The sequence below is a fragment of the Podarcis bocagei genome (genome assembly GCF_964188305.1).
Source record: "Podarcis bocagei genome assembly, chromosome: W".
NCBI classification, from domain to species: domain Eukaryota; kingdom Metazoa; phylum Chordata; class Lepidosauria; order Squamata; family Lacertidae; genus Podarcis; species Podarcis bocagei.
The window spans coordinates 80,847,723-80,919,811 of record NC_138131.1 but is presented as its reverse complement, the minus strand read 5'-3'; the positions used below and the strand labels follow the sequence as shown (position 1 = coordinate 80,919,811).

Here is a 72,089-nt window from a genome sequence, read left to right as displayed (position 1 = left end):
ATCAGACTTGCCAGATCACCTTCAAAAAATAGAATCACATGCCCCTAAACTTAATCAGAAACCAGTTCCTCTCTTATTATACGCAGACGATGCAGTCCTACTATCATTAACGAGCTTGGGTCTGAAACGTCTTATATCTTCTCTGACCCTTTACTGCGAATGTAATAAACTCTCTATAAATTACGAGAAGACAAAAATTTTGGTCTTCTCAAATGGTTGGAAACTAGAGAAATGGAAAATAAGAGGGCAAGAAATCCAACAAGTAAAAATCTATAGGTATCTGGGAATCTTATTCCAGAGCAATCTAGGGTGGGCAAGTCATCGCACAAATGCCATAAAACAGGCAAAGTGCACCTCATCAGCAGTTGCCCGTTTTTATTATCAGAAAGGTAATCAATTTATTCCTGCGGCCAATCAGATTTTCCAAACAAAAGTGCAAGCCCAGATATTCTATGGAATCCCGCTATGGATTCAAGCATATAACAGTGATTTAAATAAGATTCACTCCAGCTTTCTGAGACGTATTCTTGGACTCCCAGCTGCGATCAAATATGAAACAATGTGTGCAGAAATAGGCATACACACAATGGAATACTGGGCCTGGTCCACCTCAATAAAGTACTGGTTACGCTGCCATTTTCGCTGCTCTCCATCAAGCCTGCTCGCTGATCTGCTCAAAGACTCCTATAAATCAAGATGGTATCAGTACCTCGAAAAAAAGATTGAATCTTTAGGCATCGAGCTGGAGCCCCTGTATAATTCTAATGAGCAATACATTTTCCATAATATCCTAGCTAGACTAAAGGATGTGGAGAGACAAAATATTATGGCAGCTGTAAACAAAACTTGCTCCCCCATATTCTATGATTTAAATATCTTAGATAGCAGAGTCAATTACGTCACTAAATTAATAATCCCAGCCCAACGTAGGGCTTTTATGCTGGCCCGGTTGAACGTCTTTCCCTCAGCATTTGTCTGGGGAAGATATCAAAACATCCCTAGAAACAAGAGATTCTGCAGATGCTCTATGAATGTCCCGGACACTGTAGAGCATATTCTCTTTCATTGCCCATTGTACAGTACGCTCCGTCAACGCGTGCTGTCCCCTCTTTTGGGTGGTCTGGAACCCCAGCAAGGTGAATGTGTGGGATTCTGCCTATCCGACGTTGACCAAAGGGTAACGGCGGGGGTAGCCGAGTTTTTGGCTGCAGTCCTCCAAGGAGCAGGTTAACAAGGAAAACCACTGATTTTATATGTATATATATATATATATATGATTGTAACCAACTGCTGCCTTTTTATATATATTTCAAGGCTTTTACATGTTATTTTCTTTCTTACGGTTTTTATTTGCATAATGCCTAATAAAGGTTTGATTTCAACATTTTGACTATTATAATCCTCCCCTCTTTGTCTTCATATATCAATTCCGGTTCATATTTGCTTTTAACATACATTACAACCCCCCTCTTTTTTCTTACATCAGATGCGATGAATTCTTCCCCTAACTTTGGTTTTACCAATAGTCTTTTATGCTTAGTATTGATGTGGGTTTCTTGTAAGCAAGCAAGGTCCCACTTCTGCCTCTCTAAGATACGTTCTATTTTCTGCCTCTTCCTCCTATTATTTAGACCATTCACGTTCCATGATAACAATTTAAATTTCATTATTTATTAGTTAAAAAATTCTAAAGTTAATGGAAAGAGTTTACGTTATCTGCAGTGGTAAAGGAGAGGGGTTTTGTAATAGTTATTGGTCTGATTGCCAATATCAAACCACTGGCGTAGTTCTTTATCCTTCCACCCTTTGCTGAGCTTTTTCTTCTTCTTCCGCCTCATCCGATAGCTCTCCCTTTCTTCCTTCCTCATTTCTTACTTCACTTTTCCCACCTCCTAATTCTCCTCGATACTTCCTCCAAAACATATCTGCTTCCTCAAATGTCTCAAATCGTCTTCTTTTTCCTTTGAAGTTGAAGGAAATCCCCACTGGGTATTCCCATCTGAAAGATATTGCTTTGGCCTTTAATGCTTTTGTTAGAAATTGGAATTGCTGTCTCTTTTTTATCAGCCTAGGTGGGACTTCTCGTAAAATTATTATTTCCTTTCCATCTATGGTTAATTTGTTCTTACTCTTTAGTTGGAGGATCTTATCTCTCATCCAATTCGATGTGAATACAATGATGCAGTCTGCCGGCCATTTGTTCATTTTTGTTTTTCTTGAGTTCACTCTGAAGATTTTCTCTGTCTGTTCTATTATGTCTTTTTCCTGTAAATGTAGCCACTTTGCTAAAGTTTCAATCATCTTCTTCCAAATATCCTCCTTCTCCTCTTCTGGAACATTTCTGAATCTCAAAGTCTTCTCTTTAATCTGCATCTGTATCATTGCTAGCGCGTCCCTTCCTTTCTTCAATAGAAAATTCTATTGTCTCCTTTAATGTAAACACCTCTGTAGACAAAATACTATTTCAGTTTTGCAGCTTTCCCAGAAGATAACAAGTCCTGTACGAATCCAAGAGTATTTTTCCACTTACGACCGTTTTTGTAATGTCCCGAAACCCCTCTAGGGGAATTGTAATAACTTTGTATCCTCTAATCCAAAAGTCAAATTGTTGTTCCTTATTTTCCGACAGTTTATATCCATATTGTATCAAATTGTAACAAAATTAACCAGCAAAGTCCTCCTAACAAAGTCCTCTTTATATTCTCCAACTTTGACAGCTACTTTGACAGCTGTCAAAGTCTCCGTCTCTCTTCGCCAGGCTCTGCGAATCGCCCCGGTTCCCAGGGGGGGTTACATTTTCCTTCTCACCCTCCACTCTTCTCCTCCAGCACAGTTCTTGTAATTTCCCATCGTGGAATTAATGATTTTTGTCAAGAGTATGCTTCTCTTTCGACCTTGGTTACCCAGTCCTTGTTTTAGAATGTTTACAGTAGGGGGGGGACTGACTTCCTTTTTAGATCACCCCCGCTCGTGCCGAATCCGAAAAAAAATTCTTTTTTTCTCCTTTTGAACCCGGTTTCCCAATTACTCACGGGTTGTTGTTAATAGTCCGAATTTCCAATGGAAGAAGTCAGCGCTCTCCGTCGAATGGCATGCGGCTTCGCTCGGCAGGGAAAGCAGAGGACTCAAAGCACCACGCCGCTCCCCGGCACCCGATCCGAAGCCTTTAAAAAGGCTCCTTCACGAGTCGGGAGGGCGCTAACGGTGCCAGCCGAGTCACCCATGTCCACGGGCTCCGTGCCCGTGGTTTTTAAGGGTCCCCGCGTCGCCGGCGCGGTAGGACCCAGCCCCTGCCGAGCAGACCCCCTCCGGAGCTCGGAGGGAGTCCGCCATGCGGCGATGGCGACAACCCGGAAGTCTATAGGTGTCATCATTTTTAACGCTCCAAAGGATGACGGTTTGACATTTCTGACACAGGTCACCTATGTTTTGGCTACCCCCTTGTCTCTCACACCTCTCCCCTCTGCATTGACCCTTTTCGCAGATGGAACAAGAAGTAGAGGGGGTAGTGACATGGGAGGAGGGAGGACAATGGAAATGTTTATTTACCCCCCCCCACAGTCTTCTGCTCAGCAAGCTGAGCTAGCGGCTGTGATTCTTGCATTTCAATCCTTTCCTACTCAACCTTTCAATCTTATTGTGGATACTCAGTATGTATATCACCTTTTTGCTATTTTACCAATATCTTATATAACTCCTTCCTTGGATTCTGACTTGTTTTCCTTGTTTCTTGCCCTGCAGGCCTTACTTCAGCACAGAGAGTTCCCTTATTATGTTGCACATCTTCGCTCCCACACATCGCACCCATGGTATTTAGCAGAGGGCAATGCAAGAGCAGATGCGGCTTTGGGGGACATTTCTGCCTTTTCTCTCTTTTCTGATCCTATACTATGTCATAACACCTTTCACCTTCCTGCGAAAGCATTGGCAAAACAGTTTTCTATTCCCTTGGCCCAAGCAAGGGATATAGTTTCCCAATGTGCTTCTTGTTCTAAATCTCAGCTGGCCATTCATAGAATCATAGAATCATAGAGTTGGAAGAGACCACAAAGGCCATCGAGTCCAACCCCCTGCCAAGCAGGAAACACCATCAGAGCACTCCTGACATATGGTTGTCAAGCCTCTGCTTAAAGACCTCCAAAGAAGGAGACTCCACCACACTCCTTGGCAGCAAATTCCACTGTTGAACAGCTCTTACTGTCATTCCTTTTGATGCTGTCTGGGGGCTGCAGCAGGTTGCTCCGCCACTCACTGTGGGTGAGGACCAGGTCCAAGATAGATGATTCCCTTGTTGCTTCTTCCAACTTCTGGGAAATGAAATTGTCAGCTAGATAATGGAGGAATACAGTGGTGCCTCGCAAGACGAAAATAATCCGTTCTGCGAGTCTCTTCGTCTAGCGGTTTTTTCGTCTTGCGAAGCAACCCTATTAGCGGCTTAGCGGATTAGCGCTATTAGCGGTTTAGCGGCTATTAAAGGCTTAGCGGCTTAGCGGCTAAAAGGCTATTAGCGGCTTAGCGGCTTAGAAAAAGGGGGGGGAGTGAAAAAAATTGCAAGACTCGCAAGACGTTTTCGTCTTGCGAAGCAAGCCCATAGGGAAATTCGTCTTGCGAAGCGCATTGAAAAACGGAAAACCCTTTCGTCTAGCGGGTTTTTCGTCTTGCGAGGCATTCGTCTTGCGGGGCACCACTGTATGTTGGACCTTACATGAAACCCATCTGCAATCCATTTTCCCCAAGCTCACAAACTTCAAATGCAGAAAACAACACCTTAAACTTTTTCAGACCTGGAACCCATGCTTATTTCTTTATAAGAATATTTTTAAACTACCAACTCATTTTTAGAAATTGATGTGGTATAGCTTCCATTCAAACATGAATTTGTGGACTCTCCTCTTAGCTGGTCCCAGGACAGTTGTTGTGAGCCACCTTCTGTCAGCTGTGGCCGCAGACCCACCCACTGAAGATCCAAGCTTTGGCCCAAGTCTTCTGGAAAGCCATTTCCGAGCTAGAGAGGAGAGGGGGTTGCGGGCTAACCCCTCCCACACACTCCACTCGCGGGGGCTGGCCTTCTGCCCCCACGAGAGCAGGGGAATCCCCGGGCGTGCCGGCAACCCTGCCCGCCAATCGGCGGGGCTGGGGGGGGCATGGCCTAGCCCATTTAAGGCCAGGCACGTCCGGGGACCGCCCTCTTTTGCCCCATTCAGCTGAAGGTATTGGCGGCGAGCTTTGCTCAAGTGGCGGTTAGGCATTGGCAGGGGTTATTGTTAGGCAAATGAATGGGGGGGGAAGGGAGCGCCATCACCTTCCCCCAATGAAAATGGGTAGTCCGGTAGAGGACTCCGGGGGGCATTGCCTTGTCCGAAACCTAGGGAGGTAAGGGCCTCCGGCACGGCCCCGAGCAGTGACACCCGTGGGATCCTAGTTGGCGTACTCCAACAGGACCCCCCCATGGCTTGTGGTTAACCCTTCCCAGTCTCCATGCCGGGTAGTCGATAGGAGCCAATGCCTAAGGCCAATACCTTCCAATTCTGTAATCAATACAGTTGTGGCCTTTTTATGCCCATTAACCTTAAATAATGTGTCACGTGTCTTTATTTCAATTGGGGGAGGGGACTTGCCACGCAAAGCCATTTCCGAGCTAGAGAGGAGAGGGGGTTGCGGGGTAACCCCTCCCACACACTCCACTCACGGGGGCTGGCCTTCTGCCCCCGCGAGAGCAGGGGAATCCCCGGGCGTGCCGGCAACCCTGCCCGCCAATCGGCGGGGCCGGGGGGGCGTGGCCTAGCCCATTTAAGGCCAGGCACGTCCGGGGACCGCCCTCTTTTGCCCTGTTCAGAATCATAGAGTTGGAAGAGACCACAAGGGCCATCCAGTCCAACCCCCTGCCAAGCAGGAAACACCATCAGAGCACTCCTGACATATGGTTGTCAAGCCTCTGCTTAAAGACTGCTTGGTTGGATTCTATGATTCTATGATTCTATGATTCTAGTTCCAGGAATGAAACTGCTTGGAAGCAAATGGGTCTTCAAAGTGAAGACTGATCAAAATGGCAAGATAGTCAGACACAAAGCCAGATTGGTAGCCAGAGGTTTTGCACAGGTACCAGGTGAAGACTATCACCAGACCTACTCACCCACAGTGAGATATGAGAGCATTAGGCTTATGCTCAAGCTAGCTGCAGAGGAGAATCTACACGTTAGTCACCACGATGTGAATACAGCATTTTTGTACGGATCTCTAGGTGAATCACTTTATATGCTTCCACCTGATGGTGTACAGGTAAAACAGGGATTTGTTTGTGCTCTAAAGAAGTCCCTTTATGGTCTCAAACAAAGTGCACGGTGTTGGCACACAAAACTCACTGAGACATTGTTTTCTCTAGGTTTTCAGCAAGGGAAAGCTGATCCATGTGTATTTGTCAAAGAGGAGGGGCAAAAGAAGCTGTATTGTTTGTTTTATGTTGATGATATTTTATTCTTTTGGAAAGATGTCACAATGTACAATAACGCCCTAGCTCAACTGAAAGAGCACTTTGACATGAAAGATCTTGGTGAGGTAAACAACTACCTATCTCTGGAAATAGAGAGAGATCAAAGTGGTAACATTCTAGTACACCAGTCACGAAAAATTGCTGATGTGTTAAGCAAACTAAACCTGATGGATGCTAACCCTGTAGACACACCGATGACAACAGGTTATCAGGTAGAAGACACTGAAGAAGCATTTTCTGACACTACACTGTACAGAAGTGTGCTAGGCAAGCTAAACTTCATTGCCAGATGTTAGCTGACATTGCTGTTAGCTGTAATTTGCTAAACAGACAAGTTAACAATCCCACCGTTAAGGATTGGAAAGCTCTGAAATGCATAGCACGCTATTTGAAAGGCACTATGCATTACAGACTGAGATTTAACAATCAGAAGTCTGGTGGTCTTGAGATTTTTGCAGATGCAAGTTTGGGAAGTGACACAACAGACAGGAAAAGTACGTCTGGAGTTTGCTACATGTACAATCAGGGTCTATTTGATTGGTCATGCAAGAAGCAAACAACAATTAGCTTAAGTACTTGTGAAGCTGAACTGAATGCACTGTCTTATTCACTTAAGGATTGTGAATGGTTGTTACAATTGTGCAAAGACATGAGAATTCCTGTCAAATGTCCAATCCAGGTTTACCAGGACAGCAAAGCATGTTTGGCTTTGCTGAATTCGGAAGGTTGTAAGCAAAGCACGAAGCACTTGCAATTGAAGTTGCAACATGCTAGGGAACATATTCAGAAGGGACTCGTAACGGTGTCCTATATGCCAGGTAATGAAATTCCTGCTGATGTATTGTCCAAGATTGTATCAAGGGATCAACACTGTACCTATGTACAGAAGTTGGGTTTGTACTGATATTGTACGAACACGCTGCCCAGTGATGTTCACAGAAAGGGGGAGGATGTTGGTTTCTGCTTTCTTCACTGTGCAGCGAAGTGCTAGTCACGGGACAATGTTTTGCATTCCACGGTCAGAGTACTGTTGGGTTTCCCACGGGAATGGGAGACTGGATGTGATGTACACTGGTTTCCTGTTTTTCACTGTTTCTCTCGGTGTTCTTTGTTCCGAGGAAAAGGATGATTGCATGTTTGTAATCTCTCAACATTGAAATGAAAATAAAGCAAAGTTAAGCATGTGGCACGTACTGCTCATCATTCCGCTGTGTACAGGACTCTGCAATTACAACACCGGAGTCCTCTACCGGACTACCCATTTTCATTGGGGGAAGGTGATGGCGCTCCCTTCCCCCCCCATTCATTTGCCTAACAATAACCCCTGCCAATGCCTAACCGCCAAAACCGAGAAGTTGTGACGTTTGCTATGAGGTAGGCGAAAAAACCAAAAGGCTGGAAGTGCACCAAGTTGCAAAAATTCCTACCAGGCCCCTTGCGGCGACCAACCGAAGTCCATAGCAAGGTCAAACCTACCTAAACCTAAAGGGTGGGTGGGGTGGGAAAACCGGTCAGCTGAACGGGGCAAAAGAGGGCGGTCCCCGGACGTGCCTGGCCTTAAATGGGCTAGGCCACGCCCCCCGGCCCCGCCGATTGGCGGGCAGGGTTGCCGGCACGCCCGGGGATTCCCCTGCTCTCGCGGGGGCAGAAGGCCAGCCCCCGCGAGTGGAGTGTGTGGGAGGGGTTAGCCCGCAACCCCCTCTCCTCTCTAGCTCGGAAATGGCTTTGCGTGGCAAGTCCCCTCCCCCAATTGAAATAAAGACACGTGACACATTATTTAAGGTTAATGGGCATAAAAAGGCCACAACTGTATTGATTACAGAATTGGAAGGTATTGGCCTTAGGCATTGGCTCCTATCGACTACCCGGCATGGAGACTGGGAAGGGTTAACCACAAGCCATGGGGGGGTCCTGTTGGAGTACGCCAACTAGGATCCCACGGGTGTCACTGCTCGGGGCCGTGCCGGAGGCCCTTACCTCCCTAGGTTTCGGACAAGGCAATGCCCCCCGGAGTCCTCTACCGGACTACCCATTTTCATTGGGGGAAGGTGATGGCGCTCCCTTCCCCCCCCATTCATTTGCCTAACAATAACCCCTGCCAATGCCTAACCGCCACTTGAGCAAAGCTCGCCGCCAATACCTTCAGCTGAATGGGGCAAAAGAGGGCGGTCCCCGGACGTGCCTGGCCTTAAATGGGCTAGGCCATGCCCCCCCCCAGCCCCGCCGATTGGCGGGCAGGGTTGCCGGCACGCCCGGGGATTCCCCTGCTCTCGTGGGGGCAGAAGGCCAGCCCACGCGAGTGGAGTGTGTGGGAGGGGTTAGCCCGCAACCCCCTCTCCTCTCTAGCTCGGAAATGGCTTTCCAGAAGACTTGGGCCAAAGCTTGGATCTTCAGTGGGTGGGTCTGCGGCCACAGCTGACAGAAGGTGGCTCACAACAACTGTCCTGGGACCAGCTAAGAGGAGAGTCCACAAATTCATGTTTGAATGGAAGCTATACCACATCAATTTCTAAAAATGAGTTGGTAGTTTAAAAATATTCTTATAAAGAAATAAGCATGGGTTCCAGGTCTGAAAAAGTTTAAGGTGTTGTTTTCTGCATTTGAAGTTTGTGAGCTTGGGGAAAATGGATTGCAGATGGGTTTCATGTAAGGTCCAACATACAGTGGTGCCCCGCAAGACGAATGCCTCGCAAGACGAAAAACCCGCTAGACGAAAGGGTTTTCCGTTTTTCAATGCGCTTCGCAAGACGAATTTCCCTATGGGCTTGCTTCGCAAGACGAAAACGTCTTGCGAGTCTTGCAATTTTTTTCACTCCCCCCCCTTTTTCTAAGCCGCTAAGCCGCTAATAGCCTTTTAGCCGCTAAGCCGCTAAGCCTTTAATAGCCGCTAAACCGCTAATAGCGCTAATCCGCTAAGCCGCTAATAGGGTTGCTTCGCAAGACGAAAAAACCGCTAGACGAAGAGACTCGCAGAACGGATTATTTTCGTCTTGCGAGGCACCACTGTATTCCTCCATTATCTAGCTGACAATTTCATTTCCCAGAAGTTGGAAGAAGCAACAAGGGAATCATCTATCTTGGACCTGGTCCTCACCCACAGTGAGTGGCGGAGCAACCTGCTGCAGCCCCCAGACAGCATCAAAAGGAATGACAGTAAGAGCTGTTCAACAGTGGAATTTGCTGCCAAGGAGTGTGGTGGAGTCTCCTTCTTTGGAGGTCTTTAAGCAGAGGCTTGACAACCATATGTCAGGAGTGCTCTGATGGTGTTTCCTGCTTGGCAGGGGGTTGGACTCGATGGCCTTTGTGGTCTCTTCCAACTCTATGATTCTATGATTCTATGAATGGCCAGCTGAGATTTAGAACAAGAAGCACATTGGGAAACTATATCCCTTGCTTGGGCCAAGGGAATAGAAAACTGTTTTGCCAATGCTTTCGCAGGAAGGTGAAAGGTGTTATGACATAGTATAGGATCAGAAAAGAGAGAAAAGGCAGAAATGTCCCCCAAAGCCGCATCTGCTCTTGCATTGCCCTCTGCTAAATACCATGGGTGCGATGTGTGGGAGCGAAGATGTGCAACATAATAAGGGAACTCTCTGTGCTGAAGTAAGGCCTGCAGGGCAAGAAACAAGGAAAACAAGTCAGAATCCAAGGAAGGAGTTATATAAGATATTGGTAAAATAGCAAAAAGGTGATATACATACTGAGTATCCACAATAAGATTGAAAGGTTGAGTAGGAAAGGATTGAAATGCAAGAATCACAGCCGCTAGCTCAGCTTGCTGAGCAGAAGACTGTGGGGGGGGGGTAAATAAACATTTCCATTGTCCTCCCTCCTCCCATGTCACTACCCCCTCTACTTCTTGTTCCATCTGCGAAAAGGGTCAATGCAGAGGGGAGAGGTGTGAGAGACAAGGGGGTAGCCAAAACATAGGTGACCTGTGTCAGAAATGTCAAACCGTCATCCTTTGGAGCGTTAAAAATGATGACACCTATAGACTTCCGGGTTGTCGCCATCGCCGCATGGCGGACTCCCTCCGAGCTCCGGAGGGGGTCTGCTCGGCAGGGGCTGGGTCCTACCGCGCCGGCGACGCGGGGACCCTTAAAAACCACGGGCACGGAGCCCGTGGACATGGGTGACTCGGCTGGCACCGTTAGCGCCCTCCCGACTCGTGAAGGAGCCTTTTTAAAGGCTTCGGATCGGGTGCCGGGGAGCGGCGTGGTGCTTTGAGTCCTCTGCTTTCCCTGCCGAGCGAAGCCGCATGCCATTCGACGGAGAGCGCTGACTTCTTCCATTGGAAATTCGGACTATTAACAACAACCCGTGAGTAATTGGGAAACCGGGTTCAAAAGGAGAAAAAAAGAATTTTTTTTCGGATTCGGCACGAGCGGGGGTGATCTAAAAAGGAAGTCAGGCCCCCCCCCTACTGTAAACATTCTAAAACAAGGACTGGGTAACCAAGGTCGAAAGAGAAGCATACTCTTGACAAAAATCATTAATTCCACGATGGGAAATTACAAGAACTGTGCTGGAGGAGAAGAGTGGAGGGTGAGAAGGAAAATGTAACCCCCCCTGGGAACCGGGGCGATTCGCAGAGCCTGGCGAAGAGAGACGGAGACTTTGACAGCTGTCAAAGTAGCTGTCAAAGTTGGAGAATATAAAGAGGACTTTGTTAGGAGGACTTTGCTGGTTAATTTTGTTACAATTTGATACAATATGGATATAAACTGTCGGAAAATAAGGAACAACAATTTGACTTTTGGATTAGAGGATACAAAGTTATTACAATTCCCCTAGAGGGGTTTCGGGACATTACAAAAACGGTCGTAAGTGGAAAAATACTCTTGGATTCGTACAGGACTTGTTATCTTCTGGGAAAGCTGCAAAACTGAAATAGTATTTTGTCTACAGAGGTGTTTACATTAAAGGAGACAATAGAATTTTCTATTGAAGAAAGGAAGGGACGCGCTAGCAATGATACAGATGCAGATTAAAGAGAAGACTTTGAGATTCAGAAATGTTCCAGAAGAGGAGAAGGAGGATATTTGGAAGAAGATGATTGAAACTTTAGCAAAGTGGCTACATTTACAGGAAAAAGACATAATAGAACAGACAGAGAAAATCTTCAGAGTGAACTCAAGAAAAGCAAAAATGAACAAATGGCCGGCAGACTGCATCATTGTATTCACATCGAATTGGATGAGAGATAAGATCCTCCAACTAAAGAGTAAGAACAAATTAACCATAGATGGAAAGGAAATAATAATTTTACGAGAAGTCCCACCTAGGCTGATAAAAAAGAGACAGCAATTCCAATTTCTAACAAAAGCATTAAAGGCCAAAGCAATATCTTTCAGATGGGAATACCCAGTGGGGATTTCCTTCAACTTCAAAGGAAAAAGAAGACGATTTGAGACATTTGAGGAAGCAGATATGTTTTGGAGGAAGTATCGAGGAGAATTAGGAGGTGGGAAAAGTGAAGTAAGAAATGAGGAAGGAAGAAAGGGAGAGCTATCGGATGAGGCGGAAGAAGAAGAAAAAGCTCAGCAAAGGGTGGAAGGATAAAGAACTACGCCAGTGGTTTGATATTGGCAATCAGACCAATAACTATTACAAAACCCCTCTCCTTTACCACTGCAGATAACGTAAACTCTTTCCATTAACTTTAGAATTTTTTAACTAATAAATAATGAAATTTAAATTGTTATCATGGAACGTGAATGGTCTAAATAATAGGAGGAAGAGGCAGAAAATAGAACGTATCTTAGAGAGGCAGAAGTGGGACCTTGCTTGCTTACAAGAAACCCACATCAATACTAAGCATAAAAGACTATTGGTAAAACCAAAGTTAAGGGAAGAATTCATCGCATCTGATGTAAGAAAAAAGAGGGGGGTTGTAATGTATGTTAAAAGCAAATATGAACCGGAATTGATATATGAAGACAAAGAGGGGAGGATTATAATAGTCAAAATATCAATAGAGGGGGAACCAATTGTAGTAGCGGGAGTCTATGGACCAAATAGAAGAAAATCAGAATTCTATGTTAAAGTAAGATCATTATTAATGGAATATATTGTAGATTTATTAGTGTGTGACCTGCTAATTGATTTACGGTCCAATTAGCTCTTTACAGCGGTCCGGCACGCTTCCCACTCAGCGGCGCAATCTGCTTCGTTCCGTCACGCCTAGCAGAGTAAAACACAGCGGCAAGCTGTCACGTAGCTTCCGACAAATACACAGAGCACCAGATTGTCCATTTACAGCTCTTTATTGCATCATTTCTCAGAAAACTCCAGGACTTCTCGCAGCCATGACAAACTGCGTCTTTCTCTCTCAAAGACCGAGAAGAACACACAGAAAACTCCTCCCAGCTTCCAAAGCTGACGTCAGAATATTGAGGCATCATGGGAACAACTTAACCTCTTAAGTTCCGACTCCCATATATATAGATATGAGAATTATTGTGTTAGGGGATTTAAATGGAGTAATGGAACCAGAATTGGATAGATCACAGAAGAAGAGGGGGGGGGGAATGAAGGGAAGCTGCCAAAAAGCTTTATGGAAATGGTAAAGATTTTTGATTTAGTGGATATATGGAGATATAAACATCCTGTTGAAAAGGAGTTCACATATTTCTCAGAACCAAAAAACTCGTATAGTCGAATCGACAGTATATGGATTACTAAGGATATGACAATTGAAGCAGAGAATGCCGAAATATTGCCAAAAACACTTACAGATCACAATCCAGTATCATTAACTCTTAAAGGAAAAGAGGAGAAAGGGGAAAAAATGTGGAGAATGAATGTTTTCTTATTAAAAAACGAAAAAGTAATACAAGGAGCCAGGAAGTTGATGAAGGAATATTTTGAAAACAATTGGAGGAAAGGGACAGATGTTAAAACAGTGTGGGATGCTGGGAAGGCGGTTGTTAGGGGATATTTCATACAACCAAACTCAATAGCATATAAGAATAAAGAAAAAAAGAAAAGGGGGCTTTTAGAAGAAATTAAAAGGAAGGAAAAATTGGCCTATGCAAGCAAAAATAAAGAGAGATTAAATCAAGAAATTAAATTACTGAGAGTAGAATATAATAAAATTATAGAACAGGAGGTAGAACAAGAAATCAAATTTTGGAAATATAAAAATTTTGAATGGGCAAATAAGCCAGGCAAGATCCTTGCCTGGCAGCTAAAGAAACAAAGAAATGAAAAATTAATAAATAAAATAAAAGTAGAAGAGAGGACAATAAGGGATATGACAGAAATTAAAAAAGAATTTGAAAAATATTACAAAAAATTATATCAAAAAGATGAAGTGCCAATAGAAGAAATAGAGGAATATATAAAGAAAAATAAATTAATAGAGATAGCAGAAGAAGACCATAAATTATTAAATGAACCAATATCAACCGTAGAAATTAAGGAATCAATTCAAAAATTAAAAATAGGGAAATCCCCAGGTCCAGATGGCATACCAGCAGAATATTACAAAGAAATGTTAAATGAATTAATTGACCCACTAAAAGAAGTAATAGAGGAAGCAGTAGAGAAGGGGAATATTCCAGACTCTTGGACTCAAGGGTATATAACGCTCCTGCCAAAACAAGGTACGGATTTGGAATCGGTCTCAAATTATAGACCCATTTCATTGTTAAATTCCGATTATAAAATTTACGCAGGATTATTGGCTAATAGGTTGAAAAAAATTATAGGAAAAATAGTACATAAAAATCAGGCTGGATTTGTGGAAGGTAGACAAATAAAGGATAATATCAGAAATATAATAGACATAATGGAATATCTACAAGTAAGAAGAGACAAACAAGCAGCCCTGATTTCAATCGATGCGGAGAAGGCTTTCGACAAAATCTCATGGGAATTTATGAAAAAACTATTAAAAGAATTGTGTCTAGGTGAAAAATTCCAAAAAGGTATAAATGCAATATATAACCAACAGAAAGCAAAAATTATTATTAATGGAGAGTTTGGAGAAGAAATCAACATCTTTAAAGGTACAAGACAAGGATGCCCCCTATCCCCAATGTTATTTATAATAGTATTAGAGGTTCTATTAAAGAAAATAAGGCAGGACAACCAAATAAGAGGAATAGCAGTTGGTGAAAAAAGATATAAGTTAAGAGCCTTTGCAGACGATGTTATGATCACAACAGAAAATCCCCTACAATGTACACCTAGAATATTGGAATGCATAAACGAATATGGCAGATTAGCAGGATTCAAATTAAACTATGGGAAAACCAAAATACTAGTGAAAAATATGGAAGAAAAGGATAAAGTGAAATTACAAGAAATTACAGGATTGGAAATTAAAAAGAAAATAAGGTATCTTGGAATAAATTTAACAACAAATACTATAGACTTAAGTAATGAGAACTATGGGAAAACATGGAATGAAATAAAAAATGACTTGCAAGTATGGGGAAAATTAAATCTTTCCTTACTAGGGAAAATGTCGGTAATAAAGATGAACATATTACCAAGGATGATGTTTTTATTTCAAAGTATCCCAATACTAGGAGGAGATAAATGTTTTAATAACTGGAAAAGAGATTTGGCTAAATTCATATGGTCAGGGAAAAAGCCAAGAATAAAACACAAAATAATGATAGATAAGAAGGAGAGAGGAGGATTTGGTCTCCCAGATATGGAGTTATATCACGATGCGGTGGGTCTGACCTGGCTAAAGGAATGGATCAAATTAGATGACTCGGATGTATTGGATTTAGAGGGAGTAGAGACGAGATTTGGATGGCATGCCTATTTAATAGATGAAAAAGTGAGAGTACATAAAGGCTTCCTAGGGCATATAATCAGAAAATCTATATATAAAATATGGGAGAAATATAAGAGACTCTTAGAACCGAAAACTCCCTGGTGGGCATCGCCAGCAGAAATTGTCGCAGTGAAAAAATTAAATATGAAAGAAAATTGGGCTACCTATAAAACTGTATTAAAGGAAGAAAACGGAGAATTGGAATTAAAGGACTACACAGAGATTAAAGCTCATATTAGTGATTGGTTCCAATATATTCAAATTAAGTATAGATTAGCAAAAGACAAAAAGTTAGGATTTGAAAAAGAAATATCAAAATTCGATAAATATTTAATACAAGAAAAATCAAAAAATATATCTAAATTGTATAATCTGATTTTAGAGTGGGAAACAAAGGATGAATTGGTTAAAGCATCAATGATTAAATGGGCGCAAGATATTGGGAAAAATATTATGTTTGAACAATGGGAAAAATTGTGGAAAGAAGATATGAAATTCACCATGTGTTATATACTGAAAGAAAATTACCTTAAAATGCAACATAGATGGTATTTAACACCTGAAAGAATAGCAAAAATGAATAAAAACTGTAGCGATATCTGCTGGCGATGTAACACGGGAAAAGGTACCATGATACATATATGGTGGAATTGTTTAAACATCAAACAATTTTGGGAAATAATATATAATGAAATGAAAAAAATGTTTAGATACTCATTTAGGAAAACGCCAGAAGGTTTTCTATTGGGAATTGTACCAGGAAGCCTAAGGGAAGAAGGTAAGACCTTATATTTATACGCAACAGTAGCAGCAAGGCTATTGATTGCGAAAAACTGGAAAAGTGGTATAATACCGACAAAAACAGAGTGGCTTGCCAAATTATTGGAGTATTACAATATATCCAAAACAATGGAAGAAATTGGAAGGATTTCAAAAGAAAAGATAGATAGGGACTGGAAGGTGTTTAAAAGATACTTGCAAAATCATATCGAAAAATCAGAACTCCTATTAGAATAAACAAGTTCCGTTTCAAATACTGATATATCAAATAAGATGGAAAACAATGTGTAATAGAAAAAGAAGTATGAAATTAGGGTAAAGGTGTGTGAAAGAAAGTAATAGAAGTGGAAAGAAATTGTAATTGAGTAGATTGGAAGTCAAACACAAAGGTGGGGTGAAGGGTTGGTGGATGGTGATGGGGAAAGGAACTATTTGTGGGATTGAGTGTAAGTATGTTTGAACATTTTTAAGGATTGTAAGAAATGTATGTTTGTATGCTTGTATATGTGTATTAATGATGAATTTAAATTAAAAAAAAAGGAAGGGACTGGACGTAAGTTTTTGTTCCTGAACAACAAACCTCTGTAGAGATACCAGATTTCCGAATTAGAACGTTTTCGCAGCTGAACAGGACAAGAAACCTGAGAAAGTGAGGAATAAAAAGAACAAAGGACTGATTACGACATGGAAAGAAAAAAGGGAGGAGCGGTAAAGACCAAGGAAATTAAAGGCCTTTTTTAGATTGGACGTTTGAAGTTAAACATTATTAAAATAAATAAATTAAAAGAAAACCGGCAAGGTGGAACTGGGGAGAAATCTGGCCATGGATTTCGAGACCTCCAGGCTGACAACATACAGACTGATGGACATAGGGAATCTAAACCGGGGAAGGGGGGGGGAGATTTGGAATCCAAAGGCTGTGCAACTATTTTTTGAATCTTTTTATATCTTTTATCTTTTATATCTTTATATAACTCTTGTATATCATTTCATTTTGATTGGACATGTTTTTTTTTAAAAAAAGGGAATTCGTGGAAGGAAACTGGGGTGGATCTGGGGGGAAAATCTTTTTTTTCTATTTTTGTAAATGATATGGGAGGGAGGTAAGATTGTGTAATTTAAATTGGATAGTGGGTTAAACAAATTAAGTTTTAAATGGGGAGTGAGAGATTGTAGAACTAAATTCATGAAAGGGGAATACAGCTGGGAGGGGGAAGGGGGAGTCCCAGAAAGTTGGTATTGAAAGTAAGGCTTTAAGTGTATTTTATCTTTGTATTTCTATATTTTTTGGAAACTTTAATAAATATGATTTTTTTTAAAAAAAAGTGATGACACCTATAAAATCAGCCAAGGCAATTTGCACGGCAGCATTTGTTATGAATAAATGCTGCTGTTCAGTCTGTGAGAAGGGCAGATATATTGATGCAACATCAGAACCGCTCAAAGCTATAGCACGTGAACGTCCTTTGATAACAATGTCTGATGTGGATTCAACAACGGAATAAATGTTTTTAGGTGGGGTGTGTGGTAAATGTAGCCATTCTATAATGCAGATTGTCTTCTTCTTTTCTGTCTGAGCATATAAATTCCTGTTGGCAACAATGGTGTAGCAAACACTGCCAGATGCAGCTTGTGTGCAGCACCTCTAGGTGGTGCATGCGGAAAGGTTTCAATGCTTCACCCACAAAATGTTGACAAAGTGTAGGGGAGTTCCGCATGCCTTGAGGCAGGACAACCCACTGATATCACTGGGTGGGCTGCGAATTGTTATATACTGGCAATGTAAAAGCAAACCGTTCCCTGTCTGCTGGAGCCAGTGGGATGAAGATGGTTCAATGTGGCCGAAAGTCAATTGTTCAGAAATAAGCTGTTCAGAAACAGCTGGTGCCGCTGCTGCTGATTTTTCTTTTGGTAGAGGCCACTGTTCTACCCCCACTGGGGTATCAGTGATCCTGGTTTGCCACACTGGAAACAAGTTGTATCGGTGGCTACAGGCTGGTTTTCATTTAGCGCTGCTGCCAGCAGATGAGCCTTGTGGGTGGCTGTACCAACAGACTGACAAATGCGAAGCATGGCTGCTGTGTCTGTGGCAGGATTGTGTATCGTCGGTTGTAACGCAACCTTACAATCCTCATTGGCATTTTCAAAGGCCAATTGTTTGATAATTATTTGTTTGGCTTCAGGATTTTCAATTTGACGACTCACTGCTGTAAGCAGCCTGTCCATAAAGGAAGAATATGATTCTCTTGCCTCTTGCCTGATTGAACTGTAGCATCCTGCTTGTGGTTAACGCTTAGCTGGAATGAAATATTCAACGCAGCAACAGAGAAAGTAAAATAATAATTTATTTGTCAGACAAATAAATGAGAGGCACAGTGGTATATGGTTACCAAGCTCTGGCCTGCCTCCTGCCATTATGGCCAGCACTTATATTCCCTTTATCCAGCCCCCCTTTGCTCCTCCTGTGGCTGCCTCTGTTCAATCAGCCTGGTTGAAATTTCTATTGGTTGTTTGCTATAACCAATCTTAAAAGATACACCCACATCCTCCTATCCTTATATGGAACACAAAGAGCTATATATTGTTACATCTATAAATGACAAATAAGTATTAATATATCTTACATGTGTCTCAACAAGGAATCTTAATTACCAGCTCACCTCTTGCCTTCCTTGCCCTATTGCCTTCTAAAACAAATGGTTAATCTTAAATTTTTATCTTAAACATATGTCAAGGATCTTGAGTTTCACATCAACATTGAAAGATCTCCTTCATTTGAAGGTTTCCAAACAAATGTCTGACAACTAATATATCAGGATAGCTCGGATGGCGTCTCATTTCTGGCAGGGGGCTGGGCTCAATGGCCCCTGTGGTCTATTCCAACTCTAGGACTCTATGATTCTATGAAATAAGAATCTAACATCTAAATTTGTTACTTTCTAAATCCTTTGCATAATTACATTTAAGCAAATATATTTAATACATTAGCATAGGTAACCTTTTAAAAGAATAAAGCTTCTCAAAGTAGAAAGGAAGGAACTCAGTAAAAAACAGTTTTTAAAGAAGCCTCTTTAGTTTACACCTCCCCCTTTCACCCTCCTTTCCAGCCTCAAAATAAAATAGGAAGAAGCTTCTTTTTCCCCAGCCAAGCCAGTTGCCTTTGTTTTCCATGTGCCCTTGGCCTTTTGTCCTGTGGCTCAAGTTTAAGGCACATGGTTTTATTTTACTGTTTACCTACCACTTTTACAACTTAGTTGTACTCTACAGCATGCAAGGTCAGTGACCTGCTTCTCAGCCTTTTTATGACCGCAATAAACCAATAAACCAAAGGGGCCCTCTTTAAGATGAGCACATCTGCCGATGCACTCACTGCCTGGCATGAGAGATACAGATATTTTAAAATATATTTTAAGCTCATTTTAAGAATACAGGTATCTGATCAAAATATAAGCCTTGATTAAAATGCAGACTATGAACAGATGCCTCATTCCCCCCTTTCAAGCTCAAGGACCTTGGTACCAAGTGTCCTTGATTGCTTGATCTGCATCATATTCCTGAGTTAAAGCTGTGTATAGGGCCATGATATGAGGTAGAGTTTCATTCGAAATCATCTTGCTAATTGTACTTCTAAAACATGAAATGATACATGGCATCATACATAAAACCATTACCACTACTGTCAAGAAAAACAAGCAAGACAATAATATCCCTTTGAGTTCTGTGACATTAGGTAACCATCCCATATCCCATCCTTCCCATGTTTGTACTGGGACATGTGCTATATTCTCCATCTTTGTGGCCAACACACGGATTGCCTCACCATTATCTGAAATGTTAAAACAACAGGCATTCCCTGTCAAGTTCAAGACTCCACATAGGCCTCCCTGCTTGGCAAGTACATAATCCATTCCCATTTTCAGCTGCAAAATGGTGGCTCTACTTTCATCCAGCTGTTATGCAATAAGTCTCAAACTCTGGGCCGTTACATTGGTTACAAGTTCCACTACTGCTTGTAATCGAATTATTCTGTTTAGATTATAAATAGGATCCCGTGCCCCTTGTATGAGCTCACCAGGATTCCAGGAGGCAGGATCATAATAGGCTATTATGCGCTCTGGCGGCCAATCATCAGTACCGCTCCAACTTTGGGTACTTCCTCCTGCTATATGAGAAATATCAGCGTTTCTTCGTGTTCGCTTAGCTGAACTAGTGGGCATAATCCACATTGGTGGTAATACCCATCCCAGGAAACAAGTCCCACTCCATTTGGAAGGGAGTTTCTTGTATGCCCATTCTCCACATATCCACCACAACCATCGGGTCTGAGGTTTTTGGTACGTGGAGTACAGAAGGCGAAATATCAAAAGAGGCAGAGAGTTCACAGTGCAGTATGTTAGATTGCCTTTTTCTGTCACAGTTATGTTCCATACCACTTTCCATGCATGAATAAAAGGAGGTGCACAGGGCAAGGTATTCCGAGTTCGATAGGTAGTACCGTGTGCCCAGGTATTCTTAATATTATCCCAAGTATAGTGGCAATGAGAAGAGCCTATCATGGTAGAATCAGCTGCATCTGATGATTTATGTACACAGAATTCCCCTTGTACAGGTATGACTCGTAATGGTTTAGTTGAGTTCCACCCGGGGAAATTCTGTATTTCTGTTTGGTGTGGCATTTCGCTTACCATACCAATGGCATCTAATGGTATCGGTAATAAGGGCATACCTCCCTCTGAATCATCTGGCCCAAGAGAGCAAACAAGGCAATTGGTCCTATTTGCAACATTGGCTACCATTTCAGCTAAACCTACCCACATATTGTGGTCATAGCGGAATCCATATTTAGCAAATTTGGTCAGATTCAAGGACCCTTCCCCTTCCCAAGGGATCAGGATTAATAATAAAATCATGTTGATGTCTAGCATATGCATTCCTTCCACAAAAGATTACCTTATTGTGATAGCAAATAAATATTAGTCCCAATATAATTCCCCCAGTGACAGAAATGGGGAGCCACCAAGACCAAAACATATATCCCAAGGATCCCCAATGTGTAATATCTCTGATAATTGTTCCACAAGGGGGCAGTCAATCAATTGTATAAGAGAATCTTCCCGCTCACAGTCTCTGGTTCAGACGCTCCTCAAGCTTCAGGCGTGCGCAGGTCAGCCAGCTTCCAGATTGTGGCTGCAGCAGGCCGGTCGTCTAATGTTGCCCGTGACCTAGCCCGTTCCCCGTAGGGCTAGATACAGGGGTTTTTGGAGAGAGTCAGTTTTAAAGGATTAGAGGGGTCACCTTTGCACGTCCAACTGCCTTCGGACTTCTTCAAACGGGAGTGATGAATCCAGGGGGTCACCTCAGCTACCTTCACCGCTGTTGGAGTAGAGAGCAAGACGGTGTAAGGTCCACGCCACTTAGGTGCAAGTGGATCACGTTTCCACTCTTTCACCCATATACTATGCCAGCCTGGAGCTGATGAATCGGCTTGGCAATGCTGCACGGCGTGCGCTCGAGGGCCCACCTGTTAAGATAAAAAAAACAAACAAACACGGGAGAGAGACAAAAACACGGGAGAGAGATTGCACTTGTCCCTGTGTCGCATGGTCTCCTATTTGTTTGAGGTCAGTTGGAATATCCTGAACAAAGGAGGGCGGCCTCCCATACAGGAGCTCAAAAGGTGACAACTTAAGTCTTTTTGTGGGTGTGCACCGAACACGAAACAGTGTTATGGGTAACACGTCTACCCTCCTGAGACTTTAGACATATTAGTGGGCTTCTGGCATGCCCTGCAGATACCTTGCACAAGCGTCTGGCGGTAGGTGGTAAGCCTGGCCAGGTGAATTGCATTATTTGGATCCCAATTAGGATCTTCCAAGGGAAAGTTGTCCTGGAGATGACGGTCAATATTATAAATATTTCCCACTCTGGCCTGCTCACGCAAATATATCTGTGCCTTTTCAATTATGTCTCTCCTTTCCTCAGTGGTGAAGAGAGTATTCAGGAGCTGGCGACAATCTGTCCAAGTAGGACTATGAGTATTTACTATTGAAGTCACCAAGTCCATCATAGCCTGAGATTTTTCTGCAAAAAATGGGGTGTTTTCCAATTCATCAGATCCGTAGTTGTGAATGGAATGTACTGGAGGATCGAAGTTCGAGGTGGCCGTGGTCCAGGTTGCCCATTAACCAGCACAGGCTCCTCAAGTGCATCAAATACTCTTCTGAGAGGGGCTACTACGTGATCTTTCTCTTCGCTTTGCTCTAGGGGCCTCAAATCATAGGGGATGATATCTGTCCCAAGGCGTTCTTTTAGCAGCCTTATACGCCTGGCTGTATTGCTTGCTGACCGATTAAGGTCTCCCTGTAGCTTCTGTAATAATTCTCTAGGACTTGGATGTACAGGGGTTTGGGGTGGGCAATTAGTTGTTCCACTAAAGGAGACTGTAGATGGAGTTCTACTGGGACTCACAGGTGGAATAACCACTTCTGCTTGGGCTTCATTATAGAACTCCAATGCCTCCTGAAGATATTTATCATAATCTATCAAGGAATCAAGTTCTGTGACTCCACCCCCATTATTCATTCCACTTTCTTGCCTTGGGGTTACAACTGGTGGAGGGTTTGAATTAGGCTCCCTTCGATGTGGAGCATAGGGTGGAGGTGGAAACACCTCTTCCTCTGGTCCCTCAAAAATGGGTTTGAGTTTATTTGGCAAGATTCCTTTCCTAGCTTTGGCTTTTACAGCCAATAATTTGCATAGTTGGACTTTGCATTCCCTTATCCATGGAGGATTTTTATTTAATGTGCTCAGCCAAGAATCTATATATGAAAATTGTTCTGGGCACCCTCCAGTTTCTTTGGCGATGTTAGACCAAAGTTTGCTTATTAAATTTATATCAAAGGTTCCTTGAGATGGCCATTCAGTATTTTGCTTCGGCCACTCTAATTCACATAACGTTCTCAGGCGCTCTGGCGTCATTTTGACTCCATACGCCCCTGAGAAGGCTTTCTTAAAATTATTTAACATACATTCAAGAGGTGTGTTTTCCCCTTTTGAACCCCCAACTCCCATTGTATGGCCCTGTGAAGTATCCACTCAGTCACTCACACACACACCTTACTGGGAAACGAAGTAGTACTCACTCCACACTTAGGTCAGCTACACATTGTACTTTCTCACACATGCAATGCGCTAGATACTTCAACCATACTCTACCTCCCAATCTTCCCTTTTCCCTACACCAGATCACCATCTGATGTACCCAGCCACCTAGCGTACTCAGTTCCCCTTTACTGAGACGCAGAAGTTTGATCAAGACTTCTCTTCCTCCCAATTAATTGGAGGGCCAAAACCCCTTAGTGCACTTACCCTTAGCTGGTTCCCTGTTTATTTCTCTGGTCCCCCCCCGGTCCGCCGCCGTCAGTGGGCAGGGTATCAGACAGACGAGACTGCTGCGTTCCCCTGGAAAAATTTTTTCCAGTGCGCGCTGGGTAGGCAATCAGTTGTCTTCTCTCTTGTACCCTGCTCAGTAAGGCGAAGGGGCTGCGTTCCAGCAGACCACTGATCCGAGTCGCAGGCACCATAAAATGTAGCATCCTGCTTGTGGTTAACGCTTAGCTGGAATGAAATATTCAACGCAGCAACAGAGAAAGTAAAATAATAATTTATTTGTCAGACAAATAAATGAGAGGCACAGTGGTATATGGTTACCAAGCTCTGGCCTGCCTCCTGCCATTATGGCCAGCACTTATATTCCCTTAATCCAGCCCCCCTTTGCTCCTCCTGTGGCTGCCTCTGTTCAATCAGCCTGGTTGAAATTTCTATTGGTTGTTTGCTATAACCAATCTTAAAAGATACACCCACATCCTCCTATCCTTATATGGAACACAAAGAGCTATATATTGTTACATCTATAAATGACAAATAAGTATTAATATATCTTACATGTGTCTCAACAAGGAATCTTAATTACCAGCTCACCTCTTGCCTTCCTTGCCCTATTGCCTTCTAAAACAAATGGTTAATCTTAAATTTTTATCTTAAACATATGTCAAGGATCTTGAGTTTCACATCAACATTGAAAGATCTCCTTCATTTGAAGGTTTCCAAACAAATGTCTGACAACTAATATATCAGGATAGCTCGGATGGCGTCTCATTTCTGGCAGGGGGCTGGGCTCAATGGCCCCTGTGGTCTATTCCAACTCTAGGACTCTATGATTCTATGAAATAAGAATCTAACATCTAAATTTGTTACTTTCTAAATCCTTTGCATAATTACATTTAAGCAAATATATTTAATACATTAGCATAGGTAACCTTTTAAAAGAATAAAGCTTCTCAAAGTAGAAAGGAAGGAACTCAGTAAAAAACAGTTTTTAAAGAAGCCTCTTTAGTTTACACCTCCCCCTTTCACCCTCCTTTCCAGCCTCAAAATAAAATAGGAAGAAGCTTCTTTTTCCCCAGCCAAGCCAGTTGCCTTTGTTTTCCATGTGCCCTTGGCCTTTTGTCCTGTGGCTCAAGTTTAAGGCACATGGTTTTATTTTACTGTTTACCTACCACTTTTACAACTTAGTTGTACTCTACAGCATGCAAGGTCAGTGACCTGCTTCTCAGCCTTTTTATGACCGCAATAAACCAATAAACCAAAGGGGCCCTCTTTAAGATGAGCACATCTGCCGATGCACTCACTGCCTGGCATGAGAGATACAGATATTTTAAAATATATTTTAAGCTCATTTTAAGAATACAGGTATCTGATCAAAATATAAGCCTTGATTAAAATGCAGACTATGAACAGATGCCTCAGAACCCCACCTTGATTGAATACTGGTGGGTTCTGGGATTTTTCTCATTGCTTGTTTAGCAGCAAGAGCAGTGTCCCTCAATAAGATTTGCAGCAGTGTGGCTTGCACTGAAGCTTGAGTGAAAGGACCACGCCCCATCATGGCATCTATGACGTCTGCAAGGGTAATATTTGGATTATTTCCCCTGATTTGTTGAAACAAAGCTGGAGCATAAGCACGGCAGGCAGTTTCCCATTCGTGGGCAAACAAAACACCTGCTGATTGGGGTAACACTGTACGTGCCAAAAGCTTGATGTCATCTGGAACCAAAAGCTGGGCTAATGTGGCTTCCAAAAGAGCCTGTGTAAATGGGGCTTGAAGTCCATTTGTCCTTACTGACAATTGCAGCTCTTTCAAGATTTTAAAGTCAAAAGGTTGGTGTGTCACTGAAAGTAGCTGGAGTGAGTGCCAAGCCAGGAATCATGCTTCTTTTCAAACCATGTTCTGAAGTTTGTTTCATGATCAGAACAATCCTCTCAAGTGATTGTTTTCACCCTGCTTTAAAAGCAACACTTCAAAGAACGGCTCAAAAAAATAAATACACAAAAAAAAACCTTAGCAAAACAGGATTCCCAATGAAATGGTCTGCCTCACAGCCAGAGGCTCTACTCCAAGGAAGCACTGAGGAGGAGTGTGACAGTTTGGAGCTTTGCTGTGTGTTCTCTGATCTGGTGACACATGCTGTCTGTTGAAGTTGAATGGGGAGGGGCCCTTAGATGTCTGAAAGAGTTCTGGGACTTGCTGGTTAATGGGATTTTCTGCCGTCCTCAGCGGATGCTCAGCCCTTCTGTCTATTCCAGCTGTAGTGTTTCAGAAAGTTGCTTTGAGCCAAACACACTCCCCTTTGAAAGTTTCAAGATCTCAAGTCTCAAATGTTTGGTAGCCAAGAGCATGGCTTAATTAGAATTGGAAACACTATTGAAAAGGTTTACTTTTCAAATACATTTAAGTAGGAATTACTCAGCCTTGGAGAAGCCCCTTCCTTGGGTCTCTGTCACTCACCTGTCAGTCACTCATCCATTCTGAATGGGTAGAAAGAAGCACAGAGCTATGACATACAGAGAGGCGTCAGGCAACCTCACTGGAGGAGGACTGGTGATTCTGGCCATGTATCTGAGTCAGTAATCACAACGCAGAGAATTGCCAGAGTTAGAATTAATCATCCTAGCAGAGACTGCTTAGAAGTATGGAATTCAACAACAATCAATCATGCAGAGATGCAACGGAGAACATTTTCTGAAATTAGAAAAAGCTGCCCAGTGCTGGGGAATGACCCCAGTCATGTCCAGTGTGGGAGAGACATGGCAGGATTAACCACCCTGTGCTCTTTCAGCAACTTTCTCTGTGGTCAAGAGCTGTAGGTGCTCATCAAATGGAAGCCCTACTTCCATCTACTGCTCTGAAGTAGGGTCATCTCTGCCTCCAGGTTTTCAACTTTTATGTACATCTTCTGAAAATGCACAAACCTTTTCTCTTGTATGAATGATGCCAGGTTTTAGCTCACTGGTTCCTTTATTTTATCCAGTTTTCTGTTTGGAATCTTAATGGCTCCCCCTTTGTATTTTTTTTAAAATAATTTTTATTAACTGGCTAATCACATCAAATTAAATCACATCATATAAATTCCAAATTACAAAGCCAAATTTTTAAATTTTGTTGGGGGAACCCATACTTCAAGATCCAAAGGGGGATTCAGATCATCTTCTTTACTGCGTTAATGTCCAAATCAGTCCCAATCAGTCCAAACAAAGTTCATAATTCTATCCAGTCTTATCTTGGTGTTTCCACATCATATCTTATTCATATAATTTCTCTTTTTCCTTTACGATCTCTTCTGTTGGTCTCCTTAAGCCGATAGCAAGTATAATAATCCTGTGTGGATTTCCCGTTCCTCCACTAAGTCCAGATGGTTTCCATATATCTCCTTAGTAGATAACCTCGTTCTTTCCATCGTAAATTTTGGCATTTGTCGCTCTTAAGTCCCACCGAGGAGTTGATCCACGATATGTAAACAACTCTATTTCTCTCTTTCTCCTCCCAGACCCAAGAGCTCCAACAATGCCTCCCAAAATGGCGACGGCATTTTTAACTGCGTCATTCCAGAACTCTTAGCTTTCCAGCTTCATCTTGAAACATTGCTTTGGATCGAAAGTTTATCTCCACACAGCCTTAAATCCACAGCTTAAGTCCTTAGTTTCTGACTCATTAGGGGAGGGGATTCTTGTTAAATCACATAAAAAAAGGAAGGCAGGTTTTCTCCCCCCTCCCCCATTTGTCATACCATATCTTGACGTATCTTCTCATATTTTATTCTTGTCTTGTTATCAGAGATCTCTTCTGTCAGCAGTCTTTACTCCCCTTTTTCCTTGAAGCATGTGCAATTAATCTTGTCCAAATTGTTTCTTTTAAAGATCATTTGCAACTAGCGGCGCGAATCAGGAACGGCGTCCAGGAGAGCCGGAAATCCCACAGGAGGGCTTTGTGCCTAGTGCCCCCACCCCCATAAATTCGGGGGTGGTATAGGGCACAGCAGGCAAGGGCCGTCCCCCGCACAATTCTGCACCTCCTCCCAATTGCTTAGCCCAGCCATACTGAATTCTGTCTGTTGATCACACTCAAACACAACAAGGGACTAGGGATGGAGGAGAAATGTGATTCAATTTGCATTTAAAGGCAAACCTACTTAATTTGCACTTCCCAAAACAAAATGAGTACTGAAGTGCAGCCATTGTTTGAAATCCACACTTGCTGAATTTTGCAAGGTTGTCCTCCAGTCAAGCCATGTGTCCAGAAATGCATGTATTAGGGAAATAACATACAGAAATGTATTACATTAATTTAAATTGTTTTACAAAAATACATTAGGCAAGTTATACATACAAACTATGTGCATGTTATGAGAAATTTGCACTAAAAATGCTGGTGATTTTTTCTTTTAATTGCAAACTGATGTGGGAATGTGGCAAAATATTTTTAAGGTGACATGGAAATGAGGAGAGCTAAACTTAAGACATGGGTATAGCCAAGGAGGGGCAGATCCAAAAATATTATTGAAAAGCATTGAAAGTACTCAATTATCTGAGGTTCTGCTCCCCCTCAGCAGAAGCCTGGCCCCCACAATGTCTTATTTATGGTGTATTTTTGCCTGTGACTTAAGAAACTGAAACTGAAAGATTCTACCGTCCTTACAAGGGAAGTAACCTAGGCACTATCTCTCATTCAGTTCTGTAGCTTGGGGGTTCCTTCTACTGGAACCTTCGCCAACCTGGGGCTGGAAGCTGCAGGAGGGGAGGAGAGGGCTCTTGAGCTGGGGTCCTGCTCATGGGTTTCCCTTTGGGGCATTCACTGTGGGAGCAGGATCCTGAATTAGATGGGTCATTGGCCTGACCCAGCAGGTTTTTCTTAGTTTCCTATGTTCACATGCTGGTTTAAGAATAATCAATGTAGGTGATGTATTTTGGAGAGGTTCTGGCCCTATCGGGTTCTTTATAAGGGTGCTTTGTATGCTGCCATTCTTTCTGAAGGCACCTTGGTATCTCTGGTCCCAGCCCATGCCCTCATGCCATAGACCTGGCTGTTCCTTTCTCTCCTTGCAGGCTGAAGAGAAGCAGAAGGCCTCAGCTGCATTTGCTCAGCTCCACACTGCCATGGAGATCCTGGGAATTGTGGTGGAGGAGCAGAAGGCCATCTGGCGAGTTTTGGCCGCCATCTGCCACCTGGGTGCTGCAGGGGCTTGCAAAGGTAAGACTAACGGCTGGCAAAGGTGGCATTTTGGGCTGGGTGGTTCTACAAGGAGACTGCTGTGCTGGATCCATCTGCTGCAGCCTGAGAAAGGAGATGATGGAGATGTCCCTGCTTTGCAGGCTGCATGGTGCAGCATTTCAGAAAATCAAGCCATCTGCTTGGGCTCATTTGTCTGAATTCCCTGCCCCCTTTTAGCCTATCCTTCTAGGAGCATTACAGAAAGTCAATGGATCTCAGTTCAGCCTCTCTGCTTGAGAGGCTGCTGTTTTCATATAATGCTGGTCTTGCACAAGGCCTGCTCTTGGAGATCCCTGGAGTGGGAGGAGAGCCAGAGAAAGTGCAAGACCCTCCAATATCAAGAATCACAAAACAGAGAAACCAGTAGGAGAACACTTCAATCTCCCAGGACATTCTATACAAGATCTCAAAGTAGCTGTTTTACTACAAAGGAATTTCAGAAATAGACTGGAAAGAGAAGCTGCTGAATTGCAACTCATTACCAAACTTAAAACAACGGAGACACCTGGTCTGAACAGAGACATTGGATTCTTATCTCATTATACATGACTAAGCCACTTCTCACCTTCTCACCCCTTGCCTTTTCCTGTAAGACCTACTACAGTCGTTAAGAGTCGTCAACAGGCTCATCAGGCTCATCTCAGCTATCTGCCAATCTCCGATTCCCACCACCCTTCTGAGTAATACCCCTCCCCACCTTCTCTATATATAGAAGGATCTGGCAACTTCTGTTTCAGTGTATCTGAAGAAGTGTGCATGCACACGAAAGCTTATACCAAGAACTAACTTAGTTGGTCTTTAAGGTGCTACAGGAAGGAATTTTTTTATTTTGACTATGGCAGACCAACACGGCTACCCATCTGTAACTCCCACAATGAGGTCACTGTTATTCTTCTGTCCCTTAATTTTGACCCAAATGCTCTCACTTTGGCATTGAGGTTCTAAATCTTGGATCTCTTCACAGGTATACACATCCCTGACATATAACGCCACTCCTCCTCCTTTCTTGTCTGGTCTGTTTCTCTGAAATAGATTGTATCCCCCCATTATTACATTCCAATCATGGGACTTATCCCACCAGGTTTCAGTGATGCCTATTATGTCATATTTAGTTTGTTGTACCAAGAGCTCAAGCTCATCTTGTTTATTTCCCATGCTTTGCACATTAGTGTACAGACATTGAAGTCCATTAATCATTTCCCCGTGTCTCTTATTTAAGGATTTTTTCCTCCCACCACTAGGTCTGTGTGCTGTTTGCTCCATTTGGTCTATGACATTTGGATGATCGTCTTCATCAATTGATGGACTCCTACCTTCAGGAGCACTGTCTCCCTCCCCCACATTAGTCAGTTTAAAGCCCTCCTGATGAGGTTTCTGAGATTCTTGGCAAAAACATTTCTCCCAACCGTTGTGAGGTGCAGCCCATCACTTGCCAGAAGTCCATCTTCAAGAAACTGCAGTCCGTGATCTAAGAATCCAAACCGTTCCTGTTTACACCATTTGCGAAGCCAGCTGTTCACTTCCACTATTTTTCCCTCTCTCCCTGGGCCACGTCGTTCAACTGGGAGGACAGATGAGATGACAATTTGTGCATTTAGTTGCTTCAATTTCCTGCCGAGGGCCTCGTAGTCTCTTTTGATCTTCTGGAGGCTATTGCTTGCAGTGTCATTGGTTCCCACATGAACCAAGAGGAAGGGGTATTTGTCAGTGGGTTTTATGATTCCTTGCAGTCGTTCAGTTACATCTTGGATCTTAGCCCCGGGGAGTCAGCACACTTCCCGAGACATCTTGTCAGGCCCACAGATCACTGCTTCTGTTCCCCTCAGTAGGGAATCCCCTATCACCACTACACGCCTCCTCTTAGGTTTGGTCGGGGTTCTTCCGTGAGCTGTCCATTCCAAGGTCGCCTGCACATTCCCTGAGGACTGACTTTGCTGCTCGTCTTCATATACCTGATCGACTGTAATGAGGGAGAGATCCTCAAATGGAGTCTGCTCTTCGTCTTCCATGCTAGGGGAGAGGACCTCAAAGCGATTGTGTATTTCTAAACAATCAGAGCGAACCCTGGGCCTCCTACTTCTTTGAGTCACGTTTCTCCATATATCTGGCTCCTGTGTTGGTGAACTAGCCTCCTTCTCAGGGGAGTCCCCTGTCTCCTCCTTGGTGGAGACGGTGTGCTCTGTTGCTTCCAAGAAGAGCTCCAGCTCTCTAATTCTTTGGAGCGTAGCTACACGTTCTTCCAGTTGCTGGACTTTGTCTTTTAAGAGGGCAATCAACATGCAATTGCTACAGGTAAAGCTGCCTGCAACCTTTGGCAAGATGGCAAACATTGCGCAGGAACCGCAGGCGACTGCAGCTGTTCCCTCCCACTCCATCTTGAGAATGTGTCATTGGGGGTGGCTACAGCGGTCCTCCATCATAAAAAGCGTGAAGACAGGACAAATAACTCCTCCCACAAAAAAACCCTAGGTCTCCCCCAACGAACGTTTGAGACTAGCTCCCCTAAATCTACACGATGGATCAAACTGCGCGCGCTGCTGCCCTGCAAGCTCTGATAAGCTCTTCCCACAGCTAATCACCTGCCTCAACAGAAACCCTGCCCCCTCTGACCTTTGCACAGGGAGAACAGCTAATCAGCCACAAAGAAACACACACACACAAGAAAACCTTTTTTGCTCCTTCTTCAACTGCTGCCCTGCTAGGTCTGATAAGCTCCTCCCACAGCTAATCCCCTGCCTCAACAGAAACCCTGCCCCCTCTGACCTTTGCAAAGGGAGAACAGCTAATCAGCCACAAAGAAACACACACACACACAAAAGAAAACCCTTTTTGCTCCTTCTTCAACTGCTGCCCTGCTCATTGATGTTTTGTAATGTGTTCCTAATGTTGTACACCACCCTGAAATCTTTTGCTAAAAGATTATAAAAAAATTGAATTATTAATATTAATAATAATATTTCACTCATGCACTTGCAAAGAGGTTGGATACAGTTGGCTGGAAGTGCTGTAAAAATGATACATGGAGCAAGAGCAGCTTAGTTCCCATCTGGTTTATAGAAGAATAGAATAGTGGGAAAACATTCCTGTTACAGGATAAATAATACATTGAAAAAAGGCAGTTTAGAGCCTGGTTCTTACGCATTCTTATTGTGAAGTGAGTGAGTTCAGTGAGTCTTCTTCCCAAGAAAGTGGTTTTTGGCTTGTGGTGCTCATCTAGATTAGGAGGAGAGAGCTAAGAACCAGCATTTCTCTTAGAGGAAATTCTGTGTATGTGTTGTGGGCAAGAGGCACCCTCAACCTTGAGACTGATGTGAAGTGCCATAATTTCACCACCAGCAGACAAGACAAATAACATATTTGCTGGCAGGAGACAAACTGTAGCAGAACAGAAATGGTGCTGCATGCAACAAATAAGAGGTTAGGATAGAAAACGATACCCAAGCAGCCCAGTCTCACTCTCCCTTTCATACATTGAATCACCTGGGTATGGAGGGGGAAGGGATGCACAGAGCTCATAAACATAATCAATGTAGCCTACATTTATCAATTGAGAGCATAATGAATGTGGTTTGATGATAGGCATGTTAGAAGGTACATTAGTCATCCCAAGCTGACAAAATCCAAAACTGCGATCTAAATTGGATTTATTTATTTACTTACTTACGCAAAGCAAGTAACATGTAAACAAGTTACATAGACTGCCCTATAAATTCACTCTTTGGAAGGCTCTTCAATATACACTGGTAAAACACAATATTAAAAACAGCTCTCTCATTTTGCATTTCATTCTCAGTGTAAATAGAATAGTAGCAAGGAAAATAAATATTTATGGAGCTTTGTAAAAAAAAAAGGTAATACTTATAAAATTATAAAACTATTTCTTATATGAGCAAAAAGAGCATCTTAGCCTTCTTCCCAATAATCTTCTGTAACAGAAAGCGAATTAAGTGGTGGGGTGAGAAACACTTCACTAGTAATGCACACTGGAAGGAGGAAGGATAGAGAAAGGATTTTGCCAAGAACCAAGGCAGACCCCCTGTCTCACCAAGGAGGGCTATCTAGTCCCCCTCCCCAATTACCTGACCCTGGCATAGCCCAAACGTGTTCAAAGTTCATCAGAATCTCTCCCTCTGAAACAAGCTATTTACACCTGCTTCCTGACACTGTGTCACAATGGAATTATTTGGAGGTGGGTCTACCCAAAGGGGCAAGTCACCTCTGTGGCCTGTGAGTCCACCCTCACTCTTTGAGTAAACAAACTGGAGGTGTGCCATGAGAATACTCAGAGTGACGAATCCCAAGACTGAACTGTGGGGCTCTGGGTTTGTCGGTGGTGACCAGCTCCGCATTGTAGTCAGGGGGTCCTGGTGTATAGTTCTTGCTGGAGGAAGCAAATCTTTGGGAGATGCTGTAGGATGGCTGGTGGCACAGGTAAACATCTGGTTCAGGTATGGTATTCATTGCCGGGCCAGGCCCTCTCACCAGGTCTTTAGCATAGCCCCACACAGAGGCACTGGATGCCATTGAGAGGCAGGGAGCTGCAGGTTTGACAGGCAGCTTTGGACCCAGTGTCTGTGGAAGGGTGTATTGGTTGGGTGCTGGGTTTGGGCTGCTCACCCAGTAGTGCGTTCGAAGGCCCATAGTGTACGCTGGTGCATTCGACTCTTCAAGTGGGTGTATCTTCTCCACGTAGTACTCATTTGGGGCAGGCGTACAAGATATAACTGCAAGCCAAGAGCAGATAGGAGGTGACACCCCCCACTTGGTGCTCCCCACTGTCGAGCATGTGGATAAACCTGTGGATACTGTTGGGAATCAAGCCTTTATCAGGAGAAACTGGCAACTCTCCAGGCACCTGGCTTGATCTCCTGATGACCTCCCTGTCTGCATTGCTAGGTCGCGATAGGCGATCCTTCTCAGCGTGAGAAGAACACACCCCTCTTTCCTGCCCCCCCCCCCGGCAGGGGAAAGAGATAGACAGAAACGTATTTACATGCCTTTATTTCTGTCTTTGCAGCGTTACAGAAAAACACGACTGCTCTCTTCAAACTCCAACAGCCGAGAGACAAACTCCACCTGTACTTCCTGTACAGCTCATATTACACTCTCAGCTAATTCCGGCGCCCTCTGCACTGTGAATTGACTGTCCCTCTGTTTCCCATGGAACAGTCCCAACATTCCCATTATGTTTTGCTTTCAAGCTACCAGCTCGCGGCCGCATTGCTTCTATATCGTAACATACTCCCCCATATGAATCAATGTGCGCTGCGAGCAAAGCGTGATCCAGAGAAGAAAACAAACAGTTGTTATACATATAACACTCCCCTGTTGTTTCAGTTCCACCCTTGGAACTACCCGCCACTGGTTTCCCCAGTGTACCTCTCTGGTAGTCTGACTTCCAAGGAATGAGTGCATCTGCATGACCTTGGCTAGGGAATGTAGTGTTACACTTAGCAACTCCCTGTTGTGTCTTTGTCTCTGACTTAGACACAGCTTCAACCTGTCTTGACTTGTCAACAATAGTAACACACGCAACAGCTAAGTTAGCAAACTCTTTTGAATACCTCTTGGGTGGTACACCCTTTGTAACTCTCTCAGACCTACGTATGAGGTGCTGATCCTCTTTGCTCACTGGTTCAGTCTCAGGACTCTTTGGAGAACCAGTTCCAATAGTAAACAGTGGTTCATCCTTCATTTGTGAAGGTCTAGCCATTGTGTGAGATTTCCTCTCAATGACTGTGTCAACTGAGCTCTTTGAGCTATCACTGTCACTCTGAGTACCACTGTAATCAGTAAAATCATCATCAACATCTGAATTGTCCTCAGTGGGAAATGTGTGAACAATTACTCTCTCCTGTTCAGGAGCACTCTCTAGAAATTTTTTGAGAATCACCTGACCAGATTCAGACAAAATTACTCTGTAGAGACCCTTTTCATAACCCACAAAAATGCCTCTAGCATTCTTTACTCCACCTGGAGCTTCTGTCTTCACATGAGACCCAAAAACCTTAAAATGGGCAACACAAGGTTTTCTACGGAACAGCTTCTCAAAAGGAGAACTTCCCAAATCTTTTGAAACCTTTCTCAATCAAGACTAACAATAACACAATATCGACTCCGCCCAATACTCATGTGGCAAATGTGAACTCAGCAATTGTGCCTTCATGCCATTTTACAATTCTTTGTTCACTTGCACACAGACACTTCTGTTCCATGCTTCTGCAGAAACAGCAGTCTTGTGTCTTGTGCCTTATCCCTTTCTTATCCAGGAAATCCTGAAAATCCTGTAAAAGAAAAACTGGCTTTTCATCTGTGAAAAGACAATCAATGTTAGCATTATGAACATTCTTAACCTTGTCACAAAATTCTTTAAACCTTTCTAAGGCTTCTTGTGGTTTCTGCAATATATATACCCACACATAATGAGAGAAATAATCCACACACACAAGATAATATCTTGCATTGCCTCTAGATGGTGCTAGAGGACCAATCACATCAGCATACACTCGCTGAAAAGCTTTGATTACTTGCGTCGTCTTCTGGACTTTTTTTTGGGGGGGGGAGTTATTTGTCCTGTCTTCAAGCTTTTTATGATGGAGGACCTCTGTAGCCACCCCCAACGACACGATCTCAAGATGGAAGGGGAGGGAACAGCTGCAGTCGCCTGCAATTCCTGCGCAATGTTTGCCATCTTGCCAAAGGTTGCAGGCAGCTTTACCTGCAGTAATTGCATGTTGATTGCCCTTTTAAAAGACAAAGTCCAGCAACTGGAGGAACATGTAGCTACGCTCCAAAGAATTAGAGAGCTGGAGCTCTTCTTGGAAGCAACAGAGCACACCGTCTCCACCAAGGAGGAGACAGGGGACTCCCCCTGAGAAGGAGGCTAGTTCACCAACACAGGAGCCAGATATATGGAGAAACGTGACTCAAAGAAGTAGGAGGCCCAGGGTTCACTCTGATTGTTTAGAAATACACAATCACTTTGAGGTCCTCTCCCCTAGCATGGAAGACGAAGAGCAGACTCCATTTGAGGATCTCTCCCTCATTACAGTCGATCAGGTATATGAAGACGAGGAGCAAAGTCAGTCCTCAGAGAATGTGCAGGATGTTAGGATATTTCCGTTCCACCTTAAAGGGAGCAGGCTTTGGGGAGTCACAGAGTCTGCGCATGTCCTGATCACAGGATGTTTTTGTTCAGATATTCCTTTCGTTTTTGTCAGATGGTCAGAGACGCTGACTGAGAATGGACGTGTTTTCTTTTGTTCTGTTCATGTTCTAAATAAAGTCTGTAAAAATGCTCTTCTGCTCTTCTGCGGTGCAAGCTTTTGACTGTGCTTTCTGCTGAAAGAGGGTGCACCAAGCCCTGGAATGTGGCTAGGAATTCCAAAGGCTTTGTGCCCCTAACTGTTGGATCCATTAGTGTCCATCATGAGCCCCCAAGCCGGAGTTCTGGACGTCCATCGGCCTCCCGTAGTCACGCAGATCCAACAGTTAGGGGCACAAAAGCCTTTGGAAATTCAGGCTGCATTCCTAGGCTGGTGCACCCTCTTTCAGCAGAAAGCACAGTCAAAAGCTTGCACCGCAGAAGAGCAGAAAAGCATAAAGTCTGTAAAAATGCTCTTCTGCTCTTCTGCGGTGCAAGCTTTTGACTGTGCTTTCTGCTGAAAGAGGGTGCACCAAGCCCTGGAATGTGGCTAGGAATTCCAAAGGCTTTGTGCCCCTAACTGTTGGATCTGCGTGACTACGGGAGGCCGATGGAATCTCCGAACTCCGGCTTGGGGGCCGTGATGGACGTTATCTCCCTGGCAGTTTCCCAACAACAAGGTTCCGGGCCCAGATTCATAGCACCTACAGGAGAGTAAAGCTGCAACAGACTGCGTTTGAGGTATGTTGGGGGAAAAGCGAAAGGAAAGGGACGCTTTTCTGTTTTACCTCGCAAGGAGCCTTTGATCTCCGGCAAGGCCTAATTGGCCTGCGAGCTGAGCCAAAAAGGCTTCGTGATTAATGGCTGCCAAGATAAGGAGTCTCTCGAGTTAAAATAGACTCACGGCTAATTGTAAAAGCTGGAATGGAGTTTTTCCACGCTTTTGAAGCTTCAGAGGCCACTCAGTGCCCAAAGGCAAATGCTGAATGCCCTAAGTTGGATGGGCAGAATTATGAAACCTGGGCAAAATGGTGTGAGAGTTTGCTGCGTCAGTTTGGGGTGTGGCATGTCGTTTCTGAGCCCCCTCCGGTTCCTCTGACAGAGAGATGGAAATCGCATGATTCGAAAGCGATAGACGTAATAGTCCTATCCGTATCTCTTGAGGAAATTAAGACGCTGGCTGGCAACACCACTGCACGTGGGATGTGGACTGCTTTGATGAAAGCTCACAAGCCAATAATCCCAGCCCAGAGTTTGACTGCATCGGAGGTCCTAGCTGTTTCCCAGAATGCGAATGAATGTAGGGATGCTGAGGGCACCGGTTGCAAGCTGCAGGGGGAGCTGACCGTCACGTCATCCCAGGCAGCATTCCAGCCTCCAGGGGGAGCCAAGGAGTCGGCAGCTGAGAGCTCTGGTTCTCGTGAGAACCAAGGCCATCGCCTTTGCAGAGGCCGGAAAGGCAAAGGTAAACACAGGCAGCCGCCTGCAGATGGCCAGGAGCAGAGGGAGGGTGAAGAGCCCGCGCAAGGGAAAAACAAAGCGTTGTTTGCTGGCTCAGCTTCACCAAAGGCTAAAGGCACGTCTGCTGACCAGAAACAGGGGGGCAAGCTGCAAAAGCCCACACCAGTGGAAAACAAGGGTTTGCTTGCTGTAAGGACTGCTCCAACAGCCAAAGGCAGCTTTGTTGTTGATTCAGGCTGTACGCGCCACATTTCGAAGGATCGCCATCTCTTTATCTCCTTCAAGCCTCAGGAAGGTGAGATCCACCTGGCTGATGGAAGGACGTTGCAAATTGCAGGAGAAGGGACTGTGAAACTTGCAAGTCTGCACACTACCATCAGTAATGTACTTTTTGTTCCAGGAGCTGCAAGCAACTTGCTGAGCGTCCCACAGCTTACTGGGCGTGGTTTTCAGATTTCCTTCAAGAGGAGCATCTGTGTCATCAGTAAAGGAAAAGAGGACTATTTGCATGCAAAGTTTATGGATGGTTTGTTCCATATATCTTATGATGACACTGCTGTTGTATCTAAGGCTGATTCTTGTTGTGTTGCACAAACTAACAAAGTTCTTCATGCAGGTTGCATTCACGATGCGCATCGAAGATTTGGTCACCTCTCTTGGAAGGCACTGGCCAAGATGCCAGAGGTGGTTGAGGGTTTGAACATCAAACCCTGTAAATTTCACATGAAGTGTGTATCTTGTGCAGAGAACAAAGTGAAGGTTGCTCCAAAAGGCAAGGAGTCTAGCAGGCAGGCTTCCAAACCCTACCAGCTAGTACATGCGGACCTGGTTGGTCCACTTGCGCCCTCTTTAGGAGGAGCAAGGTACTTCATGATTCTGATTGATTCTTTTTCCAGGTACATTCATGTGTATTTGCTCGAACAGAAATCGCAAGCGTTTCCGAAGTTTAAGGCATTCTGTGCTTGGTTGGAGAATGTGCACGGTAAACGTATTTCTTCTTTGTTTACTGATCGGGGCGGGGAGTTCACTTCTCAGCAGTTTGAAGCTTTCCTGACTGAGAAGGGAATCCAGCATGACATGTCAACGCCCAGATCGCCATGGATGAATGGTCTTGCGGAGAGAGCAAATCAAACATTGCTGCAAGGAATAAAAACCTTGTTGCATGATGCCAATCTCCCTGATAAGTTTTGGGGGGAGGCTCTGGGGAATTTTGTTTACGCGTTTAATCGCAGATTGTCATCACCCATTGGTTGTACCCCCTATGAGAAGATGTTTGGCAAGAAACCCAACACCAAACACATGAAAATCTTTGGTTCGGACATGTGGGTACGCACACAACAAACCAACAAGCTTGGGAAGCGTGGGGCACATGGTTTGTTCATGGGGTACGAAAAAGGTGCATACAGGGTATGGATGACTGACTCTAAGTCCATTAAGTTCACAAGGAGTGTTGAGTACAATCCTAAGTGGGGGGAAAATGTGGGAATTTTCCAGAGTTACCCAGAGGAGGATGAAGGTGATGTCAAGCAAGCAGCTAAAGATGAGAAAGCTGCTGCTGCTGATGATGAGGATGAAGATGATGATGATGATGATGATGATGATCAGAGTTCGGATTCCAGTTCAGTGGGCGGCGCTGCTGCTGATGTCAGTGAAAGTGATGACACAGCAGACTACCAGAGCGCAAAGGCCTCAGTCAGACCATCTGATGCGTCTGACAATGAACTGGAAGAACCACTGTTCACCATTGGTCACTTTTCTCCTAAGAAAGAGGAGATGAGTCCAGAAGACTTGCGTCTAGTACGTAGATCTGAAAGGGCGACCAAGGGCAGACCTCCAAAGAGGTATGCTGATGAGTTTGCTAAGACAGCAACTGCTGTTCTTGGTAGCTCAGAGAAGGTATGGGAACCTTCAAGCTTCAAAGAGGTTCAGGAGTTAACCTCTAAAGATGCTGAGCCTTGGCTTAATGCCATGAAGGCTGAAGTTGATTCCTTGAACAGGAACCAAACTTGGGAACTGGTACCGGTAGTCCCAGGAATGAGACTGGTTGGCAGCAAATGGGTCTTCAAGGCCAAGACAGACCAGAATGGCAAGGTAGTCAGACACAAAGCCAGATTGGTTGCCAGAGGTTTTTCACAGGTACCAGGACAGGATTACCACGAGACCTACTCTCCCACAGTCAAATATGAGAGCATACGGCTAATGCTCAAGATCGCTGCGGAGGAGAAACTGCATGTTACCCATCATGACATTAATACAGCTTTTTTGTACGGGGTTTTGGGGGAGGAGCTGTACATGCTTCCACCTGATGGGATGGAAATACAGAAGGGAATGGTCTGTAAACTGCGGAAATCCTTATATGGTCTCATGCTTCCACCTGATGGGATGGAGATACAGAAGGGAATGGTCTGTAAACTGCGGAAATCCTTATATGGTCTCAAGCAGAGTGCCAGGTGTTGCAACACAAAACTCACTGAGACATTGCTTTCTCTAGGTTTTCACCAGGGCAAAGCTGATCCATGTGTGTTTGTCAAGGAGGAGGGGCAAAACAAACTGTATTGTTTATGTTTTGTTGATGATCTTCTGATGTTTTGGAAGAATCAGGCATTTTACCAAAGCACCCTAGCTCAACTGAAGGAGCACTTTGACATGAAGGATCTTGGTGAGGTACCCAACTATCTTTCTCTGCAGGTGGAGAAGGACCAAGCAGGTAATTTTCTGGTACACCAAACACAGAAAATTGCTGATGTATTAACCAGGTTGAATTTGGTTGATGCAAACCCAGCAGACACACCGATGGTGACAGGTTACCAGGTAGACAGTACTGCTGAAGCGTTTTCTGACACAACGCTATACAGATGCATTCTAGGCAAGCTAAATTTCATTGCCAGATGTTCAAGACCTGACATAGCTGTAAGCTGTAATCTGCTTAGCAGACATGCCAACAATCCTACGGTTCAGGATTGGAAAGCTCTGAAGCGCATAGCCCGCTATTTGAAAGGGACTATGCACTACAGGCTGAGGTTCACCAGTCAGAAGACTGGAGGTCTTGAAATCTTTGCAGATGCAAGTTTTGGAAGTGACACCACGGATGGTACAAGCACTTCTGGAGTATGCTACATGTACAACCACTGCCTGTTTGACTGGTTGTGCAGGAAGCAGACAACAGTGAGCCTAAGTTCCTGTGAAGCAGAACTCAATGCTCTGTCATTTTCACTCATGGATTGTGAATGGTTGATGCAACTGTTTAAGGACATCAGAGTGTCTGTGAAATGTCCTGTACAAGTGTATCAAGACAATAGATCTTGTTTGGCTTTGCTGAACTCGGAGAGTTGCAAGCAGAGAACCAAGTACTTGCAGATTAAGCTACATCGTGCAAGAGAGTGTATTCAGAAAGGACTGATTCGGGTGTCCTACATGGCAGGAAATGAAATTCCTGCTGATCTGTTGTCTAAGGTTGTTAACAAAGAACAACTTAAGGTTTATGTACAAAGGTTGCAATTGGGTGAACCACAGGTACAACAGGTTACACGGAAAGGGGGAGGATGTTAGGATATTTCCGTTCCACCTTAAAGGGAGCAGGCTTTGGGGAGTCACAGAGTCTGCGCATGTCCTGATCACAGGATGTTTTTGTTCAGATATTCCTTTCGTTTTTGTCAGATGGTCAGAGACGCTGACTGAGAATGGACGTGTTTTCTTTTGTTCTGTTCATGTTCTAAATAAAGTCTGTAAAAATGCTCTTCTGCTCTTCTGCGGTGCAAGCTTTTGACTGTGCTTTCTGCTGAAAGAGGGTGCACCAAGCCCTGGAATGTGGCTAGGAATTCCAAAGGCTTTGTGCCCCTAACTGTTGGATCTGCGTGACTACGGGAGGCCGATGGAATCTCCGAACTCCGGCTTGGGGGCCGTGATGGACGTTATCTCCCTGGCAGTTTCCCAACACAGGCGACCTTGGAACGGACAGCTCACGGAAGAACCCCGACCAAACCCAAGAGGAGGCGTGTAGTGGTGATAGGGGATTCCCTACTGAGGGGAACAGAAGCAGTGATCTGTGGGCCTGACAAGATGTCTCGGGAAGTGTGCTGTCTCCCCGGGGCTAAGATCCAAGATGTAACTGAACGACTGCAAGGAATCATAAAACCCACTGACAAATACCCCTTCCTCTTGGTTCATGTGGGAACCAATGACACTGCAAGCAATAGCCTCCAGAAGATCAAAAGAGACTACGAGGCTCTCGGCAGGAAATTGAAGCAACTAAATGCACAAATTGTCATCTCATCTGTCCTCCCAGTTGAACGACGTGGCCCAGGGAGAGAGGGGAAAATAGTGGAAGTGAACAGCTGGCTTCGCAAATGGTGTAAACAGGAACGGTTTGGATTCTTAGATCACGGACTGCAGTTTCTTGAAGATGGACTTCTGGCAAGTGATGGGCTGCACCTCACAACGGTTGGGAGAAATGTTTTTGCCAAAAATCTCAGAAACCTCATCAGGAGGGCTTTAAACTGACTAATGTGGGGGAGGGAGACAGTGCTCCTGAAGGTAGGAGACTATCAATGAATGAAGATGATCATCCAAATGTCATAGACCAAATGGAGCAAACAGCACGTGGACCTAGTGGTGGGAGGAAAAAATCCTTAAATAAGAGACACGGGGGAATGATTAATGGACTTCAATGTCTGTACACTAATGCGCAAAGCATGGGAAATAAACAAGATGAGCTTGAGCTCTTGGTACAGCAAACTAAATATGACATAATAGGCATCACTGAAACCTGGTGGGATAAGTCCCACGATTGGAATGTAATAATGGGGGGATACAATCTATTTCAGAGAAACAGACCAGACAAGAAAGGAGGAGGAGTGGCGTTATATGTCAGGGATGTGTATACCTGTGAAGAGATCCAAGATTTAGATCCTCAAAGCCAAAGTGAGAGCATTTGGGTCAAAATTAAGGGAGAGAAGAATAACAGAGACCTCATTGTGGGAGTTTACTATAGATCCCCAAGCCAAACGGAGGACATAGATGATGCCTTCCTGGAACAGATGGCCAAGCATGCAAAAGGAAGGGAGATAGTAGTAATGGGGGACTTCAATTACCCGGATATTTGTTGGACGTCAAACTCAGCCAAGAGCATAAGGTCAAACAGATTCCTCACTGGCCTTGCAGACAACTTCATTGTCCAGAAAGTGGGAGAAGCAACAAGAGGAACAGCCATTTTAGATCTGGTCCTAACCAATGTTGATGACCTGGTTAGTGGGGTAGATGTGGATGGATCATTAGGCGCGAGTGATCATGCTCTTCTGAAGTTTACTATACAGCGGAAAGGAGCAGCCAAGCATACTAGGACTCAATTTCTTGACTTTAAGAAAGCCGACTTCATAAAACTTAGGGAAGTGCTGGGTGAGATCTCATGGACAGCAATACTAAAACATTCCTTAATTTTGCAATATTTTTGTAAATAGTCCTTAAATTTTTCCCAATCATCCTCTGCCGACTCTTCTCCCTGGTCACGGATTCTGCCAGCCATTTCTGCCAGTCCCATACAGTCAATCAGCTTCATCTGCCATTCTCCCAAAGTGGGCAAATCTTGCGTCTTCTAATACTTTGCAATAAGTATTCTTGCTGCTGTCGTTGCATACATAAAAAAAGTTCTGTCCTTCTTTGGCACCAATTGGCCAGGAGAAAGGCCTCTGTTTTTTTCAGGAAGGTATACTTAAATACCTTTTTCAGTTCATTATATATCATCTCCCAGAAAGCCTTAATCTTTGGGCACGTCCACCAAAGGTGAAAGAATGTACCTTCCATTTCTTTACATTTCCCACATTTGTTATCGGGCAAATGATAGATAGATTTTTGCGAGCTTGACTGGGGTCATGTACCACCTGTAAATCATTTTCATAATATTTTCTCTTAAGACATTACATGCCGTAAATTTCATTCCGGTGGTCCACAACTGTTCCCAGTCAGCAAAATTAATATTATGTCCAACATCTTGTGCCCATTTAATCATGACAGATTTAACCGTTTCATCCTGAGTATTCCATTTCAACAGCAAGTTATACATTTTTGACAAAAATCTTGGTTTTGGGTTCTAACAGTTCTGTTTCCAGTTTAGTATTTCCCACCTGGAAGCCAACTTTTTTATCCAAATTGTAGGCCTCCATTATCTGATAATAATGGAGCCAATCTCTCACTTTACTTTTTAATTTCTCGAAACTCTGTAATTTCAGTTTATCTCCTTCTTGTTCCGAAATTTCCCAATATTTCGGCCATTTGGCCTCCATATTGAGCTTTTTCTGGGCCTTTGCTTCCATCGGTGACAACCACCTTGGGGTTTTATTTTCAAGTAAATCTTTATATCTTATCCAGACATTAAACAATGCTCTTCTGACAATATGATTTTTAAATGCTTTATGTGCTTTAACCTTGTCATACCACAAGTATGCATGCCACCCAAAAACGTTATTAAAACCTTCTAAATCCAAAATGTCTGTGTTCTCAAGAAGCAGCCATTCTTTCAGCCAGCAAAATGCCGCTGATTCATAGTAGAGTTTAAAGTCTGGCAGGGCAAATCCACCTCTATCCTTTGCATCAGTTAATATTTTAAATTTTATTCTGGGCTTCTTGCCCTGCCAGACAAATCTAGAAATGTCTCTCTGCCACTTCTTGAAACAGTCCATTTTGTCCAAAATTTGCAATGATTGAAACAAAAATAACATTCTTGGCAATACATTCATCTTTATAACAGCAATTCGACCTAACAAGGAAAGCTTCAAGTTTGACCAAATTTCTAAATCTTTTTTAACTTCCGTCCAGCATTTTTCATAGTTATCTTTAAACAAATTTCCATTTTTAGCTGTCATATTAATCCCCAAGTATTTCACTTTCTTAACCACAGTCAAACCTGTTTCATTCTGGAACTTCTCTCTTTCCAATGATGTTAAGTTTTTCTCCAAAACCTTAGTTTTTAATTTGTTCAATTTAAATCCTGCCACCTGACCAAACTCTTGAATTAATTCTAATACTCTTTTGGTACTAGACTCTGGCTCCTGTAACGTCAAAACTAGGTTACCTGCAAATGCTCTCAATTTATATTGTTTAGCTCCGACCTGTATACCTTTAACCTGCCGGTCTCTTCTGATCATATTGAGCAGAACCTCCAGGACCGATATAAAAAGCAATGGGGAAATTGGGCACCCCTGTCGTGTTCCTTTTTCTATCTTAAATTGTTCCGTAACCACATTATTTACAATTAATTTAGCCTTTTGTTCAGAATATATTGCACCTATACCATTTTCAAAACCTTGGCCTACCCCCATACCCTGCAAGTTCTTTTTCATAAAACTCCAAGATATATTATCAAAGGCTTTCTCTGCACCCACGAATATCAAAACTGCTTTAGTGTTTATATTCACTTCTAACTTTTCCAAAATGTCAATTACGTTCCTCAGATTATCAGATAAATGTCTTCCCGGCAGAAAACCCGCTTGGTCCTTATGAATCTCTTCAATCAGTACTTTTTTCAGCCTCTTAGCCAAAATATCAGCAAAAATTTTGTAATCCACATTTAATAAGGATATGGGACGGTAGTTCTTAAGTTGAGTCTTTTCAGTCTCTGTTTTCGGTATAAGTGGTTCCTCTTCATCCTGGAGAAGAGTGACTAGTGGGGTGCCACAGGGTTCTGTCTTGGGCCCGGTCTTATTCAACATCTTTATCAACGACTTGGCTGATGGACTCAAGGGCATCCTGATCAAATTTGCAGATGACACCAAACTGGGAGGGGTGGCTAACACCCCAGAGGACAGGATCACACTTCAAAACGACCTTGACAGATTAGAGAACTGGGCCAAAACAAACAAGATGAACTTTAACAGGGAGAAATGTAAAGTATTGCACTTGGGCAAAAAAAAATGAGAGGCACAAATACAAGATGGGGGACACCTGGCTTGAGAGCAGTACATGTGAAAAGGATCTAGGAGTCTTGGTTGACCACAAACTTGACATGAGCCAACAGTGTGACGCGGCAGCTAAAAAAGCCAATGCAATTCTGGGCTGCATCAATAGGAGTATAGCATCTAGATCAAGGGAAGTAATAGTGCCACTGTATTCTGCTCTGGTCAGACCTCACCTGGAGTACTGTGTCCAGTTCTGGGCACCACAGTTCAAGAAGGACACTGACAAACTGGAACGTGTCCAGAGGAGGGCAACCAAAATGGTCAAAGGCCTGGAAATGATGCCTTATGAGGAACGGCTAAGGGAGCTGGGCATGTTTAGCCTGGAGAAGAGGAGGTTAAGGGGTGATATGATAGCCATGTTCAAATATATAAAAGGATGTCACATAGAGGAGGGAGAAAGGTTGTTTTCTGCTGCTCCAGAGAAGCGGACACGTAGCAATGGATCCAAACTACAAGAAAGAAGATTCCACCTAAACATTAGGAAGAACTTCCTGACAGTAAGAGCTGTTCGACAGTGGAATTTGCTGCCAAGGAGTGTGGTGGAGTCTCCTACTTTGGAGGTCTTTAAGCAGAGGCTTGACAACCATATGTCAGGAGTGCTCTGATGGTGTTTCCTGCTTGGCAGGGGGTTGGACTCAATGGCCCTTGTGGTCTCTTCCAACTCTATGATTCTATGAAATTTTGGTAGCAATTTCTCCTTTGCATATATCACCAAGCCTCTCTTTTTAACTTTGTCATACGAAATAAATTCTTGTCCCAATCTCTTATTAATAAGCATTTTCCTGTGTAGCCTCATTACATGTGTTTCTTTTAAACAAATCAAGTCCAATTGTTCTTTCCTTAATACATGAAAAACAGATTTCCTCTTCCGAGGGGAATTCAGTCCATTACAATTCCAGGTTAAAAGTTGCAGAGCCATGGTAAGTTACTTAGCTTTCCCTCCAACTGCACCGAGTTGTTGTTGTTCTTCTGTCGGTGGTGTGTCTTTCCCTGGGCCCGGGAATCCAAATGACAAGTTTGCTATGTCTAGAATTCCTTTTCCTGATGCAGTCAGCTCCTCTCCTGATTCCACTTCCTTCTGTAAGTCCTCCTCGTGATCTTTCAGAAACTTGTCTGTATCATTCACTGTCCTTATTCTTATTTTCCTTCCTTTGTATTTAAAAGATAAACCTTGGGGAAATTCCCACCTGAAGAGTATTTTATTTCTTCTAAGTAGGCCGACAAGATCTTTATAATAAGCCCTTATATCCAAAATGTGTTTAGGTATATCCTTGAAGGACTCAACAAATGAGTCTTCAATTTCCAAGGTTCTTTGGTAGTGCAGATTCAAGATTTTATCTCTTTCTTCTTTTGTTCTTAAGGTGATCAAACAATCTCTTGCTCTGTTCTTTCCTTGTCTTTTGCTGAGTCTAAATGCACTCACCATTTGAATTCATCTTTCCCCAGGTCTTGTTGCCAAAAGTCTGTGAATTCCTTTGTAAGGAAGTCTATCAAGTTGTCTTTCTCACTTTCAGGTACTGCTCTAATTCTTAGGTTTCTCTCCTTTCTTTGTAATTCAATCATAGAGAGTGTCAGGTCGTGATCCTCTAATTTCTTATATACCGGTGGTATCTTCTCTTGAACAGCAGTTGCAATATCCTTAGCTTCCTCTGCAATCTGTCGAGTCGAGGCTGATTCCTCTAATAGTTTTTCAATGGACTGTGTATTGGAGTTCACCTTGTTCCCCAGTTCATTAATACTTGGAGTGTTCAAATCTATTTTTGCTGAGGCCCCAGCTACTTGTTTATTTGTCTCTGCAACCTGTTTGGCTAATTTTTCCAAAGATGCATCAATTTTGCCAAGTGCCTGAGCCAATAGCTCTTCAGATGACATAGCTTTTGATTTTACTTGCGAAGCAGCAGCTCCTACTGTGCCTGCCGCTCCGGATGTTGAGGCCCTTCTCTGAAAAGTAATATCAGTCTTGTATTGTCTGCCGGATCTGGTAGTTTTATCCTGTATGCCACTCACCAGCTCTATCTTCCCTTTCCCATCTGCCATAACAAGCCCAAGGTCAGTCACACGCTTGGTGAGTTTGTTTTGCAAAGTAATTTTCCAGAGCTTGGTAACTTGATGACAAAATAGTTGTTACAACGTAGTCTCCTCTAGGGGGACACCCTTCCAACTTCACTATGCAACTGTTAAAAACAAGTATAGTTCTTAAAAGTTCCAATATCCCTCAAAAGCCAGAGTTTCAATGCTTTTAGAAAAGTTTCAGTGTCTCTAAAAAGTTACTTTATAGTCAAAGGCAGATCTATAAACACTGTATCTTTCTCAAAGTGTCAATATTCTTTACCCTTAACATGCAGACAATTCTTCCCACTGGTCGACCTTCCCTGTCATAGGCAGTCCGTTCCCAGTTTTCCGAGACAGCAGAAATATATTTACACCCTCTTTTCTTGCAGGTAAAATAATGCTCGGTTCTCCCCCCTCCACTCCTGCAAACCGGAGGGGAGTCGTCTTTTTTGGTGCTGGATTTGACCTTTAAAAGTCGTCTTTCAGGGTTACAGCTTTACAGTCTCTTTACTTTAATCTATTTACAAGTTGGAAGAGGCAGACTTCCTGTTTGTGCCTTTCCCGTTTCGGTGCCAAATTAACTAAATTTTTCTTCCAATTACTTGCTTACTCCTACTCACGGGTAGTTGCTTTAGCTTCCAATTGTCCAGAAAGAAATCAGCGCTCTCCGCGCCACACACCCCCTTTCCGTTCCGGAGCCTTTAAAAAGGGGGGCGCAAACGGAGCCCGTCGAGTCTCCAAGTTCTCAGGCTTCCCCGCCTGAGATTTCTTCGGGTCCCGCTTCGCCGCAGCGGTCAGACCCTGTCCCCGTGGAGCCGATTCCCTCCGGAGCTCAGAGGGAATCCGCCATTGGTCGCTGGTGCTGACCGGAAGTCTTTTGCAGGTTTCACCTGGGACTTGGTACGACTTTTGCCTGACGCTTCAGGGGAGAGAATTGCACCCTGAGGCACTCCACACACCAAGGAGTGGCGCGATGACAATTCCCCCCCAAGCGCCACCCTCTGTCCCCGACCAGAGAGAAACGAGTGCAGCCATTGAAGGACTGTGCCCTGGATCCCCACGTCGGCAAGGCGGTGGTCCAGGAGTTCGTGATCGACCATGTCAAAGGCTGCTGACAGATCTAGAAGAATCAGCAGCCCCGACCCGCCTCGATCCAGCTGCCTGCAGAGATCATCTGTTAGGGCGACCAGAGCCGTCTTGGTCCCATGACCAGCGCGGAAGCCGGACTGGAATGGATCCAAAGCAGATGTTTCATCCAGAAACCTACCAAGCTGTTCAGCAACCGCTCTCTCAATCACCTTACCCAGGAATGGAAGATTCGAGACCGGGCGGTAATTGGATAGATTTGAGGGATCTAATGATGTTTTCTTTAAGAGCGGACGCACCACCGCCTCCTTCAGTTCCCCTGGGAATATCCCGGTGCCAAGGGACAAATTGATGATATCCCCCAGGGGGGCCCGCACCTCGTCTGGACACGCTCTAATCAGCCATGACGGGCACGGGTCAAGAGGACAGGTGGTGGGCTTTCCAGCTTGGAGGAATCTGTCCACATCGGCTGGAGATATCCGGTCAAAGTGGTCCAATACTGGACCCGAGGACAGTCGAGGGGCCTCCAGTTCCTTTATTGTATCCAAATTGGCAGGGAGGTCATGGCGGAGCAACAGGACCTTCTCCGCAAAAAAGCTCGCAAATGCCTCACAGCTGTGTGTCAGATTGTTATTTAAATTTGGCTGTCCTTCAAGGGATGTTAAAGACCGAATTATACTAAATAATTGCGCCGGGCGAGAGCTAGCGGATGCAATGCAAGCCGAGAAGTAAGACGTCTTAGCGGCCTTCACTGCCATCTCATAGGTTTTCATAAAAACCCTATAAGATGTTCTTGAGGCTCCGTCACGGGCACCCCGCCATACTCGCTCTAGCCGTCTGAGGTCCCGCTTCATTTTCCGAAGCTCCTCGGTAAACCAGGGAGCCCGGTTTCTGCGGGGTCGTAGAGGGCGCTTAGGTGCAATCTCATCGATGGCTGCCAGGAGCTGGGTATTCCAGCCCTCAACAAGCTCAGTCAATGAGTCGCCAGGGGGAGAAAGGTCCCGCAAGGCTTGACGGAATCTATCAGGGTCCATCAGCCTCTGCGGGCGAGCCCAAATCGGCTCGCCACCTAAGCAGGGTGGGGGTGGAACATCAATCCTGGCTTTCAGAGCATAGTGATCAGACCATGGCACCTTCATCGAAGGAGACATGATCACATCTATACCGGCGCCAAAGATCAAATCCAGCGTGTGGCCTGCTTGATGTGTGGGGCCCGAAACAAACTGGGAGAGCCCTAGTGTCGCCATGGAAGACACCAGGTCCAGAGCCTGTGAGGAGGGAGTGGCATCAGCGTGGAAGTTGAAGTCTCCCAATACCAATAGGTTAGGGAACTCCAAGGCCCAGCCGGCCACCGCCTCCAACAGGCCTGACAGGGTGGCTGCTGGTACGCTAGGTGGCCGGTACACCAGCCAGACAGCCAAGCTCTCCTCGGAGCCCCACACTAGGCCAACACATTCAATGCCAGGGATCAATGGCGATGGTAGAGCCCTGAAAGAACAATCTTCCCGGATTAATACTGCCACCCCTCCCCCCCGGCCCACAGTCCGTGACTGGTGGAGGACGGAGAAACCCGGGGGCGCCATCTCTCGTAAGGTAACAGTTACCCCTTCGCGCACCCAGGTCTCCATCACACAAGCCAGGTCAACCCCCTGCGAGGTAAAGAAATCTCGCAGGGTAGCGGTTTTGTTGCCTATAGACCTGGCATTGCACAACACCAGTGAAGGAAGTGAGTAATCCTTGCTCACCCTACCCTCGTCCCTCGGGATGGGGCGCAGATTGGAAGGGGTACGAGCATATCCGTATCTCAATCCCCTTCGCCTATAACATCTGCCCCCACCTCCATACCTCCCTCGCCCCTCCACGGTAGCAATCCCAAGCCTCATACTAACCTCCATTTACAAATTAGAAAACAAAACAACCAAAACAATTGTGCCCAAACAAAACCAATCCCCACCCCACTCGATGTCCAACCCCAAAAACAAAACAAGACGGAACAAACAAAAATACATAGATAAAAACCACCATTCACGGTGGTACAACAAAGTAAACAATAAAAACACCTTTAAAACACCTTAAAATATATATAAACATCTTCAACATTTGCTGCAGCAGCACCAGTGTCCTTAAAGCTATTACGGGGGTGAGCCTGGGCCCCGCCCCCTAGGCCAGATGGAGTGAGCCTGAGGAGGGAGAGGCCTTCTCCGACACTCCGATGCAGCAGCAGCGATGTCCCAGACCCCAATGAGGCCTCTTAAAGCTGTGGCGAAGGTGAGCCTGGGCCCCGCCCCCTAGGCCGGATGGAGTGAGCCTGAGGAGGGAGAGGCCTTCTCCGACACTCACGATGCAGCAGCATAAGTCCGATTAAGGCTGTTAATAATCATGAAGCAGAATATGTCTTCCTGTAGAGGGAAATTGCATTCCGCCATCTGCTGGCGTAAGAATTTCATCTCTGTCAGATGCGCTTGTACATCTCCATCTGGCACTAGCCTTAGATTGGTCAGCTTTTCAAAATGCAGCAACGCTGAAGAACCAGCATCTCTTTGATGTATTCTACGCAGCTGTCAGAGCCGCTTCCAGGTCCCAGCTCACAGAGGACCACGCTAGCCGGCAGTATTGTACAAACTTCTTTATTGAGCTACAGTTTCCATTTTCAAGCCGCAGCGCGCAGCTCTACGTCTTAGAAGCTAGACCGGCGAAGCTCCGTCTGAGTCTCCGCCTCCTGTACACCAACTTAATACTCTAGCCTTACTCCACCTCTTCCGTCTTTCCTTTCTCCTCTGGGTCCCTCTACCCCCCGTGGTCTCTTCCTTCCTGGACTCTTCTGACGCTGACCCCCCCGACTCTTCTCCCTCCTTGCGGCGGGCTTCCTGTGCATTTGAACTTGGCGCGCGCGCGCAGCCTTCAACCTTCCTCTTGACCGTTTCCTCGCTCCCCGATGGAGGTGTGGCCAATCCTAACTCCTGCCCTCCCGCTTGCGGCGAGCCGCCAGATCCCGATACCTGGGACCCCTCCCCCCTACTGCGCTCTGGTGGGGAAGCTGGTCCCGATTTCCAACTGCTGCTCTCTGAGTCCCCTCTGGTCCCTTCTACCTGGGGTGTCCCCCTAGGCGCCCCCCTTGCTCTGACCACTGGCGCCCCTTTCTGTGAATCTTCCGATTCACTGGAAAGACTCAGAGATCTCGGGCCGCTGTCATCACTCATATTACCTCCGGATTCCTCCCCCTCGCTCTCTGTTTCCTCCCTTTCCTGTGCCTCTGCTCCTGAACCCCTGACAGCAGCGTTTGCCAAATCTCACGCGCGCATTGCAAATTCTGAATATGCACGAGTTGATCATCTGAGATACAGAGAATTATGGCCGTCCTGGCTCTCACATTCTGTGAATTCCAACCTGGCGTTGGTGCAGCAGGGATGGGGTTTTCAATCACCCCAAAAATCCTCTGATTCTGAAGCAGGGCTTTCATCTTTACAGACCATGAGGAATAATTGTCATTAGTCAGTGGAGGTGGGTAAGGTAAGCCTCCTCCCTTCTTGGCATCCATTTTGAATCCAAGCCTCAGCTCTCACTCTCGAGCCTGTAAAATTCCAAGAGTCTATTGGCTGTTTACTGCCTCACTTGGCAGTTAAACACAGGCTGTTTTGAAAGTCCTTTCAAGAGCAGTGAGATATTAGACAAAACAAACGCTGTTTACCAGCCTCTCACAGTCCCAGCCCCTCTTCCGTTGTTGGCCGGTAACTTTCCACTTTACTGACGTTTCGTTGCTTAGCAACTGGACATTCCAGGCTTATCAAGACTCAGGTATGCGAAATATGTGGCTCTCTTTCAGTGCTGGTTTCATCCAAAAGCAGACACTCAGTGAACCGAAGAATGTCTCAATTCGCGTTCACTCTCACAGCCATAAAATTAGCATACCTTAGGGGTTCCGTTGCTCAGCAAAAACACCTCCTCCGGTGCTTCCATCCGCACGCTACCATATCTTCCTTATCTCCTTGCAGAGGATGAAGTACGCTCCATCAACCTCTCTTGTTGCTTTCATGGATCAAAACCATCCTCTGCTACCAGATGTTGGGAATCAAGCCTTTATTAGGAGAACCTGGCAACTCTCTAGGCACCCGGCTTGATCTCCTGATGACCTCCCTGTCTGCATTCCCCAGCAGGATACAGGCTAGGTCGTGATAGGCGATCCTTCTCAGCGTGAGAAGAACACCCCCCCTCTTTCCTGCCCCCCCCCCCGGCAGGGGAAAGAGATAGACAGAAACATATTTACATGCCTTTATTTCTGTCTTTGCAGCGTTACAGAAAAACACGACTGCTCTCTTCAAACTCCAACAGCCGAGAGACAAACTCCACCTGTACTTCCTGTACAGCTCATATTACGCTCTCAGCTAATTCCGGTGCTCTCTGCACTGTTAATTGACTGTCCCTCTGTTTCCCACGGAACAGTCCCAACATTCCCATTATGTTTTGCTTTCAAGCTACCAGCTCGTGGCCGCATTGCTTCTATATTGTAACAGATACATCATATCCTACAGGAGCACAGGAGGAGGCAGGAATGATGGATGTAAAATCTGACAGGTGAGAAACATTGAGGCTTAAAGAGAAGGAGCAATCTGCCATGCAGGGTTTGTTTGTTTTTTAAGTTGCTGTTTTACTTGCTAATGTTAGGAGTAAAAAAACCCCACTTATTGATCTATTAGTAGATCCCAAGCTTCCATTGATGTTTCTCAAACGAAAGGGAAAAGCATTCCCCATGTATTTGCTACAATACTCTGCTCCTCCTTGTAGATGACAAGCCTTGCATATTCTCTCTCTCTTTCTCTCTCTAAATTTGAGAATTCTATTTGTTCTTAAGCTGAATCATTTGTAAACTGTTGTGCTTTTGAGGATGTTGGAGGAAGAGGCACTATCCTCCTTGCCTTGACTGAAAATCCCCCCCACTTTTAAAAATCATGGCATTGTCCTCCAATCTCCTCTTCTAGCAGCCTTTCCAACTAAGTTCATCACCTGTGGAGTTAAGAGTGCACTGCTATTAATCTCTTCCATGACATCTTCCCTTGCAATTCACTGTCATTTACTGTTAATTCCATAGGTACCCTCCAGACTACTTCCTAGATTATGACTCTAAAGCAACATGACCCTCTTGTTTTCCCTTATGCTGTTTTTGGTGGCTCTCCTTTCTGTCCGTTCATCAGCCACATGCTCAACATCTTATGGTCCCTTGGCATCAGGAAGATGAGACTTCCAGCGTGATTGACCAGAATGCTGCAACATGATTGCTGGCAGGAGTGAGACCTTGTCAGCATATAACACCTGTGCTCAAAGATCTGCACTGGCTGCTGATTTGCTACCAGGCCAGGTTCAAGGTGTTACTATTGATATATATAGCACATGGAAGAACCCTTTGGCTAGAGGACTGCCCTCTGTAAAGTAGGACACTTAGACACCCTAATGGTAAAAAGTGTTTTTCAACCCAGTTGACTTGGTGGAACACCAATCAGGAAAACTATATTTCCCCCAGTTCCTTGAATGCCCCTTTATCCAGAGCAGCCCCACTCGGTCAAGGCCAATAGCTGGAAAGCAATAGGGATCACACACACACATGGAATGAATGGAGGGATGGATGGGCGTCACAGACACTTTTAAACTACACTTTGATATCACCCCAGACAATCTCCCACATCAAACAGCCCACTTAGGTAAGGTCTCTGTACATAGCTGGTTTTCCTGTCTGGTTCTTGAAAACCCCCTACTCAGAAATATTTTTTTTATCAAAGAGTGAATAAACTTTTACAGCCTATGGACAACACTCCCATGCAGTCAACCTTCCAGGGCCTGCAAACCAGTGGGGCTGGGACAAACAGTGAGTGTGGCTGATAAAAAAAGAGGGTGAGGCCACCTGTCTCTTTTTCATATGCTTCTCTCTGTAGTGCCAGATCTAGGGCAGTGCAGGCTGTTCCCCTGCTCAGGGTGCTGAGCCAAGGGAGCATAAAATAATAATAATAGTAATAATAATATTGGTAGTAGCAATAATAATAGTAATAATAATAGTAATAATTAATACTTATATTCATGTGGGTACCTACTGAGAAACCCCATTAAAAAGCAACTGTACCAAAAGGAATTACTGTGGAAATAAAATATATTGGGGGAAGTGCCAAATTTTGTCCTCACTTAGAAAACCGTATTACCAAAGTCTACCCCTGCTCTCTGTCATTCATACACAAATCCACATGCATGCAGGTAAAAGGTAAATGTAAGGTAAAGGACCTTACATACATAGTCAAAGGCGTCTATGCGGTGTGGCGCTCATCTCACTTCAGGTCATGTGGCCAGCATTCTGGTGCACCGGGACACTGTGATAGAAGCCAGAGTGCATGGAAACGCCGTTTACCTCCCCCCTGGAGCAGTACCTATTTATCCACTTGCACAGGTATGCTTTCAAGCTGCGAGATTGGCAGAAGCTGGAACAGAGCAACAGGAGCTCACCCTGTCTCAGGGATTCGAACCACCAACCTTCTGCTCAGCAAGCCCAAGAGACTCAGTGGTTTAAGACCACAGCTCCACACATAATGCTCCCACACATCCATTTTCATGCATAACACACCTGCTCATTCACTCACACTCATTCTTTTTCATTCCCTCTCTTTCATGTTCAGGGATTGACCAACAAGCCTTCTTTGCACAAGGTGAGAAAGAAACATTTTCATCACAAAATTGCACAGATGCCACTCCAGCCCCATCTTGACCATCATAGTATCTCTCATCTTTCAACTTACATGCCCGCTTTCTCTCTTGCACCATGCGGAATGAAACTGGTCTCCATATCCCTAGACGGGAAATGCTTGGGTCCACATAGTAGCAGGGCCCAGGACTCTCCGTGATCGAGATCACTTGCAAAGGAAAGAAGAATTGTCTGCATGAGGCATGGTGTGGATTCTGAGCTATTTAGCTTGGTTGCAATGACTGACTTCCTATCCGATATCAATTAAAGGCACCCACTAGCTAGATAGCAGTGAATATGTTAAGCTCCGCCCCCCTGCACCTCCATTCCTGTTATCCTTCAACATGGCTTAAGTGTAGATCATCCTCTTCCCACTAAGGTCCACAGCTGTACAACTGAGAACCCTGATTTTTGTGCAACCATAATAATCAGCAGTATAAGACCCTCCAGCCCTTGCTGGACTACAACTCCTATCATTCTTGACCATGCTGACTGGGGCTGATGGGAGTTGTAGTCAAGAAACAACTACATTAGCCCCCTACATGCAGTGCCATTGATCCAGTTGGAATGGAAACTTTGGAAAGCCACCCAGCTCTTGATCATGGATCACCCAGGTCCCATCAACTGTGGCCCCGATAATTAGAGAGTCCCAAAAACACAGGTTGTCAATCTCTGTTCAAATGTTTTGCCAGCAAATTTAACAGTTGTTTAGCCAGCTTCACCCTGTGGGTCAGTTAATGCTGTTGGGAAAACCCAAATAACACAGAACCTAACTTGTCAGCATCTTACATCTTTCACTGGATTTCACACGCATTGTGTAGGCTGGCTCAGCATACTTGGTGAAGTCATGGTCCTTAATGCCACTGAGAGGCTACCTACCATACTTCCCAGGTCCTGGCCCTGCAAGAGAACCACAAGGGGGGGAGGAATAAAATAATGGGAAGACAACCCGGAACCATTAGCATTTGCAGATTATGAGCTGCCACACTGGGTAAAAGGGCAAAATGGAATAATATATTGTGTTGAATAATATATTGAATAATATATTGGGTTTTGGAGCTACAGCTCTCTAGGTGTTGTTGTTGTTGTTTAGTAGTTTAGTCGTGTCCGACTCTTCGTGACCCCATGGACCAGAGCATGCTGGGCACTCCTGTCTTCCACTGCCTCCCGCAGTTTGATCAGACTCATGTTTGTAGCTTCGAGAACACTGTCCAACCATCTCATCCTCCGTCGTCCCCTTCTCCTTGTGCCCTCCATCTTTCCCAACATCAGGGTCTTTTCCAGGGAGTCTTCTCATGAGGTGGCCAAAGTATTGGAGCCTCAGCTTCACAATCTGTCCTTCCAGTGAGCACTCAGGGCTAATTTCCTTAAGAATGGATGTGTTTGATCTCCAGGTGTTGCTGCACTGCAACTCCCATCATCTCTGACCACTGAACCAGACTGGCTGGGGCTGATGGAAGTCCCACAACATACTTTTCTTCTCCCTCTGGTAAAATCTCGCTAGCCTTGGGCCAGGATATTTGCATTGCAATAGGAAGTGAGCATTACAAGGCACCTGAATTCTTCTGTGGCTCGGACTATAATTCAAGCCAGAGAAGATTTCCCATTTTACTCAACCACCTATGCTCTGCCTGTACTTTCCCAACCCCCTTCCTTCATCCCCTTTAAACAAGCGTTACCCTGGTAGGACAACAGCAGTGGTGACATACCAGCCACAGGAAAAGGAAAACAAAAGAAAAAAAATATTATTAGCCTGACTCCCTCCTTTGGCAATCTTCACAGAACTCTAGCCCAATGGTTGCCATCAATTTGATTTGAATAAATTTTATAATGAAATGATTTTAGAATGTTGTATTATTTTATTGTTGTTAGCTGCCCTGAGCCCAGCTTCGGCTGGGGAGGGCGGGATATAAATAAAGTTTATTATTTATTATTATTTATTAACAAGGAAATATGCACTGTCTCGCATGCTAGCAGTACTCTTGGAAGAAAGTTCTGATGGTGACTGAGAAATGTAGATCAGTTTCCTTCTTGGGTTTCCACAAGAACAAAAAAGGAACCCTGATGGGAGGCGGCGTCAAGATGGCGATGAGGTAAGACGCATTTGCCGGAGTTCATCTCGAATCCTCTTTAAAATCTGTGTTGTGGCTCCCAGCCTTGCAAGTTTTTGCTGAAGATTGTATCAGGGTGTTGGAGCCCATGCCAGGAGTTCACATTGTTGATAACTGTAAAGCCTGCATCGTAAATCAGCTTTAATGAGCAGATAATTGTATTCTCCGGCAGCCTTGGAAGCAGCCTTCGACTTACTGGCTCTCCGCCAGCTCACATTCAGTTGTTGTTTTTATGTCTACCACTTTTTACTACCTTTCTACCACTTTTTACTACCTTTTAAGCACCGCTATTTTAAAAGACTTATAACGATGGGCCAAGGCAAACGCCTAAGGGATTGTGACGAGGCTCTGCCCTCCCCAAGAGCCAAACAATTAAAAACCGACCCCCCCGTGCCTGGCAAACGGAGTGACCCCATTGAATTCTGCTATAGGGTGAAAACTCAGAACCGTTTCTACCCTCTAACGTCTCCAGAAAAAATGTCAACACCAGAGGAATTATTTTTACCTCAGATTAAATCTGCGGACGGCAAGCTTGGAGGAAGAGGGTATGTCCCACTGAGGGTGGTGCAGGACGCCGGAGCTGAGGACTGCGCAAGACAAGAACAACATGAACATCTCCATCTTGTGGTCAGAACCCTTAATTGCATATTCAAGAAGATTGATGTGCTATCCTCCCAGCTATGTAACCTCGAACAGAAAATTGATAACTCCTGGTCAAAGTTTAAACCAACTGTAGACACAGGGGAATTGAAGTGCCAGAGGTCCATACCTTCAACCAAAAAAAGAAGTGTGATCCCTAAATATAAACCAAATCCTGCACTGAAACACCAAGCGTTGTCCCTACAACCTAAGAAAATCTGCCTAAACATCGGGGCAGGGTCACCAAGGTGGCTTACTCTGAGTGGGGTTAAAAAGCATCTAAGCAATCTCCTAAACATAGAAATCTCACAATGTGATCTCATTGCAGTATTACCCTTGAACCAGCACCTCAGGCAACAGAAAGTGATGCTTGCGTTTTACTCTCCAAGGATCCCTTCAGCTATCATCAGGCAGAAATCACTCTTGGCTAGGTATGATATCATCCCAACAAGAGTTTTTATGGATAGCATGATCCACCCCCTTCTACTTGCCGGTCACGGCACGGAGCGGACTCTGTCGGAGAGGTCGGGAGTACCTCAGGACATTGAGCCTCCTCTCCCGGAGGATATCCACCCGCACCAAAACTGGATTTACCCTACGCCCCCACGAGCTCTAAAGAAACCCACTGGCGCAAGTAATTCTCTGACCCCGCCGGAGGAAAGAGAGCTTTTAGCCACCTTTGGTGACCTTCCAACGAGAGAATAACAAGAAATAATTGATAGACTAGAAGTACTTAATCATCAGCTCATACATGTCCAGAAGAACGGAAAAGTTCTGCCCACTTTTCAGGACTACCCTGCCAGCTTTTCGGAGTCGTGTTTTAAGGAAGCAGGAAGTCTTCTTCACCTTAGTCCTGCTCCTAAACCCATGTCTCCCCCATTTGTGGGCAAAACCCACCGACGCCTGGCAGACCCAGGTCTTGCCCCACAAGTTGGCCTCTCACCTCAACTCTTGATAAATTTTGACTCGCCCTCCAAGAGTCCCCCGCTGAGGAGTGTATCTCAGAGTTCCTTCCACCAAAACAATTCCTTACCATCTAATCCATCAATGCCGGAACTGGAGTCCTCTTATTCCCCTGAGCGGCATAGACCCGACATACAAACGGTACCAGTACGCCAAGCATCCCCTGTACCTTCACCAGCATCAGGTCATGGGAGTGCTCCACCTACATCAAAAAATGGCCCGGATTTGATTGAAGACCCGGCCGGACATATAAATCAAATGGTTTCATTGGCGACCTTCAGCCCTCGCGGTGGGGCAGTCTCAGCAAATCCTGTGGAGTTTCCCACTGAAGTGTCCACCCTTGGGTTACCCAGCGGGAGACCCGTTTTGTCGCCTCAGTCAGAATACTTCACTACCAACTTCAAGACTAGGTACCTTCAGCAGGTGCCTGCCGTGCAAAGTAAAATAACTGACTTTTTTGCGGGGTCTGCCCTGCCTCCAAAGGACTCACATCTCTCCCTGAAATGACAGCGAATTGGGCACAACAGGAACTCCCCCCTATCAGTCCTCAGCTGGAACATTGCGGGCTGGAGGGGGAAAAAACTTGACCCAGAATTCCTGGAGTATATTAACCTGTTTCATATCATCTTGCTCCAAGAATCGTGGGAAGTAGAGAAAATTTCCCTAAATGGCTTTGAGCTTCTAGAACTCCCTGCCTGCCCCTCCCTGAAAGGAGGCCGCCCTAAAGGGGGCCTAATAATAGGCATCTCCCTCAACCTACATTCTAAACTTACTCTAGTACAGGCCTTGCCTCCTTACGCCCTTACTGGACTGATTGCGGGGGAAAAGATCTCACTTCTAGTTACAAATGCTTACTTGCCACCTGGGGGCTCTTCCTCCGAACTGGGCTCTAAATGGGGCTCGCTAGAAGAGCATTTGCTCTCATGCTATGTTAAGTTTCCTAACACCCCGGCCATAATAGGTGGCGATTTTAATGCCCGCACAGCAGCAAATTGGGACTCGCTAACCAAAGCCAAATGGTGGGTTACCCCAAACCTTGATAATTATGAGCTGGAACATATCATGAGGAGAACTTCTAAAGACCAACGAGTTAACGAGGCTGGAGTACTCCTCTATCAAATGGCCATCCGTTTAAATCTGGTCCCCCTAAATGGAACATGCCTCCCTGATATTCCAGGGGATTTCACTCATCTGAGCGTTAAATCAAACAGCGTTCTCGATTACCTGCTGGTTTCCAGTGATATACTTAAGTGTATCTCCACCTTTAAGATCGAGAATGTACAATCTAGTGACCATCTTCCCCTTGTAGCCAAGCTCTCCCTGAACTGGCAGTCAGAGGCCCATAGACATGCGACCCAGATGGTAACCAACGAATCTCTCCAACTAAGAGGAATCAAATGGTCGGAGACCCAGGCTCAAAGGTATCAGGAATTCTTTCAAAAAGAAATCCTCGGGCCCCATTCCAACATAGACTCTGCCTCAGACGAGTATAGCATAGTGTTGAAACGCTTCCACCACCATACGACTGATCTTACGTCCTTCTTCAGGCTACCACCCAAAATATTAAATCGAAACGAGTATACTTACGGTGCCCCCTGGTATAATTCTTAGTGTAAACAAGCAAGACAGCGCCTCCGTGCTATATATAATGTGTACAAGACCTCCGATGCATCTACTCTGCCAGCTAGTTATGCACAAGCCAAGCAAGTTTACAAACGCACGCAGAAAACTGCCAAACGCGAGTGGCAACAGAATCGCTGGCAGGCCTTGATTACTGCTTCAAAACCACATAGATCCAGGGAATTCTGGTCTTTGATTAACAGAAGGGCGAGGAAATTCCCAAGGGCAGTCATCCCAGCACCGACATGGGAATTGTTCCTGAAGAAATGTTTCTCACAGGCAGATGCTCCCTCCGACCATCTGATGCATCTGTTTTCCCACCTACCTATTTGGCCTCCCACCGATCCGGACGAAATAGCCAAGCTAATAGCCCAGCTGAAACCGGGCAAAGCCCCAGGGCCCGACCTGATCCCTGCTGAAGCCATCAAACTACACCCAAAATGGTGGGCTGACATCTTGGCCAAAACCTTCGACGCAATCAACGCTTCTGGTCTCATCCCCAAAATATGGAAGGAGGCCATTATAGTACCAATTCATAAAAAAGGTTCTCCAATGGAGCCGGAAAACTACCGTAACATCAGCCTCCTTTCGATCATAGGGAAAATTTATGCCAGCTTTTTGCTGACTAAACTATTGCGATGGGCAGACGAGACTAATCAGATTGGTCACGAACAAGCAGGGTTCAGAATTAAACGTTCAACAACTGATCATGCGATAGTTCTTTACCATCTGGCACGGAAGTACTCGTCCCCCCCCCCCCCGGGGCTACCTTTGTGCTGCCTTCTTAGATCTAAAGGCAGCCTTTGACAGCGTTCCTAGAAATATTCTTTGGGAGAAACTTGCAAAACAGGGCATCGATAGAAGACTCTTATGGCTTATAAGCCAGCTCCACGAAGGTACCCTTGCCAGAGTGAGACTTACTCCTGCGGGCGACCTCACAAATTCGATTCCAATAAACAAGGGAGTGCGCCAAGGATGTATATTAGCTCCCTGCCTATTCAACCTATTCATCAGCGACATGCGAGCACCCCTAGTCAACTCATCTCCAAGTACACACGCGCCTAGACTAGCGGATTACCACTGTCCACTCCTTTTATACGCGGACGACGCGGTAATTCTATCTTATACACGTGTTGGACTAACCAGAGCTCTGAAGATCTTTGCCACGTACTGTCAACTCAACCAATTAACCATCAACCATGCTAAATCTAAGATTCTGATTTTCGCCAGAAGTCGGAGATTATACAAATGGAAGCTTGGTGGAGCAAAAATAGAGCAAGTCCTAAAATTTCAATACCTAGGAGTTATTTTTCAACACAATTTGGGGTGGAAAGCACAAATTCAACACCTACTCAACAAGGCCAAAACTCTGTCATATGCGCTCCTCCGATTTTTCTTTTCGGATGGAGCTTTGCATGTTCCCTCGGCCCTAAAGGTGTTCAAGGCAAAAGTGGTTCCCGTGCTTGCTTATGCTGCCCCGCTCTGGGCCGTGATGACAGATCTTGCTCCTCTTGAGACTTTGCAAAACCAATTCCTACGTCGGCTCCTAATGCTCCCCCTGTGCGTAAGCAACGCAGCCATCCGATTAGAATTGAAGATCGCATCCTTAGAAACTTGCCTGTGGAAGCAAGTCTTCAATTATTGGTTATCATTGTGGCACAGATTACCAGACCATTACCTTGTCCAATGCCTATGGCGAGATGAATTCTCCAGCCTTTGGACTAGTAGAATTCATGCCAAACTCCTGAGTTATGGAATCTCTCCCCTAGATTCCCTAAAACTAGATCAAATCACTGCTCAAAGACTGATCCGCCAAAGACTGGACGACATCGATTTACAGCGAAATTATACGCTGGGGGGAGGTGTTTGTTCGCCCCAGAACATTGGTATCACTTTAACTTACTGCGTTCCATCATACCTCTCCTCCCTTTCGTCTGTTGCCCATAGGCTGGCCTTCACCAAGGCGAGGTTTAACGTTTTTCCCTCTAATGTCCTGAGACATAGATTCTCAAAGGGCCAAGCCTCCGCCATGTGCGAATGTGATAAGGAGACGCCGGAGTCGCTTCAGCACATTATGTTCACTTGCCCCTTGTTCAATGTGCCACGGGCAAATTTGTTGGGATTAATCATACAGAAGCTAGAGGGTACCCCACCAAAATTCCACCTTGCCCAAATCTTGCAGGATAAGGACATCCATACGACACTGAAAGTGGCTAGGTTCCTGGTCGCTGTCCTTACCCAAAAGCGCTGCCAAGGAGCACTACAAGTTAATTAAGGTGCAGCATGTCATTCCTTCCTTCCATTCCATACTACAGTATTTTATTGTTATAGTGGTGTTTTAGCGGCTGTTTTTTCCCACGTGCAAAAACTGTTATTTATGTCTTGTTTTTATCTGTATGGGCCTACGGCCGCAATAAAATTTCTTTGAAATTTCTTTGAACCCTGATGGATCAAGCCAGCCAGCCACCGAGTCCAGCATCCTGTTCTCACAGGGGCTAACCAGATGCCAGAGGGTCTTTCAACAATGCTGTTGAACACATCCAGACTGGCAAAGATATAGGTACCTCTGTATTCCTGATCTCCTTCTCTCTCTTGCCCCATCTATTCCCACAGCTCACCTTTATACTTGGCACTGATGGACGCATACTGCTTCTTGATGGCCGGCACTCTGGCTGGATGCTTAGAGATACCAGAAAGACAACTAACAGGCTGAGCTGCACCTTTGGCTCTGGAAGTCGGCATTGGAGTGTGCCCACTGCAGTGGGGAGTCGTATGTGTCACCAGTGCTCTGGGGAATGAAAGTAAATGAATGAATGCAAGTCCAACCTGCAATAAAATGTTGCACCATGGAGTGTTGCAGCTCAGGGTTCCAGCTACTCCGTTCTACCCCACCCCAAACAGTATTCAATTTCCACTAAGTATGCTAAGTTCACATTGGGCTATTTGGGGAGGGGGGAGTGTTCTCCTCTGAGGGATCCTATCCTATCCTATCCTATCCTATCCTATCCTATCCTATCCTATCTTCAAACCTTGCCGTTTTCTCCAGGCTTGCTGAGCCCTCCGTCTTGCACAGATGGTGCTGTTTTGGCCACATAAGGACCATAAGTGCTAAAAGAATGGAGATTGCTGCTTGTTTATGTGATTTAACGGCATGTACCTAGGCCAGGGTAGCCAACATCCCAAGAGCTTGTTGGACTCCAACTCCCATCAGCCCCAGTCACCATGGGATGATGGGAGTTTTAGTCCAACAACAGACAGAGAAGAGCCCCTTTGCAGCCCCTGCACTGTAAGGGCTAAGGGAATGAGGGTGAATCTAGAGGTCTGTGTGCCTTTGTTTATTTAAACCAGGAATGGGAGGCTCAGCCCAGGAGCCACATGCCACCAACCAGACCTCTCTCTCTCTGACCATTAGCACTCTCTCCAGGTCACAAGCCTCCCTGCCCCTGCTTTGTGCCCTCTTCAAGTGCTTTTGCCTGGCTGGAATGTGAGAGCAAAGCCTCTTGCTTTCCTGAATGAAGATGGGGGCAGGGGTAGGTATAGAAACTTGGAGGGTATGTGGAGCTGGATTATAGCCTAATGCACAAAGAGTCCCTCCTGTTGCTCCACCCAGTTTTTGTATCTAACCCCATTCAACACTGGTACATGGCCCTCAGATGGTTATCAAATATGGCCCTTGCACTAAAAAAAAAAGCTTATCGACCCCTGATTTTACTGCCCCCCCCCAGCCTGCCTTTCAACAACAAGGTCCCCAAGGCAGCTCAGAACAATTTAAAATGAACAACATGGAATGAAATTGCAACCATAAAATATAATTGCAAGCAGCTCAAGCAACAGTACCACGATCCCAAACAGCAGAAGGAAAACAATAGAAATGATTAATAGCAAAATAGCCATGTAGAAAACACACCAAAAGAAACATGCAAGGGGAACCAGCAGGCAGGAGTTGGGGAAATAGTTTCATGTGTGTTGATAGCATTAAGCAAAGCCCCAATAAACAGCGCTTAGTTTAACTATGGAACTCCCTCCCACAGGAGGCAGTGCTGACCACCAACATGGATGGCTTTTAAAGAGGACTGGATAAATTCACAGAGGAGGATAAAGCTATCAATGACAACTAGTCAGGACAACAGTGGAATTTGCTGCCAAGGAGTGTGGTGGAGTCTCCTTCTTTGGAGGTCTTTAAGCAGAGGCTTGACAACCATATGTCAGGAGTGCTCTGATGGTGTTTCCTGCTTGGCAGGGGGTTGGACTCGATGGCCCTTGTGGTCTCTTCCAACTCTATGATTCTATGATTCTATGATTCTATGACTATGTCCTGCTTCTGAATACCAGCTGCTGGAAACATGGGAGGAGAGTGCTTGGATCCTGCTTGCAGGTTTCCCACAGGCATCTGGTTGGTCACTGTGAGAACAGAATGCTGAACTAGATGCCCTTTGGCCAGATCCAACAGATTCTTATGTTCTTACGTTCTTATTTGTTCGCAGCAAAGCACACTCACCATTGATGTGTGGAATTTGCTGCCACAAGACTTGTTGAACCTAGGATAACTCAGTTGGTGCAGCATGGGACTCTTAATCTCAGGGTCATGGGTTCGAGCACCATGTTGGGTAAAAGATTCTTGCATGGCAGGGGGTTGGACTAGATGACACTCATGGGCCTTCCCAACTCTACAGTTCTGTGATTCAATGATGGACGAAAGGCTAGATAGGGATCTCCATCCTTTTCAGTAACATGCATTTGGGGACCCATTTCTTCATCATTGACCATATATTTGCATGGTGGAAGTATTGGTGGAAGTCCTGACCCACCAGCTGAAGACCTAGATGGCATTGAAGGGGGAGTATTTATTTAGCTAGTTGTTTTCTTACATTTATATCCTGCTTATTTTTGGCATGAGTAAGCTGTCGCCTGCCCTTTTCCAGGTACCAAAATACTGATTCCAGACATTCCAAGCATAAGTCTGACCCTTCCCCCCGGAGAACCACAACTGTGTCCACCCTAATCCCAGAGCCCTTCAGGACAGAGGAGCAGAATGAAGGGAGCACCCCCTCCAGAGCATGAGACCAGGCCTGATCCCTCACCCTGAGCACTTTGGAGGGGGTGGGGAATAAAACTTAAATACAGGGCACAAAAACAATGCCTTTTGTCATCTCCTTGTAGTGGCATGGTCTGTGGGGCAGCATTTGGAGAATACAAACAATTTCTTCTGTGTCTTTCTAATTCTCTGGAGTTTCTAAGAGAGGTGGCAACTGGCCTTTGCATTGCTATGCTCCCTAACCCTAATCATGCTAATACACAGCAAACAAAGGTCTTAGGATTTCAGTTACCAATCAAAGTAGCAATTGGTTGTGTCAGTCACCCATACCGCTGATGCTGCTTCTCTGGATGGAATGGAAATCTGGATGTAGATTTCAATAAGGAGTGGGGATGTTACTCAGCTTTCCAATTCCTCCTCTACCCCCTCCTTTTTGGAACATAAACAATGCCTCATGTCGCAATTCGCTCCCAGGTTGCCCAGGCGATGCTGATGCAAGTGTGGAACCAGACTTGTTTATTTCCATATTACCATGGTTCTGGCAGAATACTCTCCCTCCCTCCCTCCCTCCCTCCCTCCCTCCCTCCCTCCCTCCCTCCCTCTCTCCCCCCCCCTCTCTCTCTCTCTCTCTCTCTCCCTCTTTGTGTGCTGCTAATACAAGTCCTCCTTCCTTGCAAGTTACCAGCCGGGGGGGGGGGGGGAGAGCCACAAGCCCAAAATACCACATTTTGTTTCATAAGACCCATGGGCATAGCTAAGGGGGTGGGGACAGAGGGCAGCTGCTCCCTATCAAATAAAACAATAGAAATACTTAACTGACCAATCATGTCATTTCTGCCCCGCTAACAAAAGTCCTCGCTATGCCCATGCTAAGACCATGTTCCCCATTCCTTTGCCTTCATATGATATAGTATTCATTGATTTTTTTTGTTCCATTTTTTCGTTTTATTTGCAGCATTTGTATTCTAACCTTCCCCCATTCCCAGGAGCTCAGAGAGGGGTGTTTGCACAGGCTGCCTGGGCAACAATGACCACATCCCAGTTAAAATGAAACAAAAAGTCCAGAAAGCATAAAAAAATGAACCTCAAAGCAAAAGAGAATGTTTCTCAATATGAACAGAGGGATGGAGAGGAAATTCAGTTCCCTTAACATGAAACTGACCCAATTCACCCTTCCTTAAACAAGAGGCACACTGAAACGCAGCTTTCTTTTGAAATTTGCACTTCTTGGAATTTTGCCACATGGTTCTCCAACAAAAAACAATGTGGACATACTGTCAGGGAACTGACATCGGAGCAGAGGGGAGAGGCGAGGCTCCCGGACTCTGCAGGAGAGGGGACAAGTAAGGGAAGAGAGAGAACGTCATCTGGGGAAGGAAGTCCAGGTGACACCAGGAAGAAGGGAGAGGCAGAGAGCAGCTCGGACGTGAGGCTCCGAGACTCTTCCAGTGAAGTCAGTGAGGAGGGTGGAGGACCACCACTCGGCACGCCCACTCTGCGCAGAAGGCTTCCGCGCAGAGAGGCGAGGCGAAGGTTGTCTGTTAAGGAATTCTTTTTTAAAAAAAAATAAAATATTTATTGCAATTTTTTAAACAACGAACAAACCACCAAACATATAAAATACCATCACCATACAGACAGAAAAAGTCAAAGCAAAGTTAAGAAATAAACAAAGAATAAAAGAAGAATACATATAAAACACAGTTGTTCATAAGTCATATTTTCATAATCTTTGGACTTCCCCGCATCTCCCTTCCCTGCGTTCTCAGTCACATAGTTATAGACAGCAATTTATTACCTTATTTCAATTCTTATTTTGTAAATCTCGGATATTATGTCCCAACTTTTAAATAACTTTATCGTAAATTAAACTGCTTGATTTAAACATAATATTGCTTCAAATTTCATCATTTCCTTAAACCTCACTTATTCTCATATATTTTACAACAAAGTTTCTGCTGCCGTGTTACTTTCAATTGTGCATTCTCCTAACATTCATACAGTTTGTAGTGTTTTTGTAAATAGTCTTTAAATTTTTTCCAATCCTCTTCCACCGTCTCTTCTCCCAGGTCCCGGATTCTGCCAGTCATTTCAGCCAGTTCCATGTAGTCTATCAGTTGCGTCTGCCATTCTTCCAGTGTGGGTAAATCTTGGGTCTTCCAGTGCTCTGCAATGAGTATTCTTGCTGCTGTTGTTGCATACAGAAAAAAGGTTCTATCTTTCTTTAACACCCCTTGGCCGACAATGCCCAAAAGGAAGGCCTCTGGTTTCTTAAGGAAGGTATACTTAAATACCTTTTTAACTCATTATAGATCATTTCCCAGAAAGCCTTTACTTCCGGTCGGCGCCAGCGTTTATGGCGGTCCTCTTTCCGAGCTCCGGAGGAGGACTGCTCCACGAGTTCGGGTCTGACCCGCTACGGCAAGTGGGGGACCCCTAAAATCACAGGCGCGGATGCCTGTGAACAAGGAGACTCGGTGGGCACCAGAAGCGCCCCCCTTTACTGCCTTTTTAAAGGCTCCGGAACGGCATCGGGAGAGCGCGGTGCTGAGAGTCGCTACCCAGCCCGCAGAGTGAAGCCGCGTCGCCATTGACGGAGAGCGCCGATTCCTTCCTGCAAATTGAATTCGGATTGAAAACCCCGTGAGTAGGATTGAATGACTATCGGGAACTTTTAAATTTAAATTGGAAATTTGGCCGGAAACGGGGGAGGTTAAAATCAAGGAAGTCTGCCTTCCCCCGACTGCATGACAGATGAAGCAACGAAAAACAAAGAGCTGCATCTGAAGGGAAATAACAATAGGACTATTTAAGCCTGGCATTTGGATATAAATCTCCTCTCTAGCAGGCAGGGGCAGAGGGGAGGGAAAGTAACCTCATTAACCTGCATGATTTTTGAAAGAGAAAAACTTTCCGCTGCCTCAATCCCCTGAGACGGACTGTCAAAATAAGATACCAGGACAGTGAAAAGATTTTAGAAACTTGTTACAAGGCTACATAGTTGAGGACTTAACTGATACAAAGTTTTGGGGTTTTGCTGCTACAATATACCAGACTGGACTGTGTTGACAGAGAAACTACATAGAAAAAGTGTTGCAGCATTTATATTGAAGTTTCCTGGTTTCTTTGTTCTATATTCTTTGTTTCCTTCACTTGGACATTATGTTTTGCCCCCTCTAGAGGGCTGAGAAGTAACAGTTGCAGAATAACAGATTAAGACAGTGGGATTTTCCATTTGGAAATTGTTCCTGTGAGAACGTCCTTGGGACATGAGTGGCCCAGCAGAGGAGATAACTACGAGAGCTAAAGCAAAACAGCAGCAACAGCAACAGAAGAAAAGAGGCTCAATATCAAGTTTAACACCGACAGGTGCAGCTGGGCAGGAAAAAGTGACGGCTGTCTCCATGGAGTCAATGACACAGGCGTTACTCAAGATAAATCAATCCCTGGAAGCTTTGACACAGCAGAGTACAGAAAATTCACAAAAACTAACAGAATTAACAGCAAGGCTGGATTTGAATACGAAAAGTGTGATATCCAACACAGAATCTATAAATAAACTGATTGAAGAAAACTCGGCAACACGTAAAATCGCAGAGGATGCCAGAAAGATTGCTGAGGAGACACAGGAAAAATTAGAACCGTTTTCTAAAAAAGTGTATGAACATGATGCGGCCTTGTCTTTGATGGAATTACAGAGAAAGGAGAGAAATTTGAAATTAAGACTAATTCCTGAAAGTGAAGGAGACAGCCTTGTGGAGTTCCTTACACAAGAGTTTTCTGACTTTTGGCAGGAAGAATTGGAGGAAGAAGAATTTAAGATAATAACAGCATTTAGACTGGGCAGGAGACAAAACAGAAAGACTCCGAGGGATTGCCTGATTACTTTCAGATCCAAGGAAGAAAGAGACAAAATACTGAAACTAAATTACCAAAAGGCCTTGGAAATTGGAAATTCTCATATACAGATTTTTAAGGACATCCCTGAATATATTTTGGAGGTGAGAACCTTCTATAAAGATCTGGTCTACCTGCTGAAAAAGAACAACATACTCTTCAGGTGGGAGTTTCCACAAGGACTGCCCTTTAACTACAAGGGAAAGAAGGTGAAAATAAAAACAATTCAAGACAAAGAGAAATTCTTGGAGAGAAACCACGAGGATCTGCAGAAGGGAACGGTAGACCCAATCTCAGAGCAAAAAAGAGTAGTGGACATTCTGAATCTATCATTTGGGCTTAAACCACCACCATCAGAGGAAGAGCAACAACTTGGAGCGGTAGGAGGAGTAAGTGACAAATAACAAGATGGCCCTGCAATTCCTTAGTTGGAATTGTAATGGGCTGAACATGCCCACGAAAAGACGCCAAGTTTTTCATATTTTGAAAAGAGAACAATTGGATTTGATCTGTTTACAAGAAACCCATGTGACCAGGGTACACAGAAAACTACTTATAAATAAAAGATTAGGACAAGAATTCATCTCATCGGACAAAGTTAAGAAAAGAGGAGTAGTGATTTATGCAAAAGAGAAATTGGCCCCAAAAATGATGTTTAAAGATGAACAAGGAAGATACCTGGCAGTGGAAATACAAGTACAAGGAGAAAAATTGTTAATAGTTGGAATCTATGCACCAAATGAAGGGAAGGCGGAATTCTTCAAGAAGTTGCATGAAACTCTGATGGATTATTTGGACTATAACGTAGTAATTATGGGAGATATGAATGGTGTGGTTTCTACAAATATGGACAAGGCACAAAGACTGACAATCTCCAAGGAAGGGAGACTTCCGAAGACCTTCTTTGAAATGACTGAAAATATGGACTTAATAGATATTTGGAGAACAAGGAACCCTCTCGAGAGAGAGGGAACTTTTTTCTCTCAAGCAATGATGACCTGGACCAGAATCGACCAAATTTGGATTACTAGTGGGATGGCTCCAAAGATTAAAAAAATAGAAATCTGCCCAAAGACTTGCTCCGACCATAACGCCGTGAAGATGGAGATGAAACTTACAACAACTGGTCAATTCAGATGGAGGATGAATGACACCCTGTTTCGAGACGAGGAGATCCACAGAAAGGCCCAAAAAACCTTAAAGGACTATTTTGAAATAAATTTAAAGGCCGATGTAGAAAAAAGAGTGATCTGGGACGCAAGCAAAGCTGTGATGCGAGGATTTTTGATTCAACAAAATTCAATAAAAAAGAGAAAGCAAAATGAGAAGAAGGAAAAGATTTTGGAAAAGATAAAAGAAGGAGAGAAAAGATTAAGATCAAAACCAAAGTCCCAGGAGATTTTGAGAGAGATCAAGCTATATCAAACACAATATATGGAATTGATGAATCAAGAGATTGAGTGGAAGATAAAGCAAATGAGACAAAAGACATTTGAATCGGCAGATAAATGTGGTAAACTTCTCGCCTGGCAATTGAAGAAAAGACAGAAACTAAATACAGTTACAAATCTAGAAGTGGATGGAAAGAATATATCCAAACCCAACGAGATTAGAAATTGTTTCCTGAGTTATTTTAAAAAGTTATATTCACAAGGATCACAGAATGAAGAGGACATAGATGAATTCCTTAAAAAATATGGATTACAAAAAATCTCTCATCAAAGTAAGGTGGATCTAAATCAGAGAATAACAGAACAAGAGATAGAGGGTGCCATTCAGAACATGCAATTGGGCAAATCTCCAGGACCAGATGGACTGACTTCCAGATACTACAAAGCTTTGAAGGAGTGGTTGGTGCAACCGCTAAAGGAAGTCTGTAATGAGATTTTAGAGGGGAAAAGGGCGCCAGAATCGTGGAAAGAAGCGTATATTACACTCATACCAAAGACAGAGACTGAAAAGACTCAACTTAAGAACTACCGCCCAATATCATTACTTAATGTGGATTACAAAATTTTTGCAGACATTTTGGCAAAAAGATTGAAAAGAGTGTTGATGGAGAAGATTCATAAGGACCAAGCAGGCTTTCTCCCTAAAAGGCATTTATCAGACAATGTGAGGAACATAATAGACATTTTGGAACTACTAGAGGTGAATATAAACACTAAAGCAGTTCTGATTTTTGTGGACGCGGAGAAAGCCTTTGACAATATCTCTTGGAGTTTTATGAAAAAGAATCTTCATGGGATGGGGGTAGGCCAAGGATTTGAGAATGGTATGGGTGCGATATATTCTGAACAAAAAGCTTGAGTGTAAAGTTGCTTAAAGTATCTCTGGAAGCACTTTCTAATCTCCACAGGATTCTGAATGTTTTTCCCTTCAATCTCTAAGTTGGTAACCGTATTTAGTTTTTGTCTCTTTTTCAGCTGCCATGCTAACAGCTTTCCACATTTATTTGCCGATTCAAATGATCTTTGTTTCATTAACTTGATTTTCCACTCCACTTCCTGATTTATCAATTTAGAGTATTGTACTTGGTAGAGTTTAGTTTCTCTCAGAATCTCCTTTGACTTCGGTTTCGATCTTAACTTTTTCTCGCATTCCCTAATTTTCTCCAAAATCTTTTCCTTTTTCTCGTTCTGTGCTCTTTTCTTTATGGTGTTCTGTTGTATCAGAAACCCCCTCATTACAGCTTTACTTGGGTCCCAGATTACTCTTTTTTCCACCATGGTGTTCAAATTTA

At 44.5% G+C, this 72,089-nt stretch overlaps 1 pseudogene across 1 annotated transcript; it reads right to left on the bottom strand.

The window, feature by feature from the left end:
* Positions 1–32,910: 32,910 nt before the first annotated feature.
* On the bottom strand, positions 32,911–65,891 carry LOC308577981 (protein CIMAP1C-like; annotated as a pseudogene). The gene is made up of 5 exons: positions 65,780–65,891; positions 63,033–63,202; positions 55,871–55,981; positions 55,137–55,250; positions 32,911–33,395 (listed from the first exon to the last, which is right to left on the bottom strand). The product of its transcript is annotated as a protein CIMAP1C-like (transcript).
* Positions 65,892–72,089: the final 6,198 nt, after the last annotated feature.